The 62,875-nt window shown below is 39.9% G+C and overlaps 1 protein-coding gene and 2 pseudogenes across 2 annotated transcripts; all 3 read left to right on the top strand.

The window, feature by feature from the left end:
- The first annotated feature begins 9,858 nt into the window (after positions 1-9,858).
- Positions 9,859-10,460, top strand: LOC110132001 (large ribosomal subunit protein eL22 pseudogene; annotated as a pseudogene).
- Positions 10,461-13,324: 2,864 nt separating this feature from the next.
- Positions 13,325-61,393, top strand: CBFB (core-binding factor subunit beta). Of its 2 annotated transcripts, none has more exons than XM_020884926.2 (6): positions 13,325-13,660; positions 13,885-13,971; positions 18,837-18,953; positions 37,653-37,769; positions 47,862-47,957; positions 59,129-61,393. In XM_020884926.2, exons 1-6 carry the CDS (start codon positions 13,583-13,585, stop codon positions 59,195-59,197), a joined length of 564 nt encoding a protein of 187 aa, XP_020740585.1. In that variant the 5' UTR covers positions 13,325-13,582; the 3' UTR covers positions 59,198-61,393. The 2 variants fall into 2 exon arrangements, with proteins under 2 accessions (XP_020740585.1, XP_020740586.1); XM_020884927.2 differs by having other exon boundaries at positions 13,327-13,660; positions 47,862-47,988.
- Positions 37,776-47,101, top strand: LOC110131941 (protein-serine O-palmitoleoyltransferase porcupine pseudogene; annotated as a pseudogene).
- Positions 61,394-62,875: the final 1,482 nt, after the last annotated feature.

Genomic DNA, 62,875 nt, shown 5'->3' with positions numbered 1-62,875 from the left:
TGTTCCATGGGTTTTGTGCCATAAACTATAATGTCGATTAGGTTCTTTATTCCCAGAGGGTTTCCTTAATCTCTGAGACAACTGGAGGCTGCAAAGCCCCATGGGGTGAGGGACACCCAATCCTCCATACCCTCACATCTAAGCCACTAATCCAAAGGGATGGCTGGAGGAGGGAGAAGAGCCCTTTTCGGGTAAACATTTATCTTCATGACAATGCTGGCACATAGATTTTATTATCCCATTTCGACAGACAAGTAAACTGAGACAAGAAACATAAAAGTCCTTGCTCAAGGTCATGAGCCAGTGGTGGCAGAGTGGGAATTTGATCCAGGCCTGTCTGACTCACCCTGCCACCTCTATCCAGACCGGGAACAACCCCTGAGAGAACGTGGCCCCCAGAGGAGGTGTGACAGCTCCAGTTTCAGGGGAGGAGTAGCCAGAAGTCGCTGTCTACCTCTAACCAGGGAATAGGTGACTACATAGCCATTTCTCAGTGAAACCCAGAGTGAGGGCTAGGAGCTCAGCCCCCTGGAGGGCGGTCCTGGGCAACCAATACAGAAATCATCAGATGCTGGCTGAGGTCAAGCTGGGTTTCTCACACACACACACACACACACACACACACACACAGAGGACATCCTGCCCTGGGGATCCAGAGGCCTGACCTCAGACTGGTCCAGGACTGCTTCTGAGGCTCCCTCAGTTCTCTCCTCAGGCTTTCTCATGCAGGGCTGGGAAGGGAGCTTATGTGAACAGTCACCCACCCATAGAGTATCCTCTTCGGAATCAGAGGGAGAGCAGCTGAATCACAGCCAGGGCTCAGCCAGCTGCAGGAGCTGTGAGGATCATAAAGGAATTCTGAGAACCCTAGCACCTTCTCTAAGAACTCAAGCCAGCAAGAACTCTGATGGGCAGCCTGGATGGTGGGCTGCGCCCCTGCCTCCCATAGTCCCTGCCTCATATCCTCCCTTCTTGCCTGCTTTTCTGGGATGTCACTGCTGGATGAAGGGGCTGGAGAAGGCAACGGACTGCCCTGTCTCCATCCTGTCTTCATGCCTTCGCTGGGATCCCCCCATGGCCACCCAGAGTCCTTCCGAAATCCCCTTTCGCAGGGAGCTCTTCTCAGAACTGATTAGATCTTGGTGACGACCCCAGGGCGCTTCTGTGGCTTTTCCCGTTTACCTCAGCTCTCCCGGGCCACTGTAAGCACAAACGCGCACCGCTGCAAAGCTGGCCTGGGAACGGCGCGCACATGCGGGATTCAGCTGGCCCCTTCCTCTCTTCCAACACCCCCAGCTCCCTACCCCCAAAGCAGCAATTACCGGCAGAGGCGGCCGGGGAAGGGCCAATTAGTGCGGGAGTCGCAGCCCCTCGGCTGTGCCCGCGCTGACCGCAGCCCCCGCAGCGCCGCCGCCGCCGCTCGCCCGCCGCCGCCCTCCCTGCCCGGCAGACAGCGCCAGCCGCCTGGGAGCCCCGGGGGACGCGCCGTCCGGCCTCCCGCCAACTGCAGTGATGGATCCAGCAGCCTGGCGTGGGGCCAGAGCCCAGGCGGACGCGAGGGCGCCGGGAGCTGCAACTTGCTGCCGCTGGGTGGTGGGGGCGAGCGGAATGGGGCCTCATTCCCTGCAAAGACTCCAGCGCCCCCGACGGCTCGAGCCTGGCGCCTGCCTTCAGTCGCCAGGCAGGCAGGCTGCAGGGGCGCAGTGGTGGGTGGGGGTAAGAGGAGAGGTTCCTCTTACAGCCTCCTGGTCCTCTGACTTGGGGGCCTCCAAGGCTCCTTCCTAGGGTGGCCAAGCCCAGAGCAGATCCCTGTTGGCGGCCTTAGCAGGGCCTGGCTTGAGAAACCCTGGGCTTGTGCTTGATAAAGCTCCCGCGGCAGGCAAGGTGGGCAGAAGGGTGGGTGGGCAGTGCGGGACCGCAGGACCCTTTTCACTGATAAGCCAATGCATGGGCTTCCTTCCCTGGGTCCTGGCCCTGCACAACCTGCCTTGCTCACCTATAGGCGTTGAGACCCAAGGGGGATCAGTCTCATCCTCTGGGAACCCACAGGCTGCCTAGACGGAAGTGCCAGGGACTTGGCTGGGATCCCAAGCTTATGGAAACTCTGAGGTCCAGGGAGGCTTCAGGTGAAGGAAAGAGGCAGCACCACCATTTCAAGGCTCCCCCTTCCCCAGCTGACTCCTTTCTAGCCCAGACTGGACACACTGGGCCCTGCAGTCGGGGCGGGGTGGGCCTATGCCCAGGGCACATTCTGGATGAGGCTGGGGAATGGAAGAAGCAGGGGAGAAGGGTTTAATGGAAAGGCTCACAGGTGGGATTCACCAGAGATACGCTGTACAAGACTCCCATTTCCTGTGCCACGCAGGGCCAGGTAAGAGGTGCTGGGACCTCTGACCAGTCCTGCACGCAGTGTCCTGGGGTTAAGAGTGGCTTTATTTCTATGCCCCCATAGTTTCCCAGGTGGTGCTAGTGGTAAAGAACCTGCCTGTCCATGTAGGAGACGTAAGAGACGTGCAAGTTCAGTCCCTGAGTTGGGAAGATCCCCTGGAGGAGGGCATGGCAACCCACTCCAGTATTCTTGCCTAGAGAATTCCATGGACAGAGGAGCCTGGCGGACTACAGTCCATGGGGTCACAAAGAGTCAGCAACTTAGCATGCATGAATGCACACCACTCAGGTCTGGTCTTAGTAGGGAAGGGCTGGAAGCCTGCCTTGTGCCCTAGAACCTCATTCAGACCCTGCTGGACCAGACTTCCTGTGAAGGAGAAGGGATCACTTCCAAGCGAATGAGAATTCCCCCTTTCTACGTACCAAGGTGATTAGCTGTATGGAGAGAAGATGGGGGAAGACTGAGAAACTGGGTGTGGGGATTGAGTAAGGAAGAGAGACCATGACAGAGATACCACCTTCAGTCCTTCGTGGAATGAGGTGACAGTGCATTAAATTAAAGCATAAGACTTCCCCGGTGGTTCAGTGGCTAAAACTCTGTGCTCCCTATGTAGGAGGCCTGGGTTCAGTCCTGGTCAGGGAACTAGATCCCACATACCCTAGCTAAGAGGGCACATGCTGCAACTAAAGATCCTGCCTGCCACAACAGAGACAGAAGATCCTGCTGCAGCTAAGACCTGGCACAGCCAAGTAAGTAGATAAATGAATGGGAAAAAAAAAAAAAAAGAGCATGAGGGAAAGTATGGACATAGGTGACAGAGACAGTGGAACAGTCTGCCAAGAAACTTAGAGGGTGGAGAAAAGAAACAGAAGCAGGCACACATACCTAGACAAGCAAATGAACAGAGAGCCAGGGCAGTGCTGGGGGCTGTCCTGGAGAAGGGCACTACCTGGGCACTTAGAAGGGGACAGAGAGCAAAGGATCTGTTTCTCATCCCGATTGTCTGACTGCTGAGACCCTTCAGGGCATGACAGAAGGGTCATCTGAAAAGGCTGTGGGAGCACAGAGATGAACCTCTCTTGGGCTGGGTTGGGATGCTGGGGAAGGCTTCCAGGAGGAGCACCTGAAAGGACCAGTAGGAAAGAGTGGAAGGGATGAAGATGGAGAGGGAAGGGGAGGAACCCAGGCCCGGAGGCAGGAATTAGCCTCTTCCATCCCAGCAGCTGTGCATCAGCGTGGCCTACACAGGAAGATTAAAAGAGGAACCAGGCCCAGAGCTGGAGCACCAGGCCTATAAGCCTGGGAGGGAACACGGCCCCGACCCTGAGGTACTGGATAGCTATGGGAAGGACAGGTACCGGGAAGGACAGGCTTATCTTCCAGAAGGAGCAACTGGAGGAGGAGAAGGGAGAAGTAGGGAAGCCAGGGAAGGGTGGAGCAGAACTGGAAATGAGTCCTTCAGAGAATAGAGCAAACAACCTCATAAAGCAGATGGGTAAGACTTGGTGACAGAGGAGGGGAGGGGAGGGGTGGTGGAAGTAGAGAGAGACTTCTAGGTGTCTCGTTGTTCCAAGGAGCTTTGGGCCAAGGCAGGAGGTCAGCTCTGAGCATCCACCCGCTGCCCTCCACAGGTGGGCCCTTGGCTCAGAGCTCTCCCACCCAGCCTCGGAAATCATGTGAAGCCGCCCTAGGGCCTGAGCCCAAGAAAAGGCCCAACAGGGTGTCCAGTCCAGGTTGGGGGCACAGCCCGGAGGGCCAGGTGTTACTGGGGGAGCGCCTCCCCTCTGACCCCCTCTCCAGAAGCTAATCAAGGTAGTACTGTAGCCTCCTGCTGCTGACCCTCTACCGTTGCAATGATAGCTCCATGGCCATGAGGGGTTGAGTTTGGGCCTCTTTGTCTATGGAGCAAATCAGAAGGGGAGGAAGGCCCATTGGAGCCCTGAAAGAACTCAGAAGCTTAGAGCAGACAGCCTCACAGAACAGAGTTCGACCTATCTCTTTTAGGCAGAGTTTGGGAGCTGTGTGTTCCTGTCTGGGCCTGTTCCTCTGTGTGTGTGTCCTCAGGCGAGCCACTGCCTATCTGGGCCTGGTTTCTACTCTCCAGTGCACTGGGAGCAATCTCTGGGGTAGGACACTGCTCTAGCCTCCCTCTCCTCCAGCTATGGTCCAGGACTCCTGTCTACTCTCAGCCTATTCTTCCATAGGTGCTATGGAGGAGCATACCCGTGACCTCTCCAAGGAGTCACTGGGTGATCATTACGTATTTTCTACTGTGAAGGAGCAAGGACCCTTTGGAAGGGGAGCCTGAAGATGGAAGAAAAGCCTTTCAGAAAATTAGCCCCAGTGGCAGGAAAATTCATCAAAAGCTGGCAGAATAGCTGCTGCTGATTCATGTCTCTTACCTAAGGAACAGTTCTCTGGGCTGAGGCCAGGACTGGTAGCTTCCAGAGTCTTCCAAAGACCCCAGACCCAAAATTTCAAAACACTGGAACTTTTACTGGAATTTTCAGCATCTGGTGAGGGAGGGAGGGTGCACCATCATCTGTTTTTTTTGTTCCTGAGTCATAGGATTCTACAGTGCTAGGAAAGGCTGCTGATAGACAGTGGCCTCGAGTTTGAATACAACTGCTGTGTGATCTCAGACACTCAGTTGACCTCTCTGATCCTCTCTGCCAGGAGGAATTCTGACCTTCCCTACCTTCTAGGTGACCAATACATCTATAATATTCAGTGCATGTGTGCGAAGTCTCTTCAGTCGTGTCCGACTCTTTGCAACCATATATCGCCCATCAGGCTCCTCTGTCCATGGGATTCTCTAGGCGAGAATACTGGAGTGGGTTGCCATGCCCTCTTCCAGGGGATCTTCTGAGCTAGGGATTGAACCCAGGTTTAAATGGCAACCCACTCCAGTACTCTTGCCTGGAAAATCCCATGGACAGAGGAGCCTGGTAGGCTACAGTCAGTCCATAGGGGTGCAAAGAGTCAGAGTCGACTGAGCAATTTCACTTTCACTTTCCTGAATTGCAGCCAGATTCTTTACCACCTGAGCCACCAGGGAAGCCCATAATACTCAATACACCTGGGAAAAGAATAATTTTTCATGAAGAGTGAGGATGGAACCATATCAAAACAATTCTTGGTAGAGGGCCCATCCAGCAGGAGAACAGTCTGGATGTGGAACTCATTATTACAGTGGCACTTACCTCCCTCCCACTGCCAGGTATTATGGCAGGCAGAAGAGCTGTTGCAGGACACTCCTCCAGGGAGCACTATTTACCTGGTTTACAGTGTGAATGAGCCCCAAAATGTAACCTGAACTCCATGCCCTATGTACTCTGGACCTGCCACCTACATGCACACTTACACCACCCACGCCTCAAAAGAAGCCTCTGATGGGATCTCTTGGTTACCATCTCACCCAAAACATCCACACTGGGTGGTCTTTATAGCCCCTTCCTCTTCCAGCCTGTCCATGGCTGCCTTCAGGTCCCAGAACTGGTCTAGCCACCAGGACAGCCCGATCATTTGAAGCAGAATCCTTTGAAGGAGCTATTGATGTAACAGACCCCAGAACCACAGAGAATCCCTTCCAGGCTGGTGAGGTGGCCGTAGGATAGCAACTCTGTCAGCCTATTTTTAAGACAGTGTTACAGCGCAATTGGGAAACCCTGCCTGCAAGGATGGTTTAGAGCTCAGTAAATTGGGGAAAGAATCCAAGAACAAGGCCAAGTTTCAAGGTATCAGCAGAGAGACAAAAGGAGAGAAGATAAAAAAGGATGCATCTGGACTCAGGCATCGATAAATGAGCCAGAAGTGGTTGTTGAATTATTCAGCCTCCTTTATTGATCCATTGATCTCTATCTGCAGGTCTTGGTTTATTCTTGGTTGGCATTTCCTGTGTCTGAGACAGTGGGAAGAGAAATGGAGAGAAGAAAGGAACAGGTTTTTAAGACTCCAGAAGAGAAGAGAGGCAAGGCCAAAGAGAAATTCGGCAACAGGTATCAGGAATCTTAAAATGCCTGTATCTTTTGACATGGTGGATCTTTTTTCTGGAAATCGACCCTAAAAACACTACCCAAAACTTTTAAGAAAAAGCCTTCAAGCATCACGACATTCACAGAAGTCTTATTTTATAGCAGTGAATAACGGGAAACAATCTAAATAGTTATGTCTGACAATAAAGGATCAGCCAAGAAGTCATTAGGAGTTTTATAAGACTACATGGAGAAATACTTACGCCATAGGATTAGGTCAAAATGGAGCATTCAGAACGGTGCCCATAGGGGAACTCTGTGGTGGTCCAGTGGTGAGGACTCCATGCTTTCACTGCCAAGGGCCTGACTTCAATCCCTGATCAGAGAACTAAAATTCTGCAAGCTGCACAGCATGACCAAAAAACCCACAAAACCCTGTACATATAGAATGTCATAACTGTGTGAAGAAATGTGGATGGAAAAGGGCGAAAGAAAATATACCAAAATGTTAGCAATGATTGTCTTCAAGTGATGGGGTTCTCTTTTTTTTTCTTATATTTCCTAAATTTTCTAAAATATGCACAAGTTTTAAATAATTAAAACAAAATGTAAGGATGGAGCGAAAGACACTCATATGAGGTGTCTGCACAGAAGTAAAATAAGTATAAAGTAGTAGGGAGCCGATTCCTTCTAGAACCCAGGGTACTGCCATGTCTTAGGTCTGCTGACCATCGCCCTGGCACATCAAATGGACAGAACTGATAGGATGAGGTGATACTGCAGGGCAGTCACTCTGCAGAGTACAGTCAAAGGCTCCTGAACTCATTATTTAAAGATAAAGCATGAGGGACTTCTCTGTCAGTCCAGCGGCTAAGGCTCTATACTCCCAATGCAGGGGGCCTGGATACCATCCCTGGTCAGGAAACTGAGATCCCGCATGCTGCAACCAAGACCTGACACAGTCAAATCAATAAACATTGAAAAAAAGAAAGGAAAGAAAACAAATAAGAGTTTTCCCAGAAGAGAAAGGGGAGGAGGTCAGGCTAGATAGAAGGGACAGTGAGAGAAAAGGCCCTGAGGCATGTGGGAACCACAAGCAGGCCAGTGTGGTCGAATGGCAGGGTGCCGTGGGGAGACACAATGGGAGAAGGGATTGGGAAGGAAAGGAATGACTGTCAGGGGGGTCACATAAGCTGGGCTGAGGGCCTTTGCCTCCCAGCCATAGGCAAATCGGGGACTTCGGGGAGGGTTTCAAGCAGCAGGGCAGTGTGGTTAGAGCTCTACATTCTCCAGTTCCCCAGTTTAGTCTGTTTGCCATCACCCTCCAGAAACTCAGAGAGGAGGGAAGGGGAAGGGGAGCCATCCAGCGGCTCTCACACATGGTCAGCCAGACCCCCTGACCCCAGCCTGGCCCTCTGCCCACCACACCAGGTTCAGGCCCCACCTCTGGCCACTCAGACAAACCCCTTCACCTCCCATGACAAAGAGGCTCATTTGGTGCCTGGGCAAGATTTTGCAAACGTCAACCTTGTAATTACAAGGATGAAATCATCTGGTTCCTTTTAAGCAAACGGGTTTATTGATCCCAACACTGAAGAAATGCTATTCTGGGGAAACTTGCTCCTCTCTGCTTTCCTCTCCCTCTGGGATGGATGAATTGATAGGGGTGTTGGGGGTGGGTGGTGGCAGGGCAGTTAAGAAGGGGGAGAACTTCCCAGAAGGAAAATTCTTATGGGCCCAAGGGTGAATTGTATGGTATGTAAATTATATCTCCAAAAAATTATTTAGGGCTCAGGAAACTGCCTCTTTTAGGTGGATGATACCCCATCCTGGACTTCAGCCCATCTCCATCCAAAGACTAGAAGCTGAGTAGAGCTAGGCTTTGATGGCTCTGTGCCAACCACTAATTCCCCTTCTCTCCCACCCCCTCAACGTTCATTTGTGGCTCCAGATCCTGTTTCAGCTTTAAGATGGTACACTATTTCTTCAGTAATTGAATGGATGCTGTTTCTTTAGAATAAAGTGCACAGAGGTTCAGGGACCTGGGAGGACCTCACCCCCACTTTAAGGAGAGACAGATGTGGGTGGCTGCTGACACCGGATCTGGATAAAGCCATCCTTTCTGCTAGACCGGGGAGGCAGGATGTCTAGGCCCTGACCGACCAAGCCAAGGAGGGACAAACAGTTGGGCTCAGGGGACAGGAATGTGCAACCATCAAGGGCAAGAGCCACATCCTGCCACAAGGCCCACAGTAAGACCCCTTCACCCAACCTGTTGGGGCCCCTTTGGGAGCATGGTAGGGTGCTTCAGGAGAGTGACCCCAGCTCTCTATAAGTTCACATGCAGTTTGGTGAAGGAGACAAGCTGGACTTTGGGCATCTTTACCAGTAGAAGCCTTGTAATGGAATGGTTAAGAGCCCTAGCCCCTCTGAACCTTGGTTTCCTCATCTGTAGAATAGGGTCAATAACAACAAACTTTCAGGGTTATGATGAGGAGTGAACAAAGGATATACCCCCAGTGCTTAGCCATTTCATTAACTCTAATGGGTCAGGGTCTTGTCTGGGTCCTATGGCCACCTATTTACCTTTTCAGGGTCTCCTTTTCCTCATCTCAGATAGGGACAAGGAGGCCTGTCTTAGAAGGTGGTTGTGTGAATTAACTGAGATAAGGGGCATAAAAGCACCCTGCTCAGAGCTTCACAGTTGAACCAGACAATTAAAGGTCCCCTCAACACCCTGCTCAGCAGTGTCATCCTTTTACTGCCCACCCTTTCAAGATCAGTGGGAGCAGCTGCCCACCCAGGAAAGGAGGAGAGAGAAGGCCCTGGACTGACTGAATCCTTAAGAAAGGAAAGCTCCAAGCAGTTGGGCTTCAGAGAATTCAGCTAGGTTTATGGGGTTGGGAGGGTGTTTCTCGGCAGTGAACAGTCACCCTCAGGCTTCCATCTGTGGGCCCTACTAGAGCTGGCTGGTAGTAAACTCCTTCATGGGGTGGTGCCTGAACCAATCCATACCCACCAGACAGAAGCAAAGAGCTAAATATATGTGATGTGGGTGAAATTTTCTTTTATTAATTTCCTTTAATCCAGTTTTTAAAATAAGGGGAAAAAATGAACAACCATTAAAAAAAATAAAAAATAAAAATGCATACAGAGTTTAGCCGAGGAGCTGGCTTCCTTCAGCCTGCGGCTTGTTTCCCGGTTGTCCTGGCTGTTTGGATGCCAGACAATGCCGAGTGTGGGTTACCCTGTGGCCTGGAGTTGCCAAAGGCTGTCTGTGGTGCTGCTGTTCTGGGTCCGCCTGGCAGACTCTCCCATCCCTTTCCCTCCAGACGGCATTCCCCACCTCTGTGAGGCTGACACTTAGAGTACTCTGTCCTGCTCTGCACTCCCACTGCTTCCAGTCCAGCTCCCTCGAGCTTAGAAGGGATTTGTCTTGACCATCACCTTTTCTTTGTCAAAAATTCATGGTGGCTTTCTGCCTCAGCTGCTGCCATGGCCCCTGTGAAAAAGCTTGTGGCAAAGAGCAAAAAAAAGAAGCTGGTTCTGAAGTTTTACCTTTGACTACACCTACCCTGTAAAAGGTAACATCATAGATGCTGCTAATTTTGAGCAGTTTCTTTAGGAGAGAATCAAAGTGAATGGAAAAGACGAGAATCTTGGTGGAGGGGTTGTAACAGTCAAAAGAAGCTAGAGCAGGACTACTGTAATGTCTGAGGTGACTTTCTCCAAAAGGTATTTGAAATATCTCACCAAAAAATATTTGAAGAAGCATAATCTACATGATGGGTTTCCCAGGTGGCGCTAGTGGTAAAGAACCTGCCTGCCAATGCAGGAGACATACATAAAAGACTTGGGTTTGATTCCTGGGTCAGGAAGATACCCTGGAGGAGGGCATGGCAACCGACTCCAGTTTTCTTGCCTGGGAAATTCCATGGACAGAGGAGCGTGGCAGACTACAGTCCAAGTGACATGACTTTGTGACTAAACAACAACTACATGATTGGTTACCTATAGTTGCTAACAGCAAAGAAAGTTAGGAATTGCGTTACATCCAGATTAGTCAAGATCAAGAAGAGGAGGAACTTGAAGGTTAAAACTCAATTATCTGGAATATTTTGTATGAGTTCTTTTATATATATACATGTAATATATATAATATTATATAATTTTTAAAAAACTTTTATTTGTTTATTTTTCTTCACCACATCTCAGTTGCGACATGTGGGATCTAGTTCCCACACCAGGGATCAAACCGACCCCTGCATTGGGAGGACGTTTGGACCTAGTGATTGGACCATCAGGAAAGCCCCTCTGTATGAGTTCTCGAATAAAACTTGGGAACAGAAACAACAAAAAGTTCATGTCTGGTCTGAGCATCTAGGCCACTCTAGTGAGATTTCAACTTTTATTTATTCCACATCTCCCAGGGAAAAAACAATTATTGCTGGAGTCCAGATACCAAGGTCAGCTGCAGCTCTGTGAGCCCTACCTGGACCCACTGTGGAGTAAGAGTGCTTCCTTATGAATCATCTATCAGAGACAGAAATGAAAGGTTTTACTCTAGTATCTACCTAAACAGAATATGGTGACATTGCATGGTATCACATGGGATACCTTTTTCCTACTATGGACACCAATAGCAGAAACTCTGCTCTCTTGACCACAGTCCTTGTTGACTGACAGCAAACTCATCATCTTCCTCTTGTTCAAACGATGATTGTGTTGTCTTGGTGCCCAAAGGTCTTCTTAGCTGAACTGGGAAGATGTAAGGGAGAGAGAGGCAGCAGATGCATGAAAACTTCTGTTCCTTGTGAGTGGCTTGGTTCTGCCTTGTTAACAGGTAGAGGCTGCCTCAGTTACCTGTTAACATAAAGTGCAGATACTTTAAGGCTGGTTTTGTCTGCGCTTTGTGCTAATGTGAAGCTTCCCCCTTCAGTTTCACTGGAACCTTTAGGCAGTGAAATAAATGGCACCTTTTGCCAGATGTAGCTGATACAAACTGTTCAGTGGGCCCACCACGTACTCTTACTCCCTCCTTTTGGGAAAACTGTTCTTCCCTTCTTTCAACCATTGGCTATTCTCTGAAGTTGCCAATTGCAGGCCCCCAGTCGAAAATGGGACAGCATGTGACATAAGTGGGCCGATGTCGTCACATCTGCTTGAATGTGGTGGTTTGGCAGAGGGGAGAGTGTGGGACCCAGGTTAGGCCCCCGGGAGATGGAATCTTTGGAGACAGAGAAGTGGATGTTTCCATCCTTTGTCAGGAAATGAATGCCATTTATGAGAGGCTGAGAGAATTAGCAGTGAGAAGAAATGGAGAAAGGAAAGAGTCCCTCTCTGTGATTTGTTTACTTAAAACTGACACCTTTTTAGCTTTAAGTTGTTTTTTTAATTGGTTTTCTGTCACTTGCAAGTGAAAAGCACCCAAGGGAAAGATTCTGAGATACCTGGAGACCCCACAAAAGTGGTTGGTGACATCCATATCTATGTATACCCTTTCTGTTTGTGTACATACATACATTCACACAGGCTTGGTGTAGGCCAGAGAGCATGCCCTTGGAAGGAGTTGATTCTATGTTTGCTACTCAGAAAGTGTGTGTTTGTTAAAACCACTGGCCTGCAGGTTTGCTTTTGCTGAAAACTCTCCCCCTGATCTTGGGCAATCCATCACTAACTGGATCCTAGTTAGAGTGAAAAACCAATCCAGTTTGCCAGGAACTGAGTGGTTTCCTGGGACATGGGATTCCCATTGCTAAAACCAGGATAGTCCATCATCCTAGCTCAGTTCTGTATCTGTAAAAATGAGATTGGATTGGACTAGAAAGGGCTGGGAAAGTCTGCCAAATCCTGCATTCAGGCAGACCTTGCCAATTGCCCTTGGCACTAACTCCTGTAAGTTTAAGTGCATTCCTACAATCCTTTGCCATAAGACCAGCTACTGTCAAAATTGGCACCTATTTGCCATAGTTGGACTGAGTTTTTGACAAGCTGAGATTTTAAGGATCAGAATTTATTGAGGACCAACTTTGAGTAAAGTTCTGCCGTAAATCCCACGTCAGGCTGTCTCCAGCCTGAGCTAAATGACTTCCCTAGAACTTGCGGATCTTGTTTTTTAGGATTTGATTGTACATTTGTGTGAATATATGAACCGGTATTGGGTTATTAATTCAGCTTGCTCTTTGAAAACTTAAATTTATTGGGTGTTCATCATGTGCTAAAACTACATAAAAGCTCTCATGACAGCTAATACTGCGAGCTTGTGAGTGCCTGCATTTTGGAAAAAAGCAAACTGAGGCTTTGTGATCCAGTGCCTATCTAAGGGGCAGCCTATCTAAGTGCCAGCAGGCAGGGGAGTAAGTGAGGTCCCATTTGAGGCCCTTCTGATTCCAACAACTCAGACCTTTCCACCATGATGCGGATTCAGTTGGATCTCTTTGGTCTCTTTCCACCGTTAGTCTTTGATGTGCACAGTCTGCACCCCTCCTGGTCGGTTTTCGGAATCTCCAAGGACTTAAGTTTCCAAAGGAGACTCTGGAGTCTCCTTCAAGTCTCCAAGGACTTAAGTTTCCTGGCGTTCAGGTGACAATTTGGGGTTACTCTGCGCTGCTGGGGAGCCCAAAAGTTGCAGGCAGTGTAGAGGAAGGACTCGCGCCGGCCGCTCCCTATCTCCAAGAACGGGGCAGATCCCCCACTGAACGAAGTGGCCCGCGGGCGGGCCAGGGAAAAAGGGGCCGCGCGGCGCCCAGGGAGGAGCCGGGTTTCGCTGCAGTCCAGCGGCCCCGCAAGCAGACTTGTGGCGCATGCGCGGCGCGGGTCGCAGAGTTGTGAATGGTGCGTTTTGTTTGCCGGAGTTTGGGGCGGGCGGGCGCGCGAGGAGGAGGGGTGGGGCCGACGGGGGCGGGGCGGGCGGGCTAGCGAGGTGGGCGGTGAGAGGAAGTGGCGGCGGCGGCGGCGGCGGCCGGGGGCGGCGAATGTTGGGTCCGCGCGGGCGGTAGGTAACGGCTGAGGCGGCGGCGGCGGCGTGGGCTGGGCTCGAGCGGGCGGCGGCACCTTAGACTCCCGGGCGCGGGAGCCCAACGCGGGCGGGCGCCTGAAACAAAGGGAAGCGAGAGTCAGGGCGCCGCGGGTGGGCGGTCAGTCGGTCAGCGCGGAGCCGGCCAGCGGGTGCCCGCGGAAGCCTGGAGCCCGGCGGCCGGCGCGGCCTCAGGGCGGGAAGATGCCGCGCGTCGTGCCTGACCAGAGAAGCAAGTTCGAGAACGAGGAGTTCTTCAGGAAGCTGAGCCGCGAATGTGAGGTGAGGCAGGCGGCGGCGGGGAGGCCGCGGCGCGCCCCGAGCGGGCCCGGGCGGAGAAAAGTTTGGGCGGTGCGGCCCCGGGGATCCCCACGCCGGCGCGCCCGCGGAGGGGCAATCTCTCCAGGGCAGCCGTCTCCCCGCTGACTCTGCTTGCCTTTATCGGGGTGGCGCGGGGCGTACGGCGCGGATTTGGCTCCTGATTTCGGGCCGTCTCTGCCTTGCAGATTAAGTACACGGGCTTCAGGGACCGGCCCCACGAGGAGCGCCAGGCGCGCTTCCAGAACGCCTGCCGCGACGGCCGCTCGGAAATCGTAAGTCGGCGGGACGGGGGCGCGGGGGAGTGAGGCGCGCGCGGGTCACTTGTTGCACTGGGGCCGCCGCGGCCCAGGCCGGTTCCGGACGGCGCAGCGAACGCCGCGGCTCCCGGAACTGAGCGGGCGCCGTCTCACTTCCTACTCGGGATTCAAAATGCGAAACCAGACACTGGCGGGCCGCGTCCTCGCGGGGAGACGCTTCCAGGTGGCCGTCGGCGGGTGGATTATGTTTCCCACACACGACTCGGCGGACACTTTGCCGCGAGTGGATCTCAAACCCAAGCCCAACTAAACCAGGAAAGGTCACTATATAGGCTGTGACCCTGATTAAAGAAAGGGTCGGGATATTAGTAGGAAGAAAACACCCGTAGGGAAAAAGAAGTGGTCTTCGTTCAAAATCGTTTCTTGGTCGCTAGATTTTGCGTAAATCTATGTGTGAAGCTATCTCTTTTTCAGTAGAGCTGGGAATAAATCAGAGGGTAAATCCAGTTATCTATTGGCCTAAGAGAGAAAAAAAGAAGCCCCGCAAAACGTGCCATCTTTTCTTCGCATATTAAGCTTCAGGAGAATCGGAGAGAAACCTTTTTTCCCTCCAAACCTAAAAAACATATCCCGCTTAGGCCTGCAGTTTTTAAAGAATCGCATGGATTTGCAAAACCCGCAGTCGATTTGAGGCCCTGTTTTAGATGCTAGATTTGGTGCTTTACCTCCACCAAAAGTTATGCTGAAGAAAAATTCAAGTATCCTAGTTCTCATCTCCTTTTGGTTTGTCCTATTGGAGGTGCTAATGAGAGAATGATGGAGCCAAAAAGTGCATCGGAAAGAACTAAAGAGAGGAGACTGGTTGTTAATTTTTTAAGAAGTTGAGGAACTGTATAATGGAATTTGATTATCTGCTCCATGACTTGGGCCACTGCACCTTCACAAACTTGAAGCTACAGGCTGTTTGAATTTAGGTTAACAATAGAAAGACATGTTGGACCATTTGCTTCTCCCATTCCCTGTACAGTAGAGAATATTTTTGTTGAGACATAATTCACATATCATAAAATTCTCCCTTTTCATCACTGAAATCAAGTTTATTTTTTAAAAATATTTTGATGTTTAAGACAAAGGCTTTTTAAACTGTATTACAGATAATGAGAAGATATGGCCAACTTTACTAGGAACTCTAGAATATTTGGTCATTATTGCACATTATAAAAGAAAATGTCTAGCTTTTAGCCCACTTGCTTGAGTAGTTGTAATTGTTATATGATTCAGATGTATAGGACAAATAGTTTTTGGTTTTGGCACTAAGTGGTAGAGGAATCTTTCCTTACTTAGTTGGTTCAGTGATTATATCATCCTTTGTCTGGATTTCCTTTTGGAAAAGGTGGATGGTATACCCAACCAATGGATTTCTTGGAAGTAATTGATGTAAGTATAAAAGATGAGCTATAAAATGCTATTGTAATTTTTAAGAGAAATATAGTTAATTTTTTAGGGAAATATAGTTAATTTTTTAGGGAAATATAGTTAATAGGGTATTTTCTGTCATATCAAATTTTACTGCATGTGATTATGAATTGGTAGTATAATTTAAGTGTATTTGAATATATATGAATTCACAGTATATTTGAATTACTATATCATATATAACATGAGTTTCCTATTATAGCAGTATTATAGGTTGCTTGTATATGTTATAAATTCCTCTTCAGGGATCAATCAGACATTCTAATTCTAGGCCTTCTCTTCTTCCAAAAATCTGATCCTACAAATTTTAATAAGTTCTTAATTTCTAACAAGTATTTAGGTTAAAGAAGATAGGTAGTTTGAATTTCATCTAAGAATTGTAATTAAGACAGCACAGTTTAATGCGTTGAATAGTATAACTTTGTATTTGGAAGGAATTTCACTTTTTCCTCTCCAGTTTTCTCCCTTTAATTCAATGTTAGCCATACTTAAATTAACAGAGTTTTAGCTTCTACGGGCTAGAGACCACATTAATTTCATATATGTCCCCTTTGTATGGGTTTTGCCCAGTATCTTTTGCATCATAAGCACTTGATTATTTGAATTTAAAGGTTACTTCATTTAATGCCCCAAATTTATCTTATGACTTGTAAACAGGCTGTGGCTTTTACTTATTTGGTGGTGGAAAATAGGTAGGGAAAGGCATTTTTTTTTTTTGCTTCTATTTTAATAGCAGCCATGTATGATAAAAATACATAGTTCTCCAAACTGTGTCCAACCCTTCCCCCCTTTTATTATTTTTTTATTAGGAACACCTTATCAGTGAGGTTAATGAAGAATTTATTTTGTATTTAGATGTAAAATAACATAAGGCTATGATGCTCATTTCTTCTTAGGTATAAAACTTACCAAGACACTATATCATAGCATGAGATAAGTGTGATTATAGGTGAGGGGTAGAATCTATTTTCTAAAATCAGATTTATTCCTTATATAAGCTCTTGTATTATATATAGTAAGAGTATTAAGAGATATCTTCAACACTAATGATTAATAAAAAAAAAAACTTATGAGAGGTATGGTGACTACTGTGAAAGTGGTAAAAACTGTTTTTAATCTTGAAGATGGAAGAATAAAAGGTATGTTAGATTGGCACAAGTGTGCTATTTTACAATTTAATGAAACCTCATGAAATATAATCAGGACATTCTGAGAATTCTCCATACAGCCATTTTTACCAGTGTGGATTTTTATGTTTTCAAACAAAATTTTCCCAACTCCTATGTATTGTAGATGTTCCATTAAAAAAAGAGTTCTGTGGTCAAATAAATTTGAGAAATGGTATTCTAGAGTGTGATCTGTTTTTACCACTTCTCCAGTCCCAGAGAGGTATGTTGATGAGATAATGGACATGAAGTGATGAAGCAGGAAATCTTCTGAGGTTGGCCTTCAGGCGGGAGGTGAGGTAATGAGTTGCAGAATGTCTTTACTTAGCCCAGAGCTGATTTGGGATACACTGTGACAGAAGGATTTGTTACTAGGTGACTACTGAAGAAACATGGCTGCCTGATTTTGGCAGGGTATTCATTCATGGGCAGGATCTCTTATCTGTCACCATTCTGCTCTGTGAATTTCACTGTCTGAGACTGAAAGAGTTGGCTGTCTTCTTCAGCTAAGAATTACTTCTCATTGTATTTAGCAAATACATGTAGCATTTACTGGGTGGTGTTCTAAACACTTGACAAGTAGTGGAAACTGAGGTTCAGAGTGAAGTAATTTGCCTCAGGTCAGCGTAGGCAGTTTGCCTCCTAGTGTCTGCTTTTCACTTCAGTGGTTGTTTTTTAAACTTATGCTAATAGTTGGCAAAGTTCTTAAGGTTAATATCGTAATATTGATGTTTGTTCAGTCTCTATTCATATAAGTATTTAACCACAAGAAAAGTTATCCCAGTGATTAGGGAGATGCCATTAAAGGTATCTTTAGAGATTTAGCAGTTAGATTGACCACTGTACCTTCTAGTATCAATCATAGAAATAGGAAGTGCTGTAATTTTTATCTGTAAAGAATCTAAGCCCCTATCTTCGGGGGAACTAGTGGATAGTTGAATCAGCTAAGGCTTTAAACAAATTGCCCAAGAATGTGCACCCCTAGCTTTCAGATGAAGACTCTGTACTTGGAAACAAATTATGTTTTAGAATTTTAATTAGTAAACTAAAACAAAAAGTTCTCTGATTTCAACAAAGAGTTTACATGCAGAATTTTTTTAATGCTTTTTATGTATTTCTTTTAGATTTTCCCTGGGAAAGAGGGACAGTGTTATTTCCATTTTTAACTAGGGGGAAGTATAGAGTTAAATTGCTCTGGGGCTACACAGAATGACACTTTATTGAAATGGTTTTAGATTGTTCTGTAGAGCTGTGCCATCCAAATCTTTTATAAATATTAGATGAATACTCTTCTGTTATTGTCAGATCCAGTTTTCCTAAAGTCAGATTTTCGAAAATGCATTTTTAAAAATTCATCCAAGGTTTTAGAGAGATGAGTACTGTCATAGCACATGCTAATGTATGGTTTATCAGAGGAGAGACAGTCCCAAATGCATTTTTTTTTTCAATAGTGGGCTATTAGTTAATTAACATTTATTTATATTCAGTGTGCAACTGATTGGAATTTGGGAAACTCTGGATAAAATAGGCACCTATAGGGATGAAAAAGTCTGTGTTTTTTAAGCTGAGCCTTCCCTGAAACTGGAATTTTTGTCTCTGAGAGTGAGTTCTACTGAAAACCATAATGGAGGATATTGTCTTCATCTTATAAATTTTGGTTTTTAAAAATCATTGGAAATGATATTTGGTCAGTTTATTCATGATAATGAGATCCTCCCAATGTGATATATCGTGGAGATATTTTCACTTCCAGTCATCTCCAAGTGCACTTTTAGCATGGTTTTTGAAGCATAGTGTTTCTTTGAGCATGGAAAATCAAGAAAAATTAAAGTGTCTCATTTACACAACTTTAAATTGTGGTATGCTTTAAAATTCAAAATATTCAGCTCTTCAGTGATTTTTGTGTTTAAAAATACAAGTTCTTAAATGTAGTTATGGGGGCTTCTGGTTAGACATTAGCAGTGCGTTGTACTAACGTCAGCAAAAAATGACCTGAAAGAAAGTATTGATTCCATGTCTGATTTTATATTTAAGCAGCCAATGGCAAATGTCCTCAAAATGGAATCAGATGTTTGTAACTTAATACTTAAGAAAAATGATGAGTGCATGTTTTTTTACTTTTAAGTAATCTTGGTGCTGCCTGGCTTAAGACAGAAACTGATGTAAAAATAAATGACTGCCTGCATAATTTATGTAATGTCCTGCTCCTGATCCTGTTTGTATTGATTTTTCTAAAAGGCTTTTGTGGCCACAGGAACCAATCTGTCTCTCCAGTTTTTTCCGGCCAGCTGGCAGGGAGAACAGCGACAAACACCTAGCCGAGAGTATGTCGACTTAGAAAGAGAAGCAGGCAAGGTAGGAAACATTTCTTTGCAATTTGAAATACTGTGGATTGTTTTACTATTAGCGATTACCTGATGATTTATATTTTAAGAAAGAGATCACAGGTCTGATTATAGATATGTGATCAGATTTGCTTTCATTCCATATTAAAAAGATATAATACAATTTTTAAAAATCAAGTGTTTTATATAATTTCATTGCTAATATCATGCTTATGTCATTTGCCACAGAAAGTTCTCACCCTTAAAGAGAGTAGTGTGCTTTCTTATATGTAACATTTGAAACTTAATTCCTTTAAAAGTGTGGACAAGAAATTCTTTGTTTTACTAAAGTGTGTGTAACTATAGTGTTTTTTTTAAAAAATGAAATTTAGAGAAAAATGGGAAAAGACTAGGCTTAAAATTTAATAGTATTTAGAAATGATTCATGGATAGATTTCCACTTTTTAATGTAGCAAATTTAATTTTGAGAAAATATGAAAATGTTAACATGGAAATATTTTTTTGTTTTGAGGAAAAGCTTCTGGGAAACAAATATCTTAAAATTTGTATGTAGGAAGTTTTAGATCAAAGAGGAAAAATGTAGGTAGAAATGTTTAAGTTGAGAGCCCTATTAAAATCTAAGTTAAATGAATTATGTGCTTTTGATGAAATGTTAATGAATAGTGTCTTGGATTAGTTCATCTTTTAATGTAGAAACTGACTTCTTTTTTTTTTTTTTTTTTTTTTTTTTTTAATTTTTATTAGTTGGAGGCTAATTACTTTACATCATTACAGTAGTTTTTGTTATACATTGATATGAATTAGCCATGGATTTACATGTATTCCCCATCCCAGTCCCCCCTCCCACCTCCCTCTCCACCCGATCCCTCTGGGTCTTCCCAGTGCACCAGGCCCGAGCACTTGTCTCATGTCCCCAACCTGAGCTGGTTATCCAGAAACTGACTTCTTGAAATAAAATATTTAAAGAAAAAAGTTTTTTTTACCTCGTTTTGTACTCCGTCTTTCTCCTGTTTCCTTTGCAGCATGTTTCTATACCTGTTTTTATTAACTTGCTAAAATTGTTTTCTAAGTGTCATCGTGAATAGTATAACCTATCACTTTATTTGCGAAACATAAGGATCATCTAAATATTCCTTTGAGGAACTTAAAAGATTTTCGTATTGGGCTGTATTAGAAAAAGGATTTTCATATCTTGTATATATACAATGAAGAGTTGTGAGGTTTTTTTCCTTTAATTTTGTAAAATAAAGTTTGCTCTTTTGATGGGGAGAGGGAAAATAGATTACAGAATTTTAAAATGAATAATAAGTTTGAAGTTTGCTTTTCTGTGTGTTAGACTTGTTTGCTTGGAAGATTAAAAGCAAATGTTCCAGGTTTTACTACTTGGTAATTCTTAATATATAAAGGAGAAGTTGGAAAGTAATGATAGTGTGATTATTGCTTTTTTGTCTGTTTGGTGTGTGAATGTGTGACTGTTTTTTTCCTTGTTCCAAACACTTCCTTAAAGTTTAACTTGCTAGCTCAGATACTAAAAACATAAACCAAAAAATTTCTTTCCTCTCAACTTTTATGCTAAACTCTTTTAGGATTTCATGACTGACATCTCAATGTTACTAAAATCTTCTAGTATTTAATAACTAGTAAATGGGTGTTAATTCTACTAGAATATGTTTGCTTGAATTAATGATATCTGTTTAGTAGATTGAAGACCATATTTTCCTTGGACTTAAGCTGTTGAGATGTTTTTGATTATACGATCAACAAGAACAAAAACCTTAGATAGCTTGTTCTAGAACTTAGAGAAAGTGTTTTCAAATATACCAAGAAAAATGATAGAACTGATGCAAGAAATCCGGAAACTTATATTTTATTAATATTTGTTTTATGATTTTCTTCTGTAAAGTGCCAGAGTAAATATTTTCAGTTTTGCAGGCATGTGATCTCTGTTGCAGCTTCTCAAGTTCGCTGTTACGGTGTGAAAGGAGCCATAGACAATGTGTAAACAAATGAATGTGGCTGTGTTCCAAGGATGGTAATACTGGCAGAAATCTGTATCTTTCCCTCAGATTTAAATTGGTAGATGTTTGTGTATAGACGATATATTTCTCAAATATAATTTTACCAGTACTTTCTACACCAGTAGAATCTAGGAAAAAGAAAGCATTTTAATGAAAAAAACCAACAACATTAAGAAAAAAAAAAAAAAACCCTGCTAGTATTTCGCTCTTTACCACTGGGATAAGTATAGTAATGAATTTAGAGAAAAGATACTAACCCATGTTTTCTCATCCATAAAGCTCAGGCTGTGGGGTCTCTTATTTCTCTTCTGATAACCATCATCGTTTATTTCTGTCCCCATAGGACTAGAAGCAAAGCAAATTGAAGCAGTTTCCCTAAATGTTAATTATTTGCCTCTGCTCCTTATACTAAATCCAAAATCAGTGTCTCTTCCACGTACTTTCAACCTAGTTAAGTGGTAAAGCAGCTTAGTTCTCTTCCCATTCAAACTCAGCTTTGAGAAATTGAGCCTTTAGAGTTACATATAAATTGAGGTTAAGTCCTGGCTTCATATACTACTTCATTTATTCTGTAACTTTAGACAAGTTGTTTAATCTTTATGGTCCTCAGTTATAAAGTGAGGTTAATGCATGTGTCCCAGGGTGGCCCTAGGGATTAAATAAAATAATGTATGTAAAGTGCTTAGCTCAGTAACTGGCAGAGTTATTCAAAAATTCATTCATTCAGAAGGTCTTTGTTTAACACCTGTTATGTAATTTAGTGAGTACTGTTCTAGGCACTTGGTATATGAATAAACAAATCAAAAGATCCTGCCTTACAGGTTGTTTTATGGAAGGAATGGAAGAACAGGCAGTATGCGCAGTTTATAAGTTATGTAGTATGTTACAAAGTGATAAATGCTCTGGGCGGGGGGAAGGAAAATTAGAATAAAATAAGGGATCAATGAATGGGAATGTGTGCAATTTTAAACAGGAAAGACTGGGTAAAGAAGGTCATATTTGAGCAGAAACCTAAAGGAAGATAGGGAATGATGAGCAATTCAGATATTTGAGGGAAAGGTGATCCAAACAGGGGACACAGCCTTGTAAAGGCCCTGGAGTGGGAGCTTGCACAGTGTGTGTGTTAAACAGTGAGTAGGCCAGTGCGGCTGGAGTACACTGACCAAAGAGGAGAGTAGTAGAAGAGATGAGGGAGATAGCAAGAAGCCAGTTTACATGACTGTGAGAGGCCATGGGAACAACAGTGGACTTTTATTCTGAGTAGAGTGGAGAGTAGTTTCTGCTTTTTGAGCAGATGAATTATATGATCTGCCTTTAGTTTTGAAAAGATCACTCTAGCTGCTGGGTTAACAGCAGTTTTAGCATGCAGGAGTGAAGCAGGGGGCCCATTGGGCTGTTGCAGTAATCTTGATGAGAGACCAGGGTGGTAGCAATGGACACGGTGAGAAGGAGTCATAGTCCAGGAATATTTGAGATAGAGCCAACAGGATTTGCTTATAGATTGGATGTGAGGTGTGAGAGTCAAGAATGACTCCAACTTTTTTTGATTAGAGCAACTGGGAGTATAGGATTGCAGTCATCTGAGATGAGAAAAGCTGTGGGTGGAGCAATTTTGAGCAGTTTAGGGCATGTGAGTTTGTGGTGGTAGCTTGTTGCAGCTTCTGTTTTCAACACCCACCCGTAACTTCTTAAATGATGGCACAGCTTTTTCCTAAGTGACCCTTTGCTTATCTCAAGATTTCAGTGTCTTTTTTTTTTTTTAAATCAGCTTTATGAAAATATAGTTTACTTACCAAATAATGCCCCCATTTTGAGTGTATAATTTGAGTTTTAACAAATGTACACACCCATGTAAACACCACCCACAGTCCAGATAATATTTCATCCCCTTGTGCCCTTCCACAGGAATCTGAGAGTAGCTTAGCTGGTTGGTTCTGGCTCAGGGTCTCTCATGAGTTTGCAGTCCAGCTGTTGGGGCTCTTCAGTCTCTGAAGGCTTGATTGGAGCTAAAGGATCTCCTTGCAAACTCACTCACATGACTTTTGGTTGGTGGCTTCAATTCCTAGTCATATATTCCTTTCCATAGAGAGAAAAAGAATGAGGTCATCCTGCTTTTTATGACTTATTCTCTGATCACTTTTTTCTTCTTGTTCATTAAAAGCGAGTCGCTATGTCTAGCCCACAGTCAGCAGGGAGGGGGGTGGTTTATTCACATATATGGGAGGAAGCTGAGATCTTTGGGGCCATCTTAGAGGCTGGCTCCCAGTGTTCACTTAAATCTGATGAATTCAGGAAAAAAATTAGAATGCTAATAGGAAACAGAAGTTCCATATTCTCTTAGATTTGAAATATGGCTTTATGATCTAAGAAAATGGGCTTCACAAAATCAGTCTTTGTATTCATTCTTTCTGCCTTTGTGTTTGTTGGAATATTTTCAAACCTAGAGTCTTCAGTAAGAAAGGTCTGTTAGTGGGTAACTGACCATCAAGTCAGAGCACACACTTTTATAGTCTGACTTTGAAATATATTTAAAACTTTTGCATCCAGGTACCTAGTGAGCTATTAACAGATAAAGCTGAATCTTTATTAAGGGTCTTTCTTAGAAGAGGTTTAAAATAATACTGTATAATGGAGAGAGCTCTGGATATGTCTGGATTGTCAGAAGACAATCAACAATTGTTTTCCTTAGCTGTAAATGGGAATCAGAATGTCTTCCCTGTTCATAAACCTCATGTGAGGATTAAATGAAGTACCAGAGTATGTGAAAATGCCTTCTTAATTGTCAAGCCCTATCCAAAGCTAGACTATTTGATAGGTTTGTAGAGTGAGATCGTAGATAATCAAGGATTTTCGGTGCTATAGAGGCCTTAGGTCAGCTTCACTTCAAGTAGCAGTATGGTGTTGGGATACTATGTCTTTCCCCAGTGGCCCATCCTGGTATTTTATAAACCTAGACAGCCAAAATGTTCATAATTGTCCCTTAATTTAAGCTGCTTTCCTCTAATGTAGCTGTCAGAAGACAAGGAATGCAACAGATCAGAATTTAAATCATTCTGTGTGAAATTTTGTTAGACCAAGCAACACCCTGTTCCTTTGATCTTTCCTCTTGGAACTTATTTCCAATTAATTTTTATTTCAAACAAATGCAAATGGTTATGGTTGACCATAAGTTATTAGTCGAGTGGTCAGATTAATGGTTTTTGCATGCATTCTGTGTTTTTTAAAGCCTCCTTAGATTTTAAAATTAATGATTATGCTTACTGCATAATCCTAGTTTGTGAGCATGAAATTAGAGGGTATGAAAATCTTGTAAACTGAAGAAATTAACTTTATAGTGCTATTGTTTGTTTTCCATTTTTTCTATGGAAATTGAATATACTATCTAGTTTCATCTAGATATATTAGATGTGGTCCCAGAAAAAGAGGTTAAACTTTCTATAGCTTTTGCATTGCTATTCATTACTTATGATTTTAATTGATAGATAACAATAGCAGACATTGGGAGTAGTTATAAAGTGGCATCAGAGCACTTAACTTTTAAACTTTTTGATAAGTTATGTGTTTTACTTTTTCTTTTCTGAACATTCATACTTAAAAATCTTTTTATCATTCATTTTCATCAGTATGAAATAACAAAGCAAAGTTTAATAGCATTTGATTTAACAAATGAAGACAAAAACTCTTACTTTAAATGTCTTTAAAAAAAAATTGTCTTCAAAGTTCTGTAACTGCTGCTTCTGGAGCGGTTTGCTTACTTGCTTGCAGGAGCTTTGTCCCAAAATAAATATTATGTCTGTTTATATACCATCCACAATTTGGCAGAGTTTAGAGCACTCTCTTTAGTTTTGAGAAATTCCTATTCAAGCTCAGAAGCAAGTTTCTTTTCCTCCTTAGACAGCCCAGTCACTCCAAATAAAAGAAATCTGTGGTAACACTTTGGAATGTGGTTTTCCCCAAGAGAAACTGAGGCAACTTTACTACTAGCTTGTTGGATCTAGACTTTTAAGTACTTCAATTCAACTAAAATATGAAGTATATTTTCTAGCACTTAGTTATCAACAATTTAGTGCACTGAAATAAGTAATCTGGGCTTTTTAAAAAAGTTTTATTTCAACAGTTTTTAAATCCAGGAAGAGTAGACTGACTTCATGAATAAATAATAATGTTTAAAAATTAGAATGTCATAGTACCTTCCAGTTAGAGTTACATTAATTTGCATATATGATAAATGCCCCTCTGAAGTATTTGAAGATGGTATACTCTTTTTTTCCCGTCTTCTTTTTTTTCTTCCAGTTTTATTGAGATAGAATTGATATACAGCACTCATCTTTTCCCCTTTTCTTGAATTGCATTATTTGCCTGGATTTAAGTGTGAAGTGTAGTCTTGGCCATATCTCAATTATATTTTTCAAGTTAGAAAAGTCAGAATGGTATGTCTGAGAGAAGCATCCTTAATCTTCCCCTTTTTGTTTCTACTTCCTACCCCAATATTTTTGAATGATTAATTCAAACACTGCAAGTATAAAAATGTTATCAACTAAAGAAATCAGTTGTTGAGAAGGGCTGCTATGTCCCAGTTTTACTGCTTCCCATTGTAATTGATTTTTTTCAGTTGTCATTATTGAGATATGATTTCTATACAGTAGAATTCACCTATTTAAGATACACAGTTAAGTGACAAATATGTGCAGTCAGCGGTGTGATTACCACCACAGTGAAGATACAGACTGTTTCCGTAACCTCAGAAAGTGCCCTCATGTGCTTTGCAGCCAGTCTTCCTGCCCCCCAGGCCCAGGCACCCATTGTCTGCTTTCCGATACATACTCTCTTATCTTTTCTTTTTACTGAGCAGTGTTCCATTGTGTGAATCTGCCACATTTTGTTTATCCATTTAGCAGTCGATGGCCATCTGAGTTATTTCGCCTTGGTTTGGCTACTGTGCTGCTTTTAATGTTTATACCTGAGTCTCTTATGTGGACATTTGTTCTCATTTATCTTGGGTAGATAGATACATAGGACTAAAATTGCTGGCTAGTTAGTTTCATGAATATGAACTTTTTAAGAAACTGCCGTTGTTAATCACTCAGTCATGTCTGACTCTTTGCAACCTGGTGGACTGTGGCCCACCAGGCTTCTCTGTCCATGGAATTCTCCAGGCAAGAATACTGGAGTGGGGTGCCATTCCCTTCTCCAGGGGATCTTCCTAACCCAAGGAATGAACCTAGGTCTTCTGCATTGAAGGTAGATTCTTTACTGTCTGAGCCACCAAACTGTTCTCCAAAGTGGCTTTGCAATTTTGCGTTCCAGCTAGCCATCTATGAGAGTTTCAGCTACTTCACATCTTTACTAATACTTGGTACTGTCAGTCTTTTTTTATTTTAGCCATTTTTGTGAGTTTGTAGTGGTATCTCATTTTGGTTTTAATTTGCATCCCCGTGGTGACTTAACAATGTTCAGTATGTTTTATGTGCTTGTTTGCCATTTGGCGAAATGTCTATACAGATCCTTTGCCTATATTTTGATACCAAATTATTATTGAGATGTAGGAATTTTTTAATGTATTAAATACATGTTCTTTATCAGATATTTTTGCAATTGAAGTTTTATTATGAGTCACATTTAAAGTAGCTAGCCCTGACTGCATATCAGTTCAGTTCAGTTGCTCAGTCATGTCTGACTCTTTGCGACCCCATGAACCACAGCATGCCAGGCCTCCCTGTCTATCACCAACTCCCAGAGTCCACCCAAACCCATGTTCATCTAGTTGGTGATGCCATCCAACCAGTCCATCCTAAAGGAGATCGGTCCAGGGTGTTCACTGAAAGGACTGATGTTGAAGCTGAAACTCCAATACTTTGGCCACCTGATGCGAAGAGTTGACTCATTTGAAAAGATCCTGATGCCAGGGAAGATTGAGGGCAGGAGGAGAAGGGGACGACAGAGGATGAGATGGACTGCAAGAGCTCCTTGCAGTCCCAAGGGGCTCTCAAGAGTCTTCTCCAACACCACAGTTGAAAAGCATCAATTCTTCAGTGCTCAGCTTTCTTTATAGTCCAACTCTCACATCATACATGACCACTGGAAAAACTATAGCCTTGACTAGACAGACCTTTGTTTGCAAAGTAATATCTCTGACTGCATATAAAGTATTAGGAAGTATAAATACAGACTTTGTCAAAACTGCCCCTAATATAGTAATTTTGGCCTTCTTCGATTGTGCCTCTCAACTTAAAAAAAACCTCTTAATTTTTAAACAAAAAAAAATTTTGACTAGTGTTGTGTGGCATGTAGGATCTTAGTTCCCCTACCAGGGATCGAACCCACCATTTTTGCATTGAAAGGCCAGGGTCTTAACCACTGGACCGCCAGGGAAGTCCCTTGATGTGTTTTTGGGTGTTTGTTTTTTTGAGCTTGTTGTTTTATTATGTTAAAATGCATATCACATAAAATTTACCATTTTATCTGTTCGTAACTATACAGTTCAGTATTATTAAGTATATTAAAATTCATGCTCTTGTCATCTTCATTAGACTAAAGCTCTGTACCCATTAACCACTAACTCTCCTTTCTCCTGTGTCCCCAGCGCCTGATAATTGCCTTTCTACTTTCTGTCTTTGGTAATTTAATTCCTCTAGGTACCTCATGTAAGTGGAATCATTATCCATAACCTACCGCTTAGAGGACCATTGTTAACATTTTGTTATATTGCCATTCTTATTTTTTCTGTGTATATTTAAATTGTAAAATAAAATTATTCTATGTGATATGGCATTAACTTTTAATCTTTGGATTTTCTGCACATCTTATTAATAATTGATTTTACAAATAGAAAAATCAGCAGTAAATAGATACCTTTGCATAAGAGAGAAGCAACAGAATGATTATCAGTGTTAATTCTTGGAATAAAAAAGTAAGAAATGGATGTGGATGTATCTAGTGAGCATACATGCAGTGTTCATTCACCTAGGAAAGCTCTGCAGATCTAGGAAAGCTCTGCAGATCTAGGGAGCAGTAGCCAGTCAGTATTGTACACATGGCACTCGTATGAAAAATCCGTCCTACAGAAAACTTTGAGCTTTCTAGTACAGGCATTTTAGGGGGCAGAAAATGTTTGTTAACTATCTCTGAGTATGTGGGACTCCTTTTGCTACTGTGTACTCTTGTTTTCTCAGTTAAGAATTAGAATAGTAGTAGCAAGCAGTTCTGTAGCACTGGCTATGTGCCAGGTACTGTTTTCAGTGATACAAAGACCGATACTTTTATTATCTCCTTTTTACTGGTAGGAAAGCATTTGTAAGTCTTAATGTGCTACTTAGTTTGAGCAGGCTCTGAGACTTTCTCTTTGGTCAGAGCAGGCTCTGAGACTTTCTCTTTCGTCACTTCCTTGATACTTAGTTTTCTACGGAAGAGTAGAAGCCACAGACCAGCTAACTATGCCTCATGCTAGAGACACTGATTTGGTAGGGAGTTTAATTATTGTTACCTTCTTTTATGAAGGTATACAATGTAAGTAGTTGGAAGTTATTATCTACTCTGAGCTTTCCAGTTTAGGTGGGGCTTTTCCCAAATTGATGTGTATTTAGGAACAAAGAATTTAAAGTAATGCTTAAAATGTGCCTTTGCCAGTGAAACTGTGCTTTTCAGACTTAATATGACTTTCCTGTGCCATACTGTGTGTTCTAAGAAGAATATGGCCCAGTCTGGGAATGATTGGCCGGTTGTTTTTATGGGGGGAAACATTTTTTCCATGTATACAGTCAACATAAGCCCTTTTGTGTTTTAAAACTTTAGATATGAAGGCAGATTAATCTTCAGATTAAAACAGAAGTATAGCCTAGGAGTGTGACTTCAGCTTTTCCATTAGAAGAATTTAGATGTTTTCAAATAAGCAAAATAATCTGCCCATATTAAATGATAATTTTTAATAAATGTCTGCCTCTCTTTTTTTAAAACAATATTGCAGAATATTGTTTTAAATAATGGGACTTTGGGAGAACCCTTCTAAATTTTTGGAGGGTATTGTTTATTCCAGCTTTTTAGTCCTGACCTGCCTTTCCGTTGCTATCCAGAACAATGCTGCTGGACTCTTTTTTTTAAATTGTAGCAAATTCACATAGAATTCACCATCTTACACATCTGTTCAATTCCATGGTTTTTAATATATACACAGTGTGCAACCTTCATCACTACTATCATATTCAGAACATTTTCAGAACTCTGGACTGTTTAAAGTGTTTTGACCTTCTGCAAACTAGTTTTCATCTTGATCACCACCACTAGTACCAGATGATTTATATCCTCAGTAATTCACTTAATCCTGCACTAGAGTGAATGAAGTCTTTTATTTGATATTGGAATGCATTTGGTGATAGCTTGATTTCACAGCTGAGGAAACTGGGGCCCAGAGAGGCTAACTAAATCTTCAGTAGTCATGTAATCTGTCTCCTAGGAGGAGCCAGCATCCAGACCCAGGTCTTTTACCCAAGAGTCTGTGTTGTTTGCAGTTTACCACATTGCTGCTAATAATCATTAGGTAAGTTGCTAGAAACTTCACATACCACCTTTAAAGTTACTTTAGCCCACCAAGTTATTCTTCCCATTAGAGCCAGTATTTTAACATGGTCATTTTTGACCTCATTTTGATGACTTCAGAACAACCTTTAACTTCCATCTTTTTCCTTTCAACATTTAACTTTTCTTGAATTGTTTTTCTAACTTAAGGCTGCTCTATATTCTCTGATTCTAGGCTCGCCATGACCTGCCTCCTTTTTATATCCTTCCATAACTCTTTTCTGGAGAAGGGAACGGCAGTCCACTCCAGTATTCTTTTTCTTTTCCCATTTATTTTTATTAGTTGGAGGCTAATTACTTTACAATATTGTAGTGATTTTTGCCATACATTGACATGAATCAGCTATGGATTTACATGTGTTCCCCATCCCGATCCCCCCCTGCCGCCACCTCACTCCAGTATTCTTACCTGGAGAATCCCGTGGACAGAGAAGCTTGGCAGGCTAGAGTCCATGGGGTCACAAAGAGTCAGACATGAATGAGTGACTAATGCATGCATATAACTCTTTTCATCTTATAAACAAACTCCCTATTCCTTGACTACCCCTCCCCCTTGTTCCTGGCAGCCACTCTTCTTTGTCTGTGATTTTGACTAAATAGCTCTTAAAAGTGTTTGTACATACAGTATATGTCTTTTAGAAGCTCTTTGTATTGATTTGGATGTTAATTCCTTAATAGGTATGTGATTTGTAAATATTTTCTCCCATTCTATGGGTTGCCTTTTTACCCTATTGATAATGTCTTTTGATGTACAAATTTTTAAAATTTTAATGAAATCCAACTTACTATTTTTATTGTTGTTATCTGTGTCCTTGGTGTCATCCCCAAGAAATCATTGTTAGATTCAGTGTCATGAGGCTTTTATCCTTGCTTCTAAGAGTTTTATAGTTTTAGGTCTTAATATTTAGATTTTTGGTCTGTTTTGAAGTAATTTTTGTATGTAGTATTAGGTGAGGTTCCAGTTTCATTCATTTCCTTCTAGATATCCGTTTTCCTAGCACCATTTATTAAAAGGACTCTTCTTTCCCCATTGAATGGTCTCGGTACCCTTGTCAAAAATCATTTGACCACACATGTGAGGGTTTATTTCTGGGCATCCTACTCTAGCCCATTAGTCTGTATGTCTTTTATGCCAATACTATACCATTTTGATTAATGAAGCTTTGTAGTAAGTTTTAAAATCAGAAAGTATGAGTCCTCAAGTTATCTTCTTTCAAGATTGTTTTGGCTTTTCAGGTCCCTGTAACTTTTTTTTCCCTTTCTTTTTATGTATTTTTATCCATTTTCCATATGACTTTTAGGGTGGAATTTTCTGTTTGGTTAACACATCCATTTATTGAGTGTGCACCTGCGTGTGTGCATGCACATGTTTGCATGCTTTATCTTTTAAGCTCCAGGCACATTCTGTATTAATCCGTGTTATGATTTCTATAAGATGTACTGTTTTCTGTTTGAACTGTAAGAAGTAGATTGGTAAATTACATTAAATCACTATAGAAGAATCTGTTTTTTTTAACACTTGCATGCAACCCAAGTATGATTCAGAGGCAAGTGAGATTGAATGACTGTCTGTAATGATTATCCAGCAGGCAGGCAGCTGACTGTACATTTCTAAATGGAGAGGAACATGTGACTAAAGGAGGATGAGTCAGAACCAAGTATCTTCTAAAGGAATCTGTTAAATAGACTACATAAATGATTACAGTTAACAAGCAAGGGGTACATACTTCCTTTGTGAAGTATCTTGTTTTTCTGGGTGCCTATGGCCATCCCAGTATTAATGGTTGTCTGCTGATACTATTGGTGTGGTCAACTATTCATTGTCTCAAAAAAAAAAAAAGTTGCTTCTTTCCCTTGGAAAGAGAACACTATGTAAAATTTTAGTGGAAGTATTTTGTGTAAATTTCTGTGGTGCTTTATATGTTTCATAAGCTTATGGACATTGGTTTAATTTTTGTTGTCACCTATGAAAGAGGTGTGATTATTGATTTTATATGTGAGAAATTGGGAGACTTGTAATCTTAAATTATTTATCTCAAATACACTGTTAAAACTAAAATTTCAATCCAGGTTTTATCTGATTCTAAAGCACATTTAATTTTTACTCTTCCCATGCTCTCTTGGAGTTGAGCATAGTGATAATATTCCTTTTCTTTAAAAAATAATTACAGTTGATTCTCCTAATTTATGGTAGTTGTCTTCTATAAAGTCCTGCAAACACATGACCTGTTTATGAGAGGAAAATTCACACTTACTGCTAAAAAAAAAAATGCCTTCCCCCAATTATTAGCCAGTTCACTCCCTCTGCCACCGTATTAGAACCTGGTATCTCTCCTCATACACATTATTAGAATTTTTATTTTTTACATTTTTATCTTTCATTTAAAGATAGTTATTTTATTTTAATATTTTTAGCCATTTTATTTGTTTCAAACTTTTTTTTTCCAAATGGTAGTCAGTTTTCTATTCTCCACTAGTTAAGTAAAATACCCATTTACCATTGATTTGCAGTATTGCTGTTTTCATTTATTAAATCCTTGTATACTTGGCTTTGTTTTTAATATTTTTTTGCTTATTCCATTAAATTGTTTCTGGCTGTCACGGCACTACTACATGTATATTGATTGCATTGTTACATGTCTTAATATCTAAAGGGCAGAAAATACTTTCTTATATTTTCTTGGATAGCCTGATTCTTTTGTGTACATTATAGATTTATCCCTCAAAGTCCAGAAAACATTGTTTTGAGATTATACTGGAATTTTGTTAAAATAAGGACTACTTTGGGGTTAGTTGGCATTGGTACTCTTACCATTAGAGAACATGACATCTTGTTTTTCAAGTCCTTTTCTATGTTTTAAAAATTAGGTATTTTCTTCTTACAGAACCTACCTGTTTCTTATTATATTTATTTTTAATGGATACTTTTAATGCTATTTTAAAATAAGGACTTTTAAAATTTTCTAAATAGTTACTATTGTAACATAGGAAAGTTGTTGATTTTGTATACTTTTTATAACAAGTCATTTTATTGAACACATTAATTCACTTGGCTTTTTTGTTAAATATTATAGATTTTCCAGGTAGATCATCATCAGATATTATGTCCTGGTTGTATTTCTAGTCCACTTTGTTAGAACTGTGGTCTTTAAAAGGAGATTGCAAAGCTCCTGGATCCAGCTCCTGACAGTTTTATCACTGTCAATGAACATTCCATTAATCTTAAGAGTTATTTAAGTCATACTTAAATGTAATAGCGGAATTCAGTCTCAATTCTTACAGTTCTTTTTGTACATATTCAGCTCTTCCTTATTACAGACTTGAAGATAACTGGTGTTGGAATTTTTGAGGGAGGTAGTGGGATATGAATTTTTAAAAATGCATCATGTATTTCCCTCTAACCTTAATGATACTACTCTTTAAAAAATGACAGGTAATAAACATCTGTTGAATAGGTGAATCTTTTCAAGTTGAAATTATGGGAAGCTATAAGAAAAGCATTTCTAAGTTCCAGCTGTCTTTCTATTCTTCTGGTAATCATCATTCAGTTATTTACTGAGGGCCTAAGGAATACGGATCATTTCTTCCACTGTTTTCCCACTATCTCATTTTATAGACTAAAGTCACCAGTGTTTGAGCTCTGACAGTTTACTACAAGGAAGTGAAATATTGTTTCCAATTGAAATAGATTTTTTGAGGGTGAAGTGTCTGCTGCTTGCTTTTATCAATAGCTTTGACACTTGATTTCCATGTTTATTGATGTTACGTTACAGTTCAGTACTGGTATGCATGGAAATCTTTGCAAATTTACGGTTATCCTATTTTAATTATCTTGAAATTACATTCTTTAGAAACTCAACAGAGGGAACTGTCTTTGCTGCCCCTTTGTACTCTCAGTTTCTGTTGTCTCTCTGGCTACCTTAGGAGCTATTGTAGAAGAAAGGACAATTGAAGTTGCCACTGCTTATTCCAAATTTAGATACCCACAGAGAAGAGACTCCAGACTCTCAGATAGAGCAGTTTTTATACAGGTTGATAAATGGAAAGGTATCTTAAGTTCTCTCATATCCTTACTCAGACTCTTGCATTTCAAAACCCAGGGTAACTTATGTTTAGCTGCTGAAGTAGTTTGGTCCCTTTACTAAAGGAAATGAGATTTATCATCTCGTAAGCTGTGCGCTGCAGAGACATTGGTGTCTGTGAGGGAAGGGAAAGTTGCATTTTTACTATCATATCCTTTTCCCCTTATACATTCTTTCAAGAATTTGGTGAAAGCATTAGACTTCTTTAGAAAAAGACACATGGACACAAACATATATTTTTATACAGAATTTTGAGACATTTCTGGTCTTCGTGAAACTTAACTGTAAACCCAAACTCATGTAGGTTGTCTGAACTCCAGACTAAACTCCTGCTTTAAATGAGAGCATTGCTAAAAGTTCTGAGTGACCTAAGATCCTGTAACATGATACTTTGAAGTTTTATGTGGCCAAGAAAGGAGAAATTTTTACGGGGAGGCCTGTAACTTAACCTTTAGCCACTAGGCTCTTTGCATGCTTTCCTCTTTGTTCATAGCCTGCTCTGCTGGATTCTTCTCTTCTACATAACATCTAAAAAATTGAATTGCCTCAGGTCTCTTCATGGGCTCCCCTCTTCTCTCCTACTTATTGTTGCTTGATTAATCTCTTCCGTACCCCTGGATTGAAACACCACAGTGTTGTTGATGGCTGTGTGTGTGTTAGTCATGTCTGACTCTTTTGCGATCCCTTGGACTGTAGCCCACCAGGCTCCTCTGTCCATGGAATTCTGGAGTGGTTGCCACTTCCTCCTCCAGAGGATCTTCCAGATCCAGGGGTCGAACCTGGGTCTCCTGAATTGCAGGTGGATTCTTTACCATCTGAGGCACCGGGGAAGCCCTGTTGATAGCTGCCAGATTTGTATCTTCAACCGGTATGTCTTCCCAGAGTGCCAAAACCCCGCATGCAACTGCCTGCCCAGAAATCATTGTTCCCATATCTTAGATGTCGCCTGTGTAACAGATGATAAAACTTACCACGAATATGTTTTATAATTACTCTATTGAGATATAATTCATAGAGCATAAAATTCACCCTTCACTTAATTAAAGAAAAATTCAGGGATTTTTAGCATATTCACAGAACTGTGCATTATATTCACAGAACTGGAACTCTTATTCCAAAACATCTTCATCAGCCTAAAAAGAAATCATGTGCTTATTAATAGTCACTCCTCATTTCCACCACCCCCCACACACCTCCTGCCCCCCCACCAGCCCCAGCCCCTGGGAACCACTAATATCGTTCTTATTTCTGTATTTGCCTACTCTGGATATTTCATGTAAATGGAATCATGTAGTTTGTGGCCTTTTTCCAGTTTCTTTCACTTAGCCTAGTATTTTCAGGGTTCTTCCATGTTGTAGCATGTATCTCTACTCTATCCCTTTAACGGCTGAGTGGCACTCTGTGAATGGGTGATGCCAGGGTGGTTCGCACATGCTTCGGGTGACGCTTTACTGCTACAGTGATGTGGAATTTAAGGCTATAGATTGTGAAGATTAAGTGACACCATGTATAATTTGAATTGAAATAGCGTTAGAAATACTGGTACCTAGAACTTGAGCTGATTTTTTAAAATGTGCAATACTTTCGTGCTCATGCTTGGTCGTGTCTGACTCTTTGTGAACCCAGCTGTAGCCCCCCAACCACCCTCTGTGGAATTTTCCAGGCAAGAATAGTGGAGTGGGTTGCCATTTCCTATAATTGTAATACTTTTACCTTATTTCCAAAAGAACGCAAAACATGAGGCTGCAGTTACTTTTAACTTTCTGTGAAGTCTTAAGCATATCCTCCCGATATTTTACTTTTGGAAAGATAAGCAAGCTAATGTTATTTTTGTGTGTGATTAGCTGAATATTTACCCATTTTGAAGGCTTTATAGAATCCATTTTATATAAAATATTTAATTATTCTAGGACAGTGGTTTAAACCTAAGGTCATATTCTAATACATTTTCTTTTTACAGTTTGAAATGAATCATCATTACTTTCAGTAAAAAATGTCTGAATGTTTAAATGACATTATTAAATTATATTACGAAATGCCAAACTGTTGACAGTTTTATTTTCTTCGTACTTCGAGGTTTGTTATTCATGAATGTATGAAAGTGTCAAACATTTACTTTGAAGGTCTACACATAAAACTGTATTTATTTAAATGTGAACATCTAAATAAATCACAGGATCATCTAAATATTATTTTAAATTACAATTCCAGGCACTAGCCTTGATTATGAACTGTAGCCATTTTCTGAACTCATTTAGGAATTTTCCAAGGCACATCAGTGGTTTTCTTAGTCATGAGAGAACTTTTATAAAGGAGTAATAAATCAGCTTTTTAAAAAAATTTGGTAATTTCATAAGGAAAATATTTCTTGACGATGGAAGTTAATTTGAATAAGTTAGGTTATGGAATCTTTGAATCTAAAAGATGTGAGTCATTGATAAAGAATATATAATCTGATCATAAAATTGACCTTTCTCTCCTGTTAGATGAGAATCATCTTTATGTTTAGCGTGAGAATTTAAAATAATGAAGTAGATTGACAGTTGAAATGCTGTACTGTGTAGCACCCTCTACTCTGTTGGAAAGAGTAAGTGGGAATCTCAGTTAGTAGATGTGGTAAGCTAAGTTACATTGATAGGCAATTCAGAGAGTTATTGCAGATTTAGTCAGGTATCATGCATGAGGTTGTCACGGTCACTTGTTCAATTAGGTGCACACCACTGGAGTTTTAAATTCACAATGTGGAAGGGAATTCACAATGTGCACTTATCAGAACAGAAGGAAATGTGTGGTTAAACGGTTTCAGCTATAACTGTAGACTGTTTCCCTTGGTCCACATGGGAGGAGAAATGGAACCTAATGTTTTTTACTTTTTTCCCAATATCAGTAGAAATTGACTCAGCATGGTTTATGGGGGCTCTTAACAGGAAAAATAGTTGTGTTTAGTAGTCTAGGAGAATGACATAAATATGTGCTAAGAAGGCATAAGTCCTCTAGGTTTTATTTTACAGGTGCTTCAGTAGTCATTTTTCTTGCATATTTATAATTACTGACAGTCCTACTAAACCTCTCTAAAAACAAGAGTGCCTCAAGATTTTTTTGTTGAAGAAACTGCTGAGTTGATTAAAGAAAAAGGTGTTCTCAGCTTTTTCCTCCTTTTATTTTTTCTTACTCCTTTCTTATTTTATCACAGTAAAATACTCACCTCAAGATAATAGCATCATCCATGTTTCATCAAGATGATCCATCCTTTCTTGGTGGATCCTTAATTGCTTGAGAACAATTATATTTTCAGGCAATAGGAAAATTGATTTGGTAATCCAAAATGAAAGTGACTTAAATTTGGAAATCATGCCTAAAGTGACTTTTGCTCAAGGGTTATTTACTTGAAACATATTATGTGTTATATGCATAAGTAAGTGTTGTATCAGTTTTAACTTAAGTTAGCCAGAGTTGATTTCTATTGCTATTAGCCAAAGAACCTTAAGTTAAAAAAAAAAAAAAAGAAGGGAAAAGCAGCAGCATTACTTATCAGAAGTCTGTGAGGTGGTTCATTCGACAGAAAGGACAGGAGAAGAGCCTGACCCTGGGTGGCTTCAGGTATCCAAATAGAAACAGTGCATTTGCTTCAGGGGCTAGTGAATTCCAGTTGTTGTACCTCTACATGTCTTTCTACTCAAGATTCAAAAATTAAGGCAAAGTACCTGAATGTCCCAGCTTCAGCTGCAAGAGAAATGATGTCTACTTCAAGCATCATCTTACTACAAACAGTTTTTATAAAATCTGTGAAACTTCCTTTTAAAATTAATCTAGAAAAATTGTGACTAGAAATAAAATCCTGGTAAGCCAGATTAGCTTAATGTATAGAACATAGTCAGAGGCTATGCTTTGTATATTTTCCTGCAATTCTTAATTTTATCATTGTATTTAGTTCCCCCCCCCTCAAAGAAAACCAGTTTTCATAAGTAAGTTTATCCTTTGTTTCTTGTGTGTCTGATGGCTCATCGTGGATTTTCATCCTTCTTTTCTGTGTCTTAGGTATATTTGAAGGCTCCGATGATTCTCAATGGAGTCTGTGTTATCTGGAAAGGCTGGATTGATCTCCAGAGACTGGATGGTATGGGCTGCCTGGAGTTTGATGAGGAGCGAGCCCAGGTAGGGTGACTTCGGGCTTTACCGACTGGTCCCTGTATTTATCCCTAATCTTGCCTTTGTCTGGAGATCTATTTTACCCAGTCTTTAAGAGTAAGTATACGGTGCTGCCCTGGGAGCTTCAGTGGTCCCAGCCTTGCAGCTGGTGGGGGAGGCTGCCCAGTGGTGGCAGTGGTGTGTCCCTGGCCCGCTGGACTGTAGCTTCTTTACTGCCAAGTCATCTGTTCATCCATCCGTGGGGGTCCACAATGGCCACCTTCAGCCGCCAGGAATTTTTCCAGCAGCTCCTGCAGGACTGTCTCCTGCCTACTGCCCAGCAGGGCCTTGACCAGATCTGGCTGCTCCTTGCCATCTGTCTTGGCTGCCGCCTCCTCTGGAGGCTCGGATTGCCATCCTACCTGAAGCACGCAAGTACTGTGGCAGGTGGGTTCTTCAGCCTCTACCACTTCTTCGAGCTGCACATGGTCTGGGTCGTGCTGCTCAGCCTTCTGTGCTACCTCGCGCTCTTCCTCTGCCGACATTCCTCCCATCGCGGTGTCTTCATCTCCGTCACCATCCTCGCCTACCTGCTCGTGGGTGAGACGTACATGGTGGACACTGTGGTGTGGCACAGGATGCGAGGGGCCCAGATGATTGTGGCCATGAAGGCGGTGTCTCTGGGCTTTGACTTGGATCGGGGTGAGGTGAGCGTTGTGCCCTCACCCGTGGAGTTCATGGGCTACCTCTGCTTTGTGGGCACCGTCATCTTTGGGCCCTGGATATCCTTCCACAGGTACTTAGAGGCCGTCCAAGGCCGCCCACTGAGCTGCCGGTGGCTGCAGAAGGTGGCCCAGAGCCTGTTACTGGCCCTTCTGTGCCTGGTGCTGTCCACCTGTGTGGGCCCCTATCTCTTCCCTTACTTCATCCCCCTTGATGGTGACCACCTCCTTCGCAAGTGGCTGCGAGCCTATGAGAGTGCCATCTCCTTCCGCTTGAGCAACTATTTTGTGGGCTTTCTATCCGAGGCCACAGCCACATTGGCAGGGACCGGCTTCACCAAGGAGAAGGATCACCTGGAATGGGACCTGACCGTCTCTAAGCCACTGAACGTGGAGCTGCCCCGGTCCATGGTGGAAGTTGTCACAAGCTGGAACCTGCCCATGTCTTGCTGGCTGAATAACTATGTTTTCAAGAATGCTCTCCACCTGGGGACCTTCTCAGCCGTGCTGGTCACCTATACAGCCAGTGCCCTCCTGCACGGCTTTAGCTTCCACCTGGCTGCGGTGCTGCTGTCTCTGGCGTTTATCACTTACGTGGAGCACATCCTCCGAAAGTGCCTGGCTCGGATCCTCAGTGCCTGCATCTTGTCGAGAAGGTGCCCGCCAGACTGTTCACACCAGTATCGTTCGGGCCTGGGGGTGCGAGCCTTAAACCTGCTCTTTGGGGCCCTGGCCATCTTCCACCTGGCCTACCTGGGCTCCCTGTTTGATGTTGATGTGGACGACACCACAGAGGAGCAGGGCTACGGCATGGCATACACGGTCCACAAGTGGTCAGAGCTCAGCTGGGCCAGTCACTGGGTCACTTTTGGATGCTGGATCTTCTACTGTCTAATAGGCTGAGACACATCTGAGGCAGCTGCCTCAAGAGCCCTCCTCAGGGTGGTGGGGATGAGGGAAGGCCCTCTCTAATTTTTGATCCTTCTCCATTCTTCACACTGCCCCCCATACCCCTACACACACACACACACACATTCATACACACACACATCATTTCCATACCTTCCAATCCCCACTTCCACCACAGGACGGGAAGGGAGTGGTCCCTGTTGCGGCCTAGGGGTGGGGAGAGCCTGGAGAACAGAGAACAGGAGATCCAGGGCCTTCCTGCCTGTCTTGTCTCTTTGTGTATACAGTTTGTTATCATCAAGTAAATTTGGAAGTTATTTTTTTTTTAAGAGTAAGCATAGAAAGTCTCATGTTCTCATAATGTTGAGGAATTCTGAAGAGACTGAGACCCAGGTTTTGGTCCGTTTGGGGAAAGTTTTCCTTCAGTGGTTTTAAATTGCGTCGGATTACCACTGTGGGCTTAGTGGGGCACTTCAAAGTGGAGTAGATGGTTCTATTTAATATTTGCTCTGAATCTTTGGCACATTTTGGGGGGAGGGAGCCCAGTTTAAAATAAAATGTACGAGCAGCAGTTTTGAAACAGCTGAATGAGGAGCTTGGCAAGTTCTCCTTCCAAAAAAGCAATTGTTAAACTTAACAAAATTGTAAACAAACAAGCAAAAACCCATTTACGGTCTCTGGAAATTAACCAAAGGACATATATTGAGAGGCATTTATTCGAACAAAGCTAGTGAATTTCAGTATAAACAGTGATGATCATCTAGCACGTTAGGAGATGCTCCCACCTCCTCCCTCAGCTCTGGTTCCTCAAGTTCCCTGGGCGTGCCATGAGGACTGGCAGCTCTGTTGTCCTGTCAGAGGGAACTGATTTTATTTAGAGCAGCACTTGGAAAAACACATGCCCAGGGCTGTTACGAAAACAATAGCAGTCTCTGTGGCAGACAGAGACTCTGGGAAAGCTAATGTTGCAGGGAACAAGAAAATGGCAGACTGGCCAGAAATTTATCAGGGAAATCTAGGGAAAGAGATAGCTAAAGTGAGCCCTACTATTCATATCACACTTAGCTCTTAGGGTCCAAAAGGCTGTGTACATGTACAAGGCTACACCTGTTCAGGAGAGGACAGAGGACCCTTGAAAGCTACTGGCCCCTGACTGAATGCAGAGTAGACTGATAAACTTCCTACACTTTGAAAGTATCCCTCCAAGTCACACACAGACCCCATGGCAAAGGATTTCAAAGCCTTCTGGCTCAAGGTGTTGAAGCAAAACCTCTGACCAGTCATTGGCTGACCACTAAGTTATGCTGACCTGGGACAGCCCCCTAGAAAGCAAAGCTTGAACAACAACAAAAAATAAAAACAAGAACAACAACAACAAAAAAAGCAGTGACCTCAGAGTTTGGACACTGATGGGGAAACAGACTCCAGAAAATTAGGCAAGTCACTAAGTGGACAAACAGAAAACAGGCAACATGAAGCTGTAGGCAGAATTTCGATTTGCTACTAATTTGGAGTATTTCATTTAAAATACCCAGTTTTTAAGGAAATTATAAGACATGAAAATAAGCACAAAAGTGTGACTGTTATTCAGGGAAAAGCAAGCAATAGAAACTTGGAGTGAGCTCAGTGGCAAATGATGGTTCCTAGTAACAAAAAGAGCAGCTTCTTTTTCAATGTATTCAAAGAACTAAAGGAAAAATTCTTCCTTTTGCCAATGACTCTTCAAAGAGAGGATTAATAAAGAGATTTGAGACTTCCCTCGTCCAGTGGTTAAGACTCTCTGTTGCCAATGCAGGGGGTGTGGGTTCGATCCCTGGTCGGGAAACTAAGATCTCACATGCTGTGCAGTGCAGCCAAAAGAGATTTTTTTTTAAAAAAAGGAATAAAGAGATCTAAATTTTTAAAAGGAATCAAATAGAAATTCTAGAATTTGAAAAGTACAGTGACTGAAATGAAAAATTCACAAACTCAACTGATTGGAGCTGGCAAAAGAATTAGTGAATTTGAACACAGGTTAACGGAGGTTATCCAGTCTCAAGAACAGAAAGCAGAAAGCAAAAGAAAAACAATCAGTATCAGAGACGGTGGGATGCCATCACACAGAACAGCATACATGTAATGAAAGTCTCAGATGGAGAGGAGAGAAAGAAAGGAGCAGAAAATGTGTTTTAAGAAATAGCTGAAAACTTCTGAATTGATTAAAAATGCTCATCTCCATATCCAAGAAGTTTAATGAACTTTAAGGATAAACAGAAAGAAATTCACACCTAGATACATCATAGCCAAACCTGCAAAAGGGAAGCCTCATTACATGCAAGTGAGTCACAGTAAGATTAACAGCTGACTGACTTTTGTAATTATGGGGGCCAGAACATGTCAGTATATGATTATTAGTGGATGTTAATTTTTCAGTTGTTTAATATTAATCCACTTAATGAAGTTAAAATGATGGCATGAATAAAAAGGAGCTCTCTTTTTTGTTAGTTCTGTTATCTCTTTCCATGTTATTGTCCAAATATAGAAATGCAGGAATTGTCTCCTTAAGAGATCAAAAAAATTAAACTTTCCTAGTAAAAAAATTCAGATTCAGAGTTAAAATTCTTAAGAAAGAATCTCTGCCACTTTGATTTCCATAGGGATAAGGAATACTTAATTGTTTCAGAAAAAATAGTAAATAATTAGCAATTTAGAAGGCTGTTTTTGTAAAAGGTGATTAAGTTTAACCCACAGTATTTTCCATACTTAGAATTTTCCAGATTTTGTTGCCCTGGTCCACAGATTGGGTTTTATTGCTATAAACTGTCATATTCTGTGATCAAAAACTAATATAATAATAGGTCTTTCATAGTATAAAAATTTTAAAGCAAGGGGTGCCAACCATCAGCACTTCTCTGGAGCGTTCACCATCCCAAATCTTCTGGAAGATAATAAAAGTAAAAAGACAATATAGTATAGAAGTTAGGAGTAGGAGCTTCATGGTCATAGAATTATGATTCCTGGCTCCACCACTTACCAGCTATTGTGAACAGCATGTTTGTGTTACCCCTAAGTTAGTATTTTGAAGCCTCAGCTTCCAATATGACTGTATTTAGAGATAGGGCATTTATGGGGCATGTTCTTGTTGTTTAGTCACTAAGTTGTGTCCCCCATGGATTGTAGCCCTCCAGGCTCCTCTGTCTGGGATTTTCCAGCCAAGAATAAAGTGGGTTCCCATTTCCTTCTCAAGGGTATTTTCCTGATCCAGGGATCAAACCTGCATCTCACATGTTGGCAGGTGGATTCTTTTACCACTGGGCCACCAGTGAAGCCCCCTTATGGGGTTGATTAAGGTTAAATGAGGTCCGAAGAGTGGAGTCCTGATGTGACAGGATTAGTGTCCTGGTAAGAAACACAGAAGAGAGCTAGCTTGCTTATTCTCTCTGCCATGTGAGAACAAAATTCTCTAACAGTTGCTGAGGTACCTGGTAAGCTAAGAGATAAACAGAGGATAGTCACAACTCCATTTTAAAAAATTAAATTGTGTAAGTATTTCTGCTGAAATATTTTCACAGGTATTGTCTTTTTGCCTTTGTTCAGAGTATCTTTGACAAACATTGGCAAAGATATGGAAAAACAGTTATTTGATTACATAAAGTTGACAGAACATTTGGAAAACTGGCAATAAATACTAAAGCTGCACATGTGTGTATGTGTGATCAAGTAATTCTTTTCTGAGGCTTGGTATGCAGTGGAAATGAATGTGTGTGTGTGTGTGTGTGTAATCATCAAGATACACATACTAGGACGTTTGTAACAGCATTATTGGTTAATAGCCAGGAACTGTATAAACTGCCCAAATGCCCACTAAGCTGTCAAATCGGTAAATTGCATGTTCACACAGAGAAATACAAAGAAAATTAAAAACTACAACTAGCCCACCAATGAGTGAATTTCACAAATATATTAAGGGTATTAAAAAAAAAAACCACATGCTGTATGAATACATTTATATATCAAAGTACAAAAATAGGTAAAACTAATACTACATGGTGTTAAAAAGAACGGTAGTGATTTATCCTTGGAAGAGGAGGCTAGTTACTGGAATGGAGGAGAAGGCTTCCAAGATGCTGCTAATGTTCTGTTTCTTCATGTGGCTTTTAGTTAAAGAGCAGGTTCAGTTTCTGAAAATTCATAAAACTATCTTTTAGGACAGTGCTGTCCAGTAGAATTCAAATGTGAGCCATATTATGTAATTTAAATTTTTCTAAAAAGTCACATTTTAAAAAGTTTTTTCTAATTGCTAACTTGTGCATTTTATTTATCCCAGTATATCCAAAATATTATCATTTGAACATAAAGGATATAAACATTTATTGAGACATTTTACCTTTTTTTGGCAATAAGTATTTGAAACCCAGTGTGTTTTCCAGTTACTCAAATTAGCAACATTTCCAGTATGCAGTACTCACATGGCTAGAGGCTGTGCTACTGGACAACACAGCCCTAAGATGTATACTATTTTGTGTGTATAACATACTTCAATAAAGTGTTTTGAAAGTTTCCCACAATGAAGATATATCTGAGTACAGTTGTATAAACTCACAATTGAATCATGTTTGCTGATTGTATTTTCACTTCATTTTCTGTAATGTGTAAGGGGTAAATTTCAGTGTTGTTTTCCTATGTTTGATTTTCAATAACTGCAATTCTTTGAAAGCTGGAAAAACTGAAAAATGTAGCACTTCACCATTGAGTACTTGGATCAGAGATTTCCAGCTAGTTTTGAACAAAATAGAGCTAAAAGGACTCATTCACATGGGAAAAAAAAATCAATGTCATTTTAGGAACTAGGTTGATTTCAGAGAAGTTCTTCAAAGGCTCAGATTTTTAAAATCCAAAGTGCTTGTGTAAAGTCATGTGAATTTTTTTGTGTTCAGCATCAACTTTGTCACAGATTTTATAGTTCAGCCACTTTGTGAATACATGGATATATTTGTAATTTGTGCAATTCTGATGTCTAGTTGATTGGTAGAATTCCTCACTACTTTGGGAAAGAATTGTTCTGGTAACAATTATGAATTACTTGTGTACCACAACTAATTCCTAGTAAATTTCTATTTCATCATTTAAAAAATTCACCAAGAATATTATTCTTTATACAGTGTTTAAATGTTTGTACCACCGTTTGTATTTGTATTATCAGTTTAAGAACTAATAGCTTTATCTTCGTTGTTGTAGTTTTTAAATTAATTTAGCAGTCAGAAAAATGTTTTACCTTCAATATAATGACTTTCCAAAACTTCTATTTTGATTTTATAATAAGGTTAGAAAAATTTAGCCATTATTGGGATGAGTAGATTTTTCTATTTAAAGTACCTGATGACATTGATGTAAAACTGGTATCCTATAGCTTTTTGCAAGGTTTTTCTTTCAGCCAAACCAACATGGAAACAACTTTGCTTTTTGTATGTGCACAAGAATGTGAGTGAAAATTTAGAAGAGTCATTTGATTTAAATAAAAGTTATATTCTACAGAGTGGTGTTAAATGTACCGTTTGCAGCTGCACATGCTAAATTATCGCCTTTGAAGTATATGTTGATGCTTCTTCAGCAGATTTATTTCTTCTGGTTTTCATGTGATCAGTGATAATCATCCTGGTCCCCACAGAGAATAGGAAATGTCATTATGTTGTACAGATTATGCGTTCATCATCAGCTTTCTTGGATACGAATTTGATTCTTAATTTTTCATTTAATATATACATCTATTTTTAAATTCATTGCACAGAAAGGTAAGTATTACCAAACTATAAAATATAATTGTAGATTTAGCTGTACAATGAAGACAAAATCAACATAGCAAGAATGGTTGAGAATAGCCTATTTGTATCCTCTATGAGAGCTCTGCTAGACTTTTTTCCCATGTGGGTTTCACGAACACCCAACCACTCTTTATGATGACCCCACCTGACTGCTTTGTGCAGACTGTGGTATAGACTATGGAGTAACAGACTAGTATAGCAGGTAGCTGGTGGGCACCAGAGTGTTGAAAGCCTCTCCCACGACTGCCGGAGTCTGGCTGGTGTTGGTTGTCCATATCTGTTTTAGCATACTTTATGGGCGAGTGTGTAGTTTTATCAGCAAGTACTCTTTATACTATCCTTGAAAGGGAGGTGCTATCTAAGTTCCCACCAGGAAAGGATCAAAGTAACGTTGGGTCGCTGATTGTCTTTTAGTTTAACCAGTTATTAAAGTATAGACACTGTTCATTGCACATATATTTCACATCTTACTAGAAAAGATGAAGCTGGAATTATAGGTAGAGAGCTACCAAATCTCTCTTGGCTTTTTCTTACTACAAATAATAGTAATAATTCCTTTTTATTTTAATAAGGTAAAAACCTATGATCCTTGGTAAAATACACATTAGTGGCTAATAACTTCCTTAGGGAGTTAGACTACATCTCATATTATATGCTCTCATTTTATCTTTCAAGTCTTGTCTACTGTTTTCAGTCACAACTGGTAATTATTTATTGATTGTTGTAATTATTTGTTCATTGTCCACCTGCCCTACTAGACCAGAAACTGTGAGGGAAAGCATTGTTTGTTCTTACTCATTGTATACATGGCACCCAGCACAGTGACTTGGGCATCATAAAGACTCACTGGACATTTGTGGAATAAATGAAATTAAGTGAATGAATACACAGAACAGAAGGGATATCCTGTTATCATTAGACATGTCCTAGTTGATACCTAACTAAGAGAAAACCCTTAGGAGTTGGGAATAGTGTTCTTTTGAGGGTGTCTCTGGCTTATACATTACATTCTGAGAATACAGTTGGTATATATTAGTAATGTGTAGTCACATGTATAAATTTTATCTGTCCACAAATGCTTATAAAAGAATAGGATTTATTGAAAGTTGTCAGGTATTGCAATTAAATTTTTTTATGTTATTTAATCTCATAAAGTATTACGGCTATGTGCATTCTTCATGAGAGTTTACTGAGGCTTAGAAAATGAAATACCCCTGGGTCACAAAGCTAGTAAATGCATCATAAGAGGGGAAACTTGCTCACACTTTTCATTTTGTTTAGTCAGTGAAAATGACAAGTATTGAACAACCCTACTAACATAGCCAAATAAAGGATGTAGCACACGGAATAAGATGTCAGCGGTATGCAGTTCAGGCCCGGTGTAGCACATACCACTGGGGGCTGTGGGTCCTTTCATTTTTCTGCTGCAGTGTGCTCAGTGTGTATGGCTACATCCTCAGTAGTATGTGTGCAAGATGGATGCTGTGTCTCTAGTCATTGCATCAGTTGCCAGGGAGAAAGAAAGGTGACATGTCTCTTAAATGACTCTTAGAAGCCCTATCAGGTGACTTACACTTGTGTATCATTGGCTAGAGCTTGTTACCTGGCCACCCATTCCTGCAGTGAAACTTGGGGCAGTTGAATATTGACTTTTTTGGTTTTGTTGTTGATATTTTAGTTTCATCAACTGCATTGAAAGTTCTAGTGTTGAGATGTATATGGCTGCAAACATTGAGCATCCTGTGCTGTAGACAGTGAGGAAGCTTTAAGTTGGGGGTTATTATGGTCAGGTTGTGCTTTAGAAGGCATGCTCGGATGGCTGTATTATGGCTTGGGGGATGATAGAATGGAAGCAGTAAGTAATTGCAGTAATTTAGTGAGAGTTCTTAGGAGCCTGAACTAGCAAAATGTTGGTATGAATGAAAAAGAGACTATAAAGATTGAAAAAACAGGAGGTCACATGGATAGGATTTGGTGGTTGATTGGGTCTGTGAAGATAAGAGGAGAGTAAAGTGTCACAGGTAGTTCAGAGAGTGAGTGGTGCTACCATCCAGACTAAAGTATAGAGGGTGAGTTTAAATTGGTTGCCTTTTAGACACAAGAAGTTTGAGGTATCTGGGTTTCCTTCATGTACAGATTTTTATTCATCCATTGGGAAAGGATTCAGGTAGATTTGTTACTTGTTACAGATAATTTTCCTTGATAATATCCCTTGGAATTTTCTTTTTGTTGACTATAAGTTTCTAACATTTGTACAATCAATTCTGTTAATACTCTCTTCTATATTTCTGGCTTCAGTGTTATAATTAGAGCATCCGGCCTGTCTTATCCCCACACTGTAGAAGTATCTACTAATTTCTTTTTCCTTATACTTCTGTGTCTTAAATATTGACTTGATTAGGATTTTATTTTGGTGAATAGGATGAGGTAAGGATGGAAAAGGGAAGAGCATTTTCATTTGTTAGAATGTGATTGAACATGATTATGATTTCCAGGGTGTTATACTAGCACACAAAAATAATTGAGGTTTTCTTGGAGAAGTTGCTCTAATGTTTTTTTATGGCTTTGATGTTTTGAGAAATCCTTTGTTGTTCCTTTCTTTCAAAAAATACAACACCCGCCCCAAATTTTAATTTTTTGATTACAAGTCAAAATTAAAATACCTATTTCATGTCTTCTTATGACAGCAGGAGGACGCCTTAGCACAGCAGGCCTTTGAAGAGGCCCGAAGAAGGACACGTGAATTTGAAGACCGAGACAGGTCTCATCGGGAGGAAATGGAGGTGAGAGTTTCACAGCTGCTGGCAGTAACTGGTTAGTACTTTCCCCCAAACTCTCAGGCTCTATTTGTGATGTTTGTGCATAATGTTTTTAAGTAGTTTGATGTCTTTCATTTTTAAAAAGTGGTGCTCTGTGACTTCCATGTTTATTAAATATAATTGCTAAAACAAAACTTTAGTCTTAAGGTTGTACATGAATTCCTCATTTATTGGTCTTCCTAAAAATTATTTACTGTAAGGTATATTTTCTATTCATTGATCTAAATATCTTCTTTTTTCTTAAATATCTTTCATATTTTTGTGTAAAAACTATCTTATGTTATTATAGAACATGTGTTTTTAGAACATTATTAAAATGTTTGGGAAAAACATTATTTTCTACTTTTCTGTAAATATTTTGTCTTGATATTGTAGCATTTAATTTTCAGTCATCTGTATAGTCTCTTTACTAGTGGAGAATTGAATACTTTCAAACTACTCCAAAGAATGAAATTAACTTAGACTATTTTTATTTAAGTCTTTTTGTGATAAAGTGAAATAGACACCAAATCTACACCAAAAAAAAAAAAAAAAGTAGCTTTATTATTGGAAGGCTAACACTTTATAACCGTCTAGATTTTTTTTTTAATGTGATATTTACCCAGGTAGTCCCACCTCCATGTGTGCATTTAATTATGACCTTATCTTTCCACTCAGAAGTAGTTGTTGCCTCAGTATTTGTGGTGATCTGAAGTGACCACACTTCCTTGTGTCAGTTTACAGTTTTATTACCCATGTCTGCTTCAGTCCTCAACACTCACATTTAGTCTTGTCCAGGACTTAAATTCAGTATGACTATCAACTAAATACAGTAATTTCCAGGCATTAGAAAGTGTTCTGAAAACTGGTTGAACAAAAGTGTGAATGTGCTTACTTAAATACTACTGAACTGTGTGCTTAGATAAGATGTAATTTTTATGTTATTTACATATATTTTTCCATGTTAAAAACATTTTTTAGGTCAGTGTTATATGATAGAGAAAATTTGTTGTTTTTCCATGCACAAAATTATATGTACACTATTTAAATGAGCATAAGTGTCTGTGTCTGTGTCTCTGTGTGTGTGTATACACAAAGACAGTGGTTAAGATCCCAGACCCTGGAGCCAGATAGCAAGCTCTGAATCTGACTGCCACTTTGTCACCTCTGATAACATGTTTCACCTTTCTGGGACTGAGTTTCTCATCTATAATTATGCCTATCTCATACGTTCATCATAAAGATTAAATGAGTAAATATTAATACATGTGAAAGCACCTTTACAGAATGTGGCACTGACTGGGTGTCAGCTGACATTATTGGCATTACTTCATATATATGTTTGTTAAAATATTTTCTAAGGGAATTCCCTAGTGGTCTAGTTGTTAGGACTCTGTGCTTTCACTGCCAAGGGCCCAGGTTCAATCCCTGATTGGGGAACTATAAGATCTCGCAAGCCATGTAGCATGGCTATATATATATATAACAAATTAAAAAATCAAGTCTACTTAGTGCTTAGTGTATGAAACAATTATCATTTAATGGTTGATATTTCCCTTTGTCAGTGAGTAAATTGATTTAATTGGCTGATAGCGACTGATGATGACCTCAAAAATACTTTCTAGCCAGGGGAAGAGACAGGAGGGATGTAATGCAGTATATTTTTTTCTCTGAAGCTTTTACAATTCTTGTAATCAACCTTTCCATGGCATTTTCTTTGAGGACACTCATTTCTGTAATAGTAAGAAGTTTTCAATGTATAATATGCATTTGTTATCTCAAGTATAATAAGCATTTGTTATCTGAACCTTTTTGCTCATGCTGTTTGTTCCTTGACTGAGAATTTACTCTTCTGCGTATTCAAGGTCCAGCTTAAGTGTTATCTGTCAGTCCCTTCTCTGATTTTCTTAATCATAATTAGCCCTTCTACTTTGTAGTTTCCAGAGCTCTTCTTATTTCTATTACTGTTCTTATTGAACAGTATGTTAGAACAATTAAAAACTTGTCTGCCCTCCACTGTAGTATGATCCCCAGTGAAATGGGGCCCCTGATGTTTTGAGCCGTGGCAGTACAGAGGAAGGGCGCTCACATCTGCCTCTGCCTGGGGGAGTCACTTGCAGGGTTTTGAAGGAGGAATGTGAACTTGCCAGCAGGATCACCTGGGGAAAGCATTCTGGACAGATGGAGCAATGTGCGAAGGAGTGAAGGACTAAGAGATCTTAATGTCAAAGAATGGGTCAGTCTTTCTGCAACAAACTAACGTAGCTTTAAATGAACATCAGAATCATTTTATAAATAGTGCTGCCCAGCTACATTATATCTGAAGAATAACAACTTGACAGCTGTTGGAACAGTTAATTAGAAAGTGTTTTTGTATGTGATTTGCTTTACATAAAATTTTAGATTATTTGAGGCTAAGAATTGTCTTCTCTAAAATGTTGGTTTGACTGTTCTTATAAATAATGTTTCTTAAAGAAAAACATGTTGGTGTGAGAATATATATGTGTGTGTGTGTATATGAACAAAAATACAGTGATATTTTTGTTGCTAAAGATGTCAAATAATTTCTTTCTCAGATAGTTTCCAGTGAGTTTTATGTCAGTGATTGAGCACATGGGCTTTGTAGTCAGGGCTCGTTAAGATTCCTGGTCATCAGTTGCCAACCTCTCTCAAGTCTGTTTTGTCAGGGAAATTGTGAGAATAAAATGGGAAAATGCTTATCAGGCACTTGGTGTGTGTGTGCTCTCAGTAAATAATAGCTCTAAAGTACTTCTTAGTACTAAAAGCTCTACCACAGTGCTGGTTCCAGTTAATTGAATTATCTGGCTAACAAGAACATCCTTTTTGTTCTCTATAAAGTGTATTGGGGCACTTTCCCTGCATTATGACCTAGAGCGTAGAGAAAATGGCTTGGTTTCCATCAATGATTGAAGATCCTGTAGTCCCTTATGGCAGCTATGTAAGAAGTCAGTTCTTGTAGAGAACTGTCATCTAGAAAATTGGGCTGGAGTCTGACTCCAGAGCTCGCACTGGCAGTCTCTTAGGGGAGTTTTGGGTATGCATGTATTTTGGCACTTTGTAAATGTGTATTTTTCTTCCCTTGAAAAAAAGATTCCTAACAGATTCCTGATGTCAGCTTATTTTTTGTAATTTACCTCCTCTTTCCTGAAAGGAAAACACTGGAGAAAAATACAGTAGTTCCCCGCCCCACTCCCCACCCCTGTAATTCAGATATCTGTAAAAGGATCTTAAAAAATATAATCAAACATTCTTTTTGTTTTTAATTTTGTTTTCTAAAAAGTAATAATTTTATGAAAAATGGGTTTTTTACACTCATCTGGATAAAGTTCTTATCTCCATTTCAAGAAACTGAGACTCAGAAAAATTGATTTTCTGTCTTTCACATAGTTGGTTAATAAAGGGAAGAGTGAAGACTTAAACCAGTTTCCTAAGCAGACGTTTTCCACCAATACAGCCTAGCACTGGGAAATGAATTTGCACATCACCCACAAAGATGATTAAGTTGAAAAATAAAATCTCCCAGAAGAGGTCAGAAACCATTTTGCCTGGAAAAGAAAAAACTGAGGAAGAAAAGAATAATAATGATTCTAGTGGGTGGTCCTGACGCCTGACTGGAGACAAGGGCCAAGGAGCAGCAGTAAAGTCGTGGGTGGCAGTAACCCAGTAAGTGGGCCTTGGAGGCTTAAGATCCTGGCAGCACAGAGGCTTGGGGATGTCCTGCCCCTGTTTAGATAACCTCTGAGGCCCCTAGCTCTGGCTTGCTAAACTTGTAACAGTGGGGCTCATGAGCATTTAGTATATGTAGCCGATTAAGGTTACTGACAGAAGGAAGCAGAACTCCAAGTGGTTTTGGTTTTCCCCAGTGTCTTTTAACCTGAAATCAGTTTTAAAACTGCTGGAGTGATTACTTTTTTTTTTTTTTTTTGGAGTGATTACTTTTTATACCTTTTGAATTTTGCATCATGTGCATCTATTACCTGTTAAGAGAATGTTTGTTGGTTGTGTTAACACAGAACGATGAAAACAGAAGATTTTCAAACTTTTTTTTTTTAATGTGAACTTCTGTCTTCATTTGAAATTTTACATAGAACTTTAATATATAAAACAGCTAAAGGGGGCACTGCTCTGGGTGAAGCAGCGGGAGGGAGTATTCTGTTCTCCCGCTAGAGTCCCTGGGATATTTTCAGGGAACCCAGTAACTGGCAGAATGTAACTTGAAAACCTTTCAGGTAGTAGATGAGGATAAGGCTTCTAATAGACTGCCCTGGTTTTGAATCCTAGCTCTTCTACTTGTTGCTATGTGACATTGGGAAAGTTGCTTAAATTCTTGACCCTCATCTGTAAAATAGAGCTAACACTGTACCTCCCAGGATACTGCCTAACTCAGTATCTGCCACTTAAAATGGAACCCATTGGAAGCTAGTTTCTTCACCCTGTCTTTCATTTTTGTTTATTTATTTTTAATTGGAAGATAATTGCTTTACAATGTTTTGTTGGTTTCTGCCATGCATCAACATGAATCAGCCATAGATACACATATGTCCCCTCCCTGTTTAACTTCCCTCCCACCTCCCACCCCATCCCACTCTAGGTGGTCACAGAGCACCGGACTGAACTCCCCGCATCATGCAGCAGATCCCCACTGGCTGTCTGTCTTACATACGGTCATGTGTATATTTCAGTGCTGCTCTCTGTCTGTCCCACCCTTTCCTTCCCCCACTGTGTCCACAAGTCTATTGTCTATTTCTCCGTCTCTCTTGCTGCCATACAGATAGGTTCATCAATACCATTTTTCTAAATTCCATGTATATGCATTAACATATGATATTTTTCTTTTTCTGACATACTTCAGTCTGTATAACAGGCTCTAGGTTCATCCACCTCACTTGAACTGACTCAAGTTCATTCCATTTTATGGCTGAGTAATATTCCACTGTATATATGTACCACAGCTTTTTTAACCATTCATCTGTTGATGAACATCTAGGTTGCTTCCAAGTCCTGGCTATTGTAAAATAGTGCTGCAGTGAACGTTAGGGTACATGTGTTTTCTAGAATTGTGGTTTTCTCAGGGTTTATGCCCAGTAGTGGGATTGCTGGGTCATATGTTATTTTTATTCCTAGTTTTTAAAGAAATCTCCATACTGTTCTCCACAGTGGCTATATCAATTTACAGTCCCACCAACAGCGCAAGAGGAGTCCCTTTTCTCCATATCCTCTCCAGCATTTATTGTTCATAGATTTTTTTATTCATCCCCTCTTTCTGTGCATCTTAGCTCACAGTGTATCTGGAGTGGCAGGCATATCCTAACTTTATAGACTGTGAAAGTCAAAGATATGTTACCAAACTATTTTGTATCCTGTGCTGTTTCTTTCTTTCTTTGTTTTTTTTTAACAATAGTAAACAATTGTGTGCTTTTCTGGCTTCTCTTGGGCTTGAGTAGTGACAAGGAGAGGATACAAACTTCCTGTATTTAGTGATATTTCTTGATCTGAGGACTACATGGGTGTGTTTACTTTGTGAAAATGCATCAATCATATATTTATAATTTGTACACTCTTAAATACAGAAGATAAAAAATACTTTTTTAATTAAAAAAAGTAGACTTTAAAATAGAAAAAGTAATCAAAGACATTTATTCTGTAAACTGCCTGCCCATTGATGTCTGTTGCCTCATAGAAGTAACCCCGTGCCTCTTTACCTGAGATTCTTTCCACGAATTGAAAATATTGACATGCTATGCATGGCAGTCTTTTATGTTACACATCTCTATAACTGTAATTTCATTGCCTTACTTTGGGATTTTGTGAAAGAAGATTGAAGTTAATAATTTCATAACATAGAGGCTGGGTGCTTTGATCACAAATAAGTTGGAAGGATACTTCTGTCATCTGTTCTGTAGCAGCTCCCACACACTCTCAGTGTGTGCAGAGACTGCGTTCAGCTTGATTGGCCTCTTAACCTAAAACTGTGATATAGTACTGTTGGCTCCTAATTCAGCTGCAGGGTGACAGGGTGCTTAAAGAGACTTTCTCTGTCATTATCTAGAAACTTTTCATTTGTTTAGGTTATAAAGCGTTAGCAAATAAATTATTGTCTTTAATGTCAGAATGGGTAAACAATTATTGCTTATTCTACTATAGTCAGTTTTAGTACAGTTCAGCAAATCATATGGGAATTTTATGTGGAAACTATTTGGAAATAAAAACAGGCGAAAGACTGTGGTTTTTATATTTATGTTTTGTATGTTTTTGGAGCCTTCGATTCTGTGTGGTCCAAGAAAAAACAGCCTCTTATTTATTTTAAATTCCCACAGACTTCAGTTTTCACATCACTTAACTCTGTAAATACTTATTTTTATGTAAGGACAAATTAACATAAAAATCTGTCTATACTGGACCTTCCTGGGGTGTATTTTGGACAGTAGATGAAGGTGAGCTAGGAATATGAACTCAGACTAAGAGTCAGCATCGGAAGAGGGTTAGTGAGGGAGAGCAAGGGTGCTAGGTCTGCCTTCTCCCACACAGAGGGAAAGGGCCTTGTTTGGTATATATCATAGGAGAGGTAGATTTTACTAAAATTCTTTTAATTTTAACTTAATTTTAATTCATAAAAATAACTCATCTACAGGGTGCAGATTTTTTTTTAAGATTTGGAAAGTTCATATAGATAAATCGGGAAGTTATAAGCAGCTTGTAGTGATAACAACAGCATGAGTGCTTAGTATGTGCCGGGCAGTATATACTGCGGTATTGGTTTTACATCTGAGTCTTAAATGCATCTCCCTTTTGCGGAGCTGAGGCTGAAAGAGGGCAAGAAGCTTATATAAGCTCACATTACTAAAGTGTAGAATGCCCCATCCAAGCCCAGAAATGTCAGTTATTTCCACTATCTCTTTTATTTTTTAAATGCCATTTTAAAGTTTTCCTGAAGTATACTTTATAAAAACTGTATTTTTTTTTGATGTGCCTAGTAGACCAGCTCTTGAAGTCTACTAATGATTGTCTTCTGACCTTGTTTTTACCTTTTTTATGAGTTTGGAGAAAGTGCATTTCTTTCTGTTGTATTAGGACTTAAAATTTCTGCTTTGTGTCTCGCCTTAGCAGTCAGGAGAAATAACAGTTACTTAGGAGGCTGACATTAATACTAATTGTAAGGTAAAGGTTCATTTTCCTTAGCGTTCACAGCTAACTGTGAAACCTTGGGGGAATCATGTAGCATTCTTGGTCTCAGGTCTGTCATGTGTAAGAGTTGAGCTAGAGCTCTGTAGAGTACAGTGCTGCTCTAACTTCTGTCATGCTGTGTTCCAGCCTTTAGCCAAGTGTCAAACATAAAGTGATTTGCACATTATCTTGGTGTAGTATACACTTGATAAATTTGGATCTATTTTTAATTATTAGGGCATTTTCTCATGAAGAGTTTTCTGCAGTTTGATAATCTTGGTAATAAAGGAAATCAGCCAGGTTTTATTCATTTTCACTTGGGTATCCCTGCTCTTGGCTACTTCTGCACGGCTCTAACCAGCGGAGAAAGCTCCAGCATCTGGTGCATGTCTTTGTGTGTTCATTTTGAGCACATCCCATGACTGCCATCTAGAAACTGGATTTGCCATGTTTCTGGGTGATAAAGAAAACAAGAGCAACTGGTGGTGAGGGGTCTATAGTAAAATGTCTAGATTAATTCTTTATAACAACTAGAAACAGATTTGTATTTTGAATAGGCTCATGGGTGTCTGCTTTATATTAAAACCCTATTCTGAAATATTGTTAATAAAAAGCTAAAATCAAGGGCCTATCTGGATTGACTGGGGAGAAAGAAACTAGAAATTACAGGCTTTATACTTTTAAAATAATCAGGTTCAGAGTTTCTTTGCCATCATCTCGTCTAGTTTGGTACTCATAGAATTCCTTCTAAAATACCCAGCCTTCATTAGAAAACTGCCACAGTTTAAAGCACTGCTTTTCAAGGCAGTGTATCCAGCTGTTAAATTCCAGACGTGTGGAATCTATTTCATTGGACATAAATGTGTCTGTATTTGTCTCCTTCATATGACAGTGCATACATCTTCCTTTCTAGCATTAAATTTCCTCCCAGTCTCCCTGCTCTCTTGTTCTCCCTTCTGCTCTCATTCATACTGTCAGACTTCCTTTTCTTTTTTTCAGTTTTTGGTTCTCCATCATAGTGTCTTCTTTTACATCTTCCTCATTCCTTCTTTACAGTGTAAATAGAAATTAAAAACAGAAGGCAAAACAACTTTCCATGCTTTTACAAAAAAAATATTTTTAACAAATAAACCCATAGCAACCTCTGCACAGCCCTGACTAGTAGGGAGGACTGTAGCTGCTGATGACTGTTTTTGTCACTCATTTGGAGTCATCCCATTATTAAAATAATTGTTTTTTCTTTTACTTCACTGAATTTTTTTAAAATTTATTTTTTATTGGAGGATAATTGCTTTACAGAATTTTGCTGTTTTCTGTCAAACCTCAACATGAATCACCCATAGATACACATATATCCCCTCCCTTTTGAAACTTCCTCACATCTCCTGCCCCACCCCACCCCTGTAGATTGATGCAGAGCCCCTGTTTGAGTTTCCTGAGCCATGCAGGAAATTCCCATTGGCTATTTTACATACGGTAATGTAACTTTCCATTTTACCCTTTCCATACATCTCACCCTCTCCTCCCATCTCCCCATGTCCATAAGTCTGTTCTCTATGTCTGTTTCTCCATTGCTGCCCTGTAAATAAATTCTTTGGTACCATTTTTCTAGATTCCATATATATGCATTAGAATATGATATTTATCTTTCTTTCTGACTCACTTCACTCTGTATAATAGGTTCTAGGTTCATCCACCTCATCCCCATTATTAAAATAATTTGAAAATTACTCTTATTACAAGACAAAAGCTGAAATACCTTTTTCACAAAGTATTACTGGTAGGTTAGTAGTAATTTATAAATATATAATTAGGATTGATTTTTCTCAGTGTTTCTTCATTGCTCAGCCCCTTTCTAACCTTCATTGACTGAAACCAGATGCTTATATTACCATCTCTTGATTTTGCAGAATTGATCTGTTCTTACACTACATTTAGCATTGATTCTGTAGAGAACATAACTTGTTTTTCTGATGCATGTGCATTCCATCGCTCTTTCAGTCTGTACCCATGTAGCATAACATTAACCTGACTAGTTAATCGAAAGGAATGTGCCAAGATGTAGTCAGCGTGTAAAAATAGTTAAGGTTTGCTAGAGGAATACATCACAGTTTATAAGAAAGACCACAGAAATTAGTGTTGGGTTTGCATTTGTTTGAAAGTGAATAAGGCAAGGTCATTTCTGTCTAAACAGCATAATCTTCTTGAAAAATGATGATAAAACTGGAGCTTCCGACTAAACATGATTTTACAGCACAGGTGTGACTTGTTGAGATGTTTCACTGAAGGTCAAGGATGTTCATTCCCTAACAGCTGTTTTAGATCTTAATAATTGAAATCAGAACATTGAATTTTTGATTGTTTCCTAAAACTGACAGATAGTGGACAATCAGTTGGTAACAATAATACATAATTCCATTTAGCTAAAGATGGCACAGGTTAATTGCAGTCAGTCCTGGTTTGGTTGCTGGCATGTATGAAAGATGATGGTGGCTTGGACTAGGGTGAGAGTGGTAGGAAAGTGTCAGATTCAGGATTTATTGAAATGTGGAACTACCAGAATTTGCTGTTGGATGTGAGAGAAAGACATGTTGAGGGTTTTTTTGCTTAAACAGCTGGTAAAATGGAGTAGCCTCTAGCATAGGAAAACTGTTGCTGAAGAAACTAGGTTCTATAAACAGATGTTTGTGCTTGACTGACATTTGTAGTTACTAAAGAACACTTATGGAAGAAAGATGCACTGGAATTTGTGAGAAACTGAAAGTAAATATTATGTGTGGATCAAGTGGGGGCCCTTATATTAAAACTGTATATTTCATGTTGATGTTTGGTAGAAACCAACACAATACTGTAAAACAATTATCCTTCAATTAAAAATAAATTTTAAAAAACTGTATATTAGCAGAGTGTCATGTACAATATGTTCATTCTTAGATGTTCTCTATTATTTCCCATAGTTTAAATAGAAATGTTTATTCTAAAGTGAAACTTGAAATCCTCAATGTTTATAATTGTCAAGCCTTTTAGTTGCTTAGTATTGTTATAAAGATACTTCCGGGTATAAACAAGTGCACCAAGGACTCTCATATCATATTTTTTTGAGACAATACTTTATCCATAGTAATTCTCAATTTTATTTCTTGGCAAAGAGATTTCTGGTTAAAACCCAGATGGCAGAGAGAGAGAATACAGTGAGAGATGAAATTCGCTACTATATTTTTGTTATATGATTAATAAGCCATATACTTATTATGACTCAGATTTTTTATCCATAAAATGGATAAATAGCACCTGTGTTATAGGTGGTTGGCAGGGATTAAATTAATTCAGTTAATTAATTCACGTGAATTGCCTAGAACAGTGCCCAGCATATAGTTAGTGCTCAATGGATGCTCAGCTTTTTAAAAAATGATTTTACTTATATGTATATTTAATTGAAGAATAGTTAATTTACAGTGTTATATTAGTTTCAGGTATACAGCACAATGATTCAGATATGTATATAGTCTTTTCCCTTATAGGTTATTGCAAAATATTGAGCATAGTTCCCTATGCTATACAGTAGGTCCTTGTTGTTTATCTATTTTATATAGTAGTATGTAAAATGTTTGCTGGTATTAAAAGAGAAAATGGGAAAGTTTGCTTCTAAGATGTTTGGATGGTGTGTTCAAGTTAAACCCTTTAGTCCCAAAACTATAAATGCAGGATTTGTTTCTCTTTTATCCACAGTATATATTTTGATAATGCTCTTTTGCATATAATGAGATTTTTATTCTTGGTTTTTAAGGAAACTATAGCAAAATATTTCATACATAATCTGTATTGTTCTTTTTCCTCTTAACATGTGGAGATACTGGCTGAAAATTCATTAGTTGCAAACTTTCCTTATATGTGCTACTGTATTTTATATTTATTAGCACTTTGATTTTCAAAACACATTTTCACCCTGAATTATAATTTTGTCATTGCAGGCAAGAAGACAACAAGACCCTAGTCCTGGTTCCAGTTTAGGTGGTGGTGATGACCTCAAACTTCGCTAATTGGTGGCACAAAAGATGTGACCCCATCTTTACATATTCATTGTTTCTAGTCTGCAGAAATAATTAATTAAAAGACCAGAAACTGTGATAACTGGAGGTACTACGGTTTATTTCTCAACCTTAGGCAGTAACAAGACATCACAAACTGCCATGGTTTTGCACTATAATACCTGCATTTCTAATTTTGTATGCATGTAGCCAGTAATAATTTGAAATTTTTTTCTATGCAAGCTTACCTTGTTGGCATTATTTTAGTGAGTTGAAACTATCCACTTGTAAAACTTTGTTTTCCCTTCATTTTAATTTAAAAGTTCATGTCATTTTTTAAAAGTCAAGAAACTAAAATTTTTACCAGAGGGTTTTTTCCCCCTAATCAGTTGCTCTAGTTTTTTTGTTGTTGTTGTTTGGTTTTTTTCAGTTTTAGATGTGTTGGTTATACAGCTTCATTTTAGATAAACATTCTTGGCTTTTTGTTTTGTTTCCCCTGTTTCCTTTTGTGTTTTTATAGTTTATGGCATTTTAAAACTGCTGATGGTTTGCATTATTTACAAGCTAAAAACCTTGTAGCATAGAGCTGTCTGCCATGCCTTCTAACAAAAAGTTTACAGTTGTTAAAGTTGCAGTATCCTTTTAAATGTTGATAATCAGCTCCTTTTCTTTCCTTTTTAATAAAGCAAAAAAAATTTTAATTGGTATTAACTCTAGTCTGCCCCAGATCGTTTTAGATTCTGTTCTATAATCATGAGTTTGTATGGAGATATTCTCAGTATTCTACTGAAATGCCTAAAGAAGTCACAGGCTGGCTTCTGTTTTATTCAGGGATTTTTTTTTTTTAAGTCAATAAGAAAAGGGATACTGGAGCTTCTTCATGTATGTAACAGCATATTAAACTGGAGACAGTGATGAATCAGCTACAAAGGTAATATTGTATTAAAATCATGTTTAAGATAGCTGCTTTTATGTGTATTTTATAATGCATGCTTTTGTAAAAAAACAATGCTGAGTGATGAAAGATTAGTCTTAGAAAATGTACATCTATGCAGAGGGTACATTTTCTTCCATTAATTATTCTGGAGAAAAATTCACAGGTTATATATATATGGTATTTTCCAAAAGGACTATTAATAGAACCTTTTGAGATGAATTAGTATAAGAATATTTTTAAAATAGGCTCATTGTCAAATTGATTGCAGCTTTTTTTTTTTAATACAAACTGGAAAAAAACATAAGTCATTTGGCATCTCCTTACAATTATTTTTCATGGTTACATTCATTTAAATGTTACTGCATTTCTGAATTTTTGCAAAAATGTATTTTATCATAATAGAATGGCATTATTATAAAGAGTTTGAAAAAACTGACATGGTCAATTCAGAAAATGAACTGAAGTCTGAATAAGGTCATTGCATTTAAAACATATATACACTTGACTGATGAGGGAGGTGTGACTTTCAATGTATATAGGTCTTATAATTCATAAACATATCCTGTATCTCAGAATAAAAGTATGTGTTATATATTTGAAGTCATGCATGGTAAGGAGTGTGTTTAAATCATTATAAACAATGTGCATCATAAAAGACCATGCTGATCTTGTGTAACTAAGTACTATGAATGAATTGGTTGGATTTTGATATTGTGCAGCTCACATGTTTACACACTCAGTGCCCTAATTTCCCTTGAGGGAATCGCCTTTTAAATGATCCTTCCAGTGCTGTTTTAAGGTTACTTTATCACAGAGCTCCTTGGTTTTTGACTCTGCACTTAAATTTTGTTTTTTTTAAAAACATGATGATGGCACATTTTTTTCTATTGCTTCTAGCTAAGGGCTTTCAGTCCACCAGTAACTAAGATCAAACATTATTAAATGTTCATGTTACCATCCTTCTGTAAATACGGGATTGTTCTTGTCATTTAGCATTGTACTGCTTCCATCTGTCTTAATGCTGGCATTAAGATCATGAGCCCTTTTTCTCCAGTAGTGCAGGCTTTGAAAACTACTTTTATTAAGTTATTGATGCAATTTGATATTTTTCCATAATCTGTATTTAAACAAAACGACATCATTGCATCATCTTTTCTAAATTCATCTCCATTAAAACTTGCCTTAAGCTACCAGATTGCTTTTGCCACCATTAGCCATATTGTGTGTTTGTATGTTTAATTTACTTTCACAATAAACTTCTGTGTAGTGAACTTCTGGGTCTTGGTTCTTCATTAACAATAATCCAGCAATTTCTGTTTCAGTGTTCATTATGACACAAAAATTGATTTTGTATCTGAATTGTTCTTGCATCCTGCTATTTACCCTTAAAAAAAAAACAACAGTGGCATCTAGTGGTCATTTCTGTTAATTCCAAAGAAAACTTTTAATGTAGGTAACAGAAAGAATACTGACTTTCCAATGTATATTATAGTTTTCAAAAAATCGGCCTTGATTTACCCAGCCTATGAGATATGACTATAGAGTAGTCAAGTTTAGGGAAGGAAGAATTCCAGAAGGTACACATCCAAGTAACTTCCATCTTTCAAACTGTTCATTTTAGGAATATACTTTCAGTTTGACTGTGCTGGTGTCATATCAGACATTCTTAGGACTTTTCTTGGCATTTTCCTACACCAGAAAATTAAACCACTTACTTTAGAAGCATACCTTAAGCGTGATCATAAGAAAATAATTATTCACCACCAGACTTACTGCAAATAACAAATACCTTTAATGCTGAATTGACACCATGAAGCAAAATTTCAAAGAGTTAGAGTCATACTGTGAGTTAATTTCAAAAATTATTTGAGCCATAGCATCACAGTTTCAGTAATTACCTCTAGAAGCAGGTATTTGTATATGTTAGTTTGGGGTTACCTGGGAAAAGAAATGCCTTACTTGATTTATGCCTCATTTGGCACTGGGGAGATTTTTCAAGCTATAAGAAGCTATTGTGAATTATCCATTGGTGCATAACACATTGCCCCAAAACTTAGCAGCTGACAATAAACACCATCTCAGTTCCTGTGGGTCAGAAACCGAGAAGCAGCTAAGTCCAGTGGTCTGATCCAAGGCCTCTCCTGAAGTCAGATTGGCATCCTGGGCTATATAAGACACCTGTGGCTGAAAGATCCTCCCAAGCCCACTCGTAGTCATTGAATGAATGACCTTTCACGGTGTTGGGGATGGAGACCTCCTTCCTTGGCACATGGGTGTCTCTATAGGGCAGCTCATGACTTGGTAGCTGGCTTTCCCAGAGAGTGATCTAAGATGAAAGCCACATCTTAATAACCTCATTTGGGGCTGCCATACTCTGTATGTTAAGTAACTGGGTCAGGCCCACACTGGAAGGGAGAAGTACTGAGCTTCATCTCATGAAGGGTGGGTTGTCAGAGTCTGTGAACATGTTTTTAAAACCACCACAGTCATTTTGCCACATGAGTGTATAAGTATTTACAAGACAACGTAGGTGTTTTGATGTCGCAAATATTCTTTAAGACTGCAGTTATTTGCAGGCATATTTCAAGGCATGATTCTCCTGGATAGCATCAGTCCCTTTTCTGCATCACCATCACATATATGTACATGGCATTTCAAAAATATTCAAGTAGAAAATTACAATTTGTAGAGTAGAATCATTGGTGAAAGTGGCAGTTTGTTTCGTTTAAGTGTAAGATAACTCGAAAACATTT

The sequence above is a fragment of the Odocoileus virginianus genome, chromosome 20 (genome assembly GCF_023699985.2).
Source record: "Odocoileus virginianus isolate 20LAN1187 ecotype Illinois chromosome 20, Ovbor_1.2, whole genome shotgun sequence".
Taxonomy (NCBI): domain Eukaryota; kingdom Metazoa; phylum Chordata; class Mammalia; order Artiodactyla; family Cervidae; genus Odocoileus; species Odocoileus virginianus.
Note: the sequence above shows the minus strand (reverse complement) of the source record. Positions and strands in the feature narration are given on the sequence as shown.

Bases quoted from the DNA above. Each gene is read 5' to 3' on its own strand.
- CBFB (XM_020884926.2), top strand. From the start codon at position 13,583: ATGCCGCGCGTCGTGCCTGACCAGAGAAGCAAGTTCGAGAACGAGGAG. The intron at 18,954-37,652 runs GTAGGAAACATT...TCTGTGTCTTAG, and splicing joins TAGAAAGAGAAGCAGGCAAG to GTATATTTGAAGGCTCCGAT. The intron at 47,958-59,128 runs GTGAGAGTTTCA...TTGTCATTGCAG, and splicing joins CTCATCGGGAGGAAATGGAG to GCAAGAAGACAACAAGACCC.